Genomic DNA, 72,089 nt, shown 5'->3' on the forward strand with positions numbered 1-72,089 from the left:
TCTCTATTTACTTTTAATATAATGGGTTCCTGGCAACAAATTTGTAGAAATTGGGACAGCTGACACAGCACCACACACAAATGAGAAAGGCTTCCAGAAAAATGACAGATGGAAATGGTAGAATCCTTAGAGCCATATTCATTTGTCACAAGAACAAATAGGACAGTTTCTCAGAGTGTATTATACAGACCATTAATCTCTTGGGATATTAGGGCAAGGTGGGAAGGGTTTTGATATCAAAAAACAATGAGACAGCTGCATTCACAACCTCTTTTGAAAGGATTTACTGACAAATCCTGAAGTAAGAAAAATATTTCACATAGTGTTTTCCAAACTTATTTTACCAGGAACATCTATGAATAAAACCATCTGGCTACAAACAACAGAAATAAACAATGGCTAACTTGAGGGGAAAAAAAGGGAATTTATTGGAATACTATAGGATAGCTTGTAGAATTACAAGGTCTTTGGTTTTTTCTTAATAATTTGTCTCAGCAAGCTTTCCATGTCAGTACACTATGACACATATATTCACCTCATTCTTTCAGATTGCTCCATGGTATTTCATTGTATGGATTAGTATCAGTATCTATTGCTACAAAACAAACCACCCCAAAACCTAGTAGTTTAAAAAGACCAGCTGCACAATTCTTCTGGTTTGATCCAGTTTTATTTCTGATGAGTTTTCTCATGCATCTGTGGTTAGCAGGCAGATCTTTTACAGGCTGGATGGTCTAGGATGGCCTCATCCATATTCTGGAGGGAGGCAGCCAGTGTGCCTGGGTTCTCCACATGGCCTCTCACCCACCAGAAGGCTGGCTCAGGTTCATTCACACAGCAGTGTCAGGGTCCCAAGTGCAGCAAGAGAACAGGCTACAATATACAAGCACCTATCAAGCCTCTGAGTGAGTCATGTGTACAGTCCCATTGGCCAAGAGAAGTTACATTGCTAAACTAGATTCAAAGGATGGAGAAATAGATTCCCTCTTCTGTCAGGGCCATTGGCAACATTTAAGGGCATAGATGTATTATTTATTCACTTCTTTTTTTAATTTTTTTATGTTTATTTATTTTTGAGAGAGAGAGAGAGAGAGAGAACACGAGTAGGGGAGGAGCAGAGAAAGAGGGAGACAAAGCAGGCTCCAGGCTCCAGGCTCCAAGCTGTCAGCACAAAGCCCAACGCAGGGGTCAAACTCACAAACGGTGAGATCATGACTTGAGCCAAAGTCGGATACTTAACTGGCTGAGCCACCAGGCACCCCTATTTATTCATTTCTATATCGATGGACATTTAGGTCTCTTCCAACACTTGATCATTACAATAAGTGTTGCAACAGACATCTTTTTGCATACATCTTTATACATGTGTGATTATTTTTGATAGACTCTAGAAGTGAAATTCCTGGGTTAAAAAGTACAAGAATTTTTCCCTTTGACACTAATTTATACTGCCACCCATAAGTGAGTGCCCATTTTCATGCATATTTGTCAATCACAGCTATTATCAACCATTTTAAGTGATTCCAATCATCATGGGCTATAAAAGCTGTCTTGTTCTCATTTGCATTTAATTTGATTGCTAGTGATGGTGACATCATTTTGTATGTTTAAAATTTTTTTTTTCAACATTTTTTTATTTATTTTTGGGACAGAGAGAGACAGAGCATGAACGGGGGAGGGGCAGAGAGAGAGGGAGACACAGAATCGGAAACAGGCTCCAGGCTCCGAGCCATCAGCCCAGAGCCTGACGCGGGGCTCGAACTCACGGACCGCGAGATCGTGACCTGGCTGAAGTCGGACGCTCAACCGACTGCGCCACCCAGGCGCCCCTTTTTTGTATGTTTATAAGTCATGTGTAGGTCTCCTTTAAATAACTTACTCATATTCTTTGGACATTTGTGTTTCTTTCCTATTGATTTGTAAAAGTGCTCTATATATTCTAGATATTAATTCTTTGAAAAATATTTTTATGACTGTGATTAGCATCTGTCATTTTATAGAAGTTTTGAACTATACAGTTTTGACTAAGGTCAAATTTGTCCATTTGTTTCTTTATAGCTTCTGGATAGGTCTTCCCCATCTCAAGATGATTTTTTTTTAAGTATTTTAAAGTTTTGTTCATTTTTACATTTAGTTTCTTAATTCATCTGGAATATTTTTCTCCCTTGTATAAGATTCAGGATTTCACATTATTTTTCCTAAATTTCAGCCCTTTGTTTAAAACAAATGTGTTGTATGATCCTTTTTCACTAAGAAATGTCATCTTGATCATAAACTACATTCCAGGGGCGCCTGGGTGGCTCAGTCAGTTAAGTGTCCGACTTTGGCTCAGGTCATGATCTCGCGGTCCGTGGGTTCGAGCCCCGCGTTGGGTTCTGTGCTGACAGCTCAGAGCCTGGAGGCTGTTTCAGATTCTGTGTCTCCCTCTCTCTGACCCTCCCCCGTTCATGCTCTGTCTCTCTCTGTCTCAAAAATAAATAAACGTTAAAAAAATTTAAAAAAATAATAATAAATAAATAAACTACATTCCATATATACATGCTTCTGAATTCTGCATTTTTGCATTATATTCTTTTATTCTTGAACCATCTTTTCTTTTTTATTAAAGTTTATTTATTGGGGGGGGGGGGTAGGAGCAGAGAGAGAAAGGGAGAGAGAGAATCCCAAGCAGGCTCCACACTGTCAGCGCAGAGTCCTACAGGGGGCTCAAACCCTCAAACTGTGAAATCATGACCTGAGCCAAAATCAGGTCAGTCGCTTAACTGACTGAGGCACCAAGGTGCCCCATGATTCCTGAACCATCTTAATCACTATAGGGTTATAATATTTTAATATGCACTAGGACAATTTTCTTCTATCTTTTTTTAAAAATGTCTTGGCTATTTTTGTGCATTTTTCTTCCCATGTAAACTTTGCTCAACTAACTTGTTGGGATTTAGTTGGGATTGAAATAAATTTATAGATTAATTGAAGAATATATATTTACACTGTTGGGTCTTAAAAATGAGGAAACATTTGTCTCTACCTTTATTTGGTGGTTTTTCTAAGTCTTTCAATAAAGTTAACATTTTTCTTCACACTATTGCACAATTACTTGTTAGGTTTATTCATAAGTATTTGTGGCTTGTGTTGCCATGGCAAATGGGATTTTTTTTGCAACAAATTTCTAAATGGTTATTGCTAGTGTATAACAGAGCTATTGATTTCCATTCATATAGTTGAATCCATCCACTCTACTGAGCTCATATTACTATTAATAGATTTTTAAATGAATCACTTGGATTTTCTGGGTCTACAAAAAGAATTTTGTGTTTTATCCTGTAATAAAATTTAAATAAGAAACAGTAATAATGCAGGAGAGGGGAGTATAAATTTCAGTTGCCCCTGGGGTAGGGATGGTTTTTGATCCATAAATGGCTTGATAATCTTTTTGAGCAAGAAGTATTGGCAGAAACCTAGAAAGTGGAAAGAGATAGCTAGTCTGATAATCATGAGAAAAGGGAAAATATATTTTGCTCTCAGAAAAGGGAGTATAGAGAGGGGAGCGAGGGAGACAGTGTGATGTTGGGACACTGTGGGAGCAAAGAAGTCCAAAAACATCCTGGTGGAGGTAGCTGACAGACATTTTCAGAACAGGAAGTCCTAATGTTCCATTTGAAGCTGCTAAGATTATATTTATGAGACATAAACTCCTCCTGGGTCTCCTCCCCAAATCTTGAGGGATGGGGCATTGGGGAAATCAAGAAAGGAGGTGAGTTTCATTTTGAGTTGATATGACCCATAAGAGAGATGGCACAGATGTGAGACAACGTCATCAAGAAAAAGGTGAGTTCCAAGCCAGATATGAGTGACCCTTGGAACAAAAGCCTTCTGTGGATTTGCAGGAACATTGGGGAAGTTTTAGACTCCTCCAGGTGTGCTAGGATTCAAGACATCTTATCTCTAACTCAAGAGGCCTAGAGACCTCAGCTAACATCTTGGCTATAAGAGCTACCATTTATGTCATACTTGCTGTGTGCCATGCAATATGTGCCCATTGTCCAATAATCTTTATAACAATGCTACCAGTTACTATTATTGCCATTTGACAGCTGATCAAATGAGACTTAGGGGTTCTAAACTTTGCTTGGGGTCTTCTAACAAGTAAGCGGTAGAGCCATGATTTAAACTCAAGTCTGGTTACTAAAGCCATGATTTCACTCCACTCCCAAGAAGGCACATGTAAGTAGGAACTGGTTTGAAGGCTGAGATGGTGGACAGAGCTGTGCGGGAGCCCAGGGAATGAAGACAGCTCTGCCCCCATGTCAGGTTTCCTCCTCTGCTCTGATTCTACATGCAACAGCCCCACACAGCCTGGCAGGCAAGTAAAGTCAGCTCCTTTCACATCGCAAAGCCCAGATACCAAAATAACAATAGCAATAATAAAAATCATTTTACTTCCACTTCAAAAAAGAGCCAATGATTTCCTTTTCTTTTTTGTGCCAGATTTGGTTTCTTAGTTACACCTCTTCGGGGTGTGATTCATCCTGAGACAAAACTCCGGTCCAGTTGTAAGCCTGTGGAACCAGACAAATTAATTTGTGCTTCCAAATTACCATGGTGGGACAGGCATAGAATTGACTTTCCTATTCCAAAAGGGAGACATCAGAAAGAAAGGGGTGACAGATTCCAAGCAAGACCAGAGCCTAGCAAGGCAAATTCGTTGGATCTTAATGTTTGCTATGGACTGAATGTTCATGTGTCCTCCAACCCCCATGCCAAAGTATATATGTTAAAACACTAATTCCCAGTGTAATAGCATTTAGAAGTGGGGCATTTGGGAGGGAACTATGGTTATATTAGGTCTTAAAGAATTAATGCCCTTATAAAAGAGGAAGAGACACAATATCTTTCTACTCGAAGATATGAGAAGATGGTCATCTGCAAACCAGGAAGTATGTCCTCACCAGATCTGCCAGCAGCTTGATGTTGTTCTTCCCAGCCTCTGGAACTGTCAGAAATATTTGTTGTTGAAGCCACCCAGTCTATGGTATTCTGTTTCGGCAGGCCAAACTGATGAATCCAAGGCTCAAGAACGATTCTCTGCCTGGATACCCTACCTTCCAGGACCACTGGGGCAGCAGTGTCAACCCTAAGGCTCTTTGCATGAGTCCCAGCCCCTGAGGCACTGTGAAGGTATAGCCTGGCCCTCTGAAACAAATGTAGCACACATACACAACAAACAGGGATTAACTCTTTAGCATGGTCCCCTAGCTACCCAATACCTGAAGGAGAGGGAGAAGTATATGCCTGCTAGACCCCATTCTCCTGTCTTCTTACAGACAGACAACAGTAGTACTACCTGCATCTTCTACATGACCTGCCATCACTTTTCCTATTTAAACTGGCCTAGATGGATTCTCAGCCCCTGGTTGGTGGGAGAGGGGCCCATCAATCTGCTCCAAGTGTCATTTCCACCAGGCCCAAAGTATCTTTTCAGCAAATGAAGAGGCAATTAGTAGACAAGAAAGGAGATAAATGCTGGCTTGTTTCTTCCTTCCTCAATCATCAGAGTTGTTTCCTGCCTCAAACATCATTGCCGCCACGAGAGGGACAGTCATCTCTCGGCTGGCCATGTCTGTCAACATCAGTCTGGAACCAGCTCTGCTCAACCATAACTCCCTGGATGGCCCCAACTAAGTATCTTCCCATTCTGGCCCATGTTCCCATGTGTAAAATGAGTGGATTCAACTAGATTAACCAGATGACTGTTTCTCAAATGCAGGCTGACAGCCAGTTGAGGATCACAAAATAAATGTAGTGGGTCAAGACCAGCATTTAAAAACTAATAATAAAACATAGGGTAGAACCAAAAATATCAGAATACATCATACTAAGGGCAGTCACTGTTTTTGTTTTACTTTTTCCTCACCAATATGTGTGTACATGCACATGTGTGCAGTATGTGTATACATTGGGTTATAATGTAAACAGTATATTCTAGGTGGGTTGTGGTTCAAAAAGCTTGAGAGTCATTGCACAAATAATCCCCAAGGGCCCATCCCTGCTCTCTGGCCCAAGAATTTGTATCCGTGACATTGGGTCACTTTTCCCACCACCAGAACAAACTGGTCTGCAGGAGGCAAATAACAGGACAGATAAAGCAGCTGCCATCTGCATAATTTATACACATCCCCTCTTTACACATACCCCTCCCCATGCCCACACACCCCAAACCACAGGGAGGAGCTTCCTGACAGATTCTGCCCCAACCCCGGTGATAAAAGTGTTAAGGTACAGTCTTCCAACCTCTTCCCCCTCTCTAAGAGGCCATTACTCCCAGTCCTAGTAGTCCTGACAGGTAGTCCACTCTGAGCCAATTCACCAGAGGGAAGGACTGTCTATGCTGGAGAAACAAAGGGGCTAAGGTGAGAGTGAGCTCTAGGAAGCCAAACTAAGACCCCACACAATCACTACCTACTGTCAACCTTGAAAATAAAAACAACCAGTTACTTTACCAGCAAAATGGGTTTATTCAGAAATGGCAGAGGAATTGCAATTTGGACATGCAAGCCAAAGCAAAATCATAGGCTAGTCCAGAGAACAAAGGAAAGGAACATTATAGGGGAAAGGGAAGTTGGGAGGGGCATCTTTGGATTAAAGTCCATTAGAGGAAACTGAGAAGGGTGATTACAGTTTCTCATTGGCTAAGTTGTGGCAGTTTCTCATTGGCTGGTCTGCTGTTGAGCAAGGAGCAAAATCTTCCTCCTGCTTGCTAGGGTAATAAAGTAGGTTTCTTCCTGTTGGAAAATGCAAGGTATGGATCTTTCTGTTGGGATCTGCAATTGTCCTAGAGTTGATAAGGGCTGAGATCTCCCCTTCTGGCCTCCTGCCTCAATTTTATTTTTTTAATTAATTAATTAAGAGAGAGACAGAGAGAGAGAGTGAGCAAGGGAGGGGGAGAGAGAGAGGGAGAGAGAATCCCAAGCAGGTACCACACTGTCAGCACAAAGCCTGATGTGGGGCTCACACAAACCTGAGCTGAAATCAAGATGCTTAACAGGTGTCCCTTGTCCTCCTGCCTCTATTGTAATTGAAGTTTCCTGTATTCAGTGTCACACCACTGTGAAAAAAAATTTTTAAATGGCTTTTTCAATGGTAAATTAGAACAACTTTTCTACCAACCTGGCAACCTGGCAACATGTTGTAAAATAGTATTTTATACTATTGCATTCCTTTTGTCCCAGCAATTCTGTTTCCATTAATTTCCCTTGGGGAAATTATGTAGATAAGTGAACAAAGATACACAAGCAAAATCAAACAAAACAGAAACAATTGATAGTTGTCTATCAACAAATTGAGGAAATATGCTCATCCATATAATGGAAAAATGATATCATTAAAGATAATAATGGTTACCTGTATTCTGTATGGATGTGGGGAAATGTCCAGATTTATTATTTCATGGGGAGAAAAAGCAGATTATAAATCAAAATAGCCAAACCCCATTCCACCCCCCACCCCAAATCTATGCGTTTTGGGTTTTTTGCATGTTTGTTTTGTCTGTCTAGTTCTGTGGAGGAGGGAAGAGTTGGGGGGTAAAAAAAAGGGGGGAGGCATGAAGCCTGGAAGGATTTAAACCCAAATGTTCAAAGTGGGTATCTCAGGGAGGAGATAACGGTAAAAATTTTACTTCCACTTGATGCCCTTCTGTATTGCTTGTTTTCTAAGTGCACATACTACTTTTACGATAAAACATAATGAAACAAAACTATTCCTGTTCGGGAAAATAGTAGTAACAACTTGTTTGGAAGACTCAACCTCCCTGCATTCGCCGAGGGGAGCTAGAACGCGGCGCAGCGCGAACCCTCCACCTCCCCCCTCCCCCCGCCCCGCAGGGTCCCTTGCCCCCACTGCCAGCGGTCCCCGACTCCTCCCACCCCAGTCCCCTGGCAACTCCCCGCTCTCAGCTGCTCCCCAGCCAGCCGGCTGTCCCCAACCAGGCACCCCGACCCCGGCCCCGCCCCAGGTGTTCCGGACCCAGCCCACTGGTGGTCCCTACTCTACAGGCCAGGGGCCCGGTCCCCAGCGTCCCAGCCCTGTCCTGGCTGCAGGCAGCCGTCTCTCCGCCCCACTTCCTCCCGCTGCGCCCCCTAGATCCCCACCGGCCAGGCGCCGGCTCCAGCCGCGCGCCCCCTGCCCACGGGCTCCCTTCGCCAGCCCCCGGCATCCCTGCCACCTACAGCATGGAGCCGAACGCATCGGGCAACGCGTGCGTTACCGGGCTGGGGCTCCAGTCAGGGCTACACTCCGGACGGCACGCCGGCCACTTCTCGGCGCCGGTGGCCGCGCTGCTGGCGGCGCTCAGGGCGCTGCTGGCGCTGGCCACGGTGCTGGGCAACTCACTGATCGTGGTGGTCTTTGCCGTGGACCGCAGCCTGCGCTCCAGCGGCAACTTCCTCCTCAATTTTGCTGTCGCCGACCTCCTGGTGGGTGAGTGCGGTCTAGGGACCGGCGGCATACAAGTAGCCCTGCAGAGGAGAACCCTGCGCTCGGAAGTCTCCCTCGAGAGTTGGGACGCCTTGGGGCACCCCAGACCAGGCTGGAGTTGGCAGCCCGGGGGGCCAGGCCACCGCTCCCCTGTGTCCACAGGCGGTTTCTGCATCCCACTGTACATCCCCTACGTCCTGACCGGGGAGTGGAAGTTCAGAAGGAGCTGTGTAAATTGTGACTAGTGATGGATTACCTGGTGAGCACCTCCTCGGCCTTCAATATTGTCCTCATTAGCTATGACAGGTTCACCTCTGTCACCAGGGCGGAAAGAAGGCCAGAGGTTCTACACAAACCCGCTGGCGTGGAGGACTGCCAGGGACACAGTCGGGTTTGGAGTTGCTGGGCTAGTGGCGGAGAGAAACCACCATACGATTTCCATATATTTTCAGAACCCCAGATATTCAAAGGGAAAAGAAAAGGAGATGCTAAAAGTAGGTTACAAATATTGATATCCGTTTTAAATACATTTAACAAATTAAAGAGTTAAAATGCAATATAAACTGTGCCTTTCACATGATTTATTTTTATCCTTATAAAGTGTACCCTAGGTGTTACGGTCATGAGTATGGTCAGGAAGGATGCAAATGTAAAGTCCTATTAAGGCATCTTTCTCTTTCCATCCATTGTTCTCACCCTGAGTCCACGCCTCTGCTCAACTGTCACCTCCTCAGAGAGACATCCTTGGTCATCTGTGTCAAGTAACAGCCCTCACCTTCTCCAGTTCTCCTTCCCTGCTATACTCATGCTTATCACGGCTGGACACTGTATTCGAGGTCTGTCTTCTTCACTAGAACCCAAGCTCTAAGGGGGCAGGGGTCTTGCTACCTGATGTTTTCCCAGTGCTTGCTTGTAACAGTGCTAGGCATAGGTACTGATTTAATGAAAGCATAACCTCATCTGGAGGCGTGATCCAAAGTCCACATTCAAGGCCTGATGTAAAGGTAATATGGGTGCCAAGTGGCTTTTTGTCCTCCCTGGTAAGTATTCATGGCTGCCTCCCCAAGAACAGTGCTGGGTGGGAAGGGAAAATACTTCAGTATTTCCAGAGCAGATAGCAAAGGGAAGGGTTTGCATGAGCAATCACAAGTACATTGCACTCACAGTGGTGCTTTTTAGGCTGGTCCAGGAGTCAGGAGGCCTAGGGTCCACTCTTGATTTAAGACACAACACATTGTGTGCCTTTGGCACATCACAGCACCTCTGTGCACTTGTTTTCCATTAGGAAAGTGAGGGGTTAAAAGCCCTTTGGCTCTAACCTCTATGATGGCTAATTCTTTTGGTCCTCACCTCCCTGTAAGGTAGAAACTAAAGATTTTTATCCCTATCTTGCACACAGGGATGATAAGACCCAAAGAAATTAATCATCTGGGGCAAAACTGAACCTTAAATGAGACAGAAGAGAAAAAAAAAAAGCATTTTTACTGCATTTAAAGCATTTTCCTTTGGGTCTTTTATGAAAATTCCTTTTATCTTTTGTTCAAGTAATCTATGTTCACTATAGGAAAATTAGCAGCTTTGGCAGATAGAGCCATCCATTGTTAAGTCCACTCTGTGGCACTCAGGCAATTTGCTTTTTCCAGCTGCAATTTCCAACCCATTTGGGAAGCACTTTTTTTTTTTTTATTACATATTTAGACTTAATGGGCTTAGAGGTGGGGGGCAAGCTTGGCATTTTTAAAAAGGCCATCAGGTGATTATAAGGTATTAGAAGGTACAACCAAGAATGAGACTCATTGCCTTTCGTCACTGCTCTAGTCCAGCTCATCCCTGTCTCTCATCTCTGTTACTGTTTATTACATTTTCACTGTATTTGACCAAAATAATTTCCTAAGTACCAACATCATTTAAAGTGGCGTTTTCTAAATGAGCCCAAAGTAAACATTACTTGGGCTCACTCTCCTGTAATCCATTGGTGATTAGGTTTCCTTTGCTATGAATGAAAGGCTTTGGGGTACACTGAGGGCATACAGAGTAAGATGGCCTAATTAGCAGTATTAAATGTTCTGCATTGAACCATGTAGAGGGCTGGGTCTTCTGCTTCAGTGACACACATTCCCAAAGGGTCTTCAATATGGCAGCCCAGTTGGGGGAAAATGCCCATCTCTCCAATCTTCAAAGAACCTTTCATTTTCACAGTTATCTCTCACCATCTCAGAACTTTTTCTGCACACCAAAGATACAGGGGAGAAAAAGCCAAGAACATTTATTTCATGCTTCTGCCCTTACAGATATTTTTATGCCCAGTAAGAATGATAGGTAATATTTGACAGCCTATTTTAAGTCAGATACTGTTTAAAGAACTTTATATGGATTATATCCAAGAGCTGATATACATAGGGTCATGACAACCCTGTGGTCCAGGTAAAGGTGTCCCATCTTATACATGAAGAAACTGAGGCACACAGAGGTTAAGTTGCCTAGGACAAACAGCTAGCCAAGTGACAGTGGGCATTTAAATTCAAGCCACCTGACTCCAGAGCCTCTACTCTTGGTCACTGAGACCTTGTGCCACCTACAGGAACAGTAGGTGGGACTGGACTGATCAAAAATAAAAATACAGAGTGAGCACATAAAGTTAACAGCAGGATGTACTTAAAGTTGGAAGAAGAAGCACGGTGCAACACAGTGCTATTCGATTTGTGGATGTTGAGCGAATTATGTATATAATGTATACATGTTCTGAGAGGTGTTGAAAATGTATGCTTTCATACGTGGAGGAATACCACTAACATCCAAATGGGCAGACTTTGAGTTGTGTCCGCAAGAGGGAGGCTTTTCACCCATTGCACGGAGGCTCCTTGGAGTGGCAGAGTAGAGCTAGGGAAGAGTTGGCTGATAGGGAAGTAGAACCTCTCCCAGCCCCCAGACACTGGCTAGCTCAACAACTAATATCCGACCTCACCATTGGCACCATGCTGTACCAGGCTGAGTGAGTGAAGGTGCCTCAACTTCCCCTCTTACCGGCCTCTGCTGTTTCCTTTTAGGTGACTTACAGAGCTCAGAAGGGCATGACCAGGAATATTGTTTTCGAGTTGGTGGGTGGTGGCATTCCTCGTCTATGGACCTGCCATCATCAGTTGGGCATATGTGGCCAAAAGGAGCATCCTGCCTCGGGGGGAGTGCTATGCTGAGTTCTTCTACAACTGGTACTTCCTGATGACGACCTCCATCATCAAATTCTTCACTCCCTTTATCAGCGTCACTTACTTCAACTTGAGCATCTACATCAACATTCAGAAGCGCACCTCCCTGAGGAGGAACAACATTGCCCAGAGCCAAGACAACTCGGAGATGAACTTCCAGGGGAGAAAAAACAAATTATACTTTTTGTTAAACTAGCTGAGACGAGGAGCAGGAAGAAGAGAGACCAGGTACTCTCCCCCAGACACAAGGGTCTTTCCTTGGATGTCCCTGGGACTCAAGATTTACCACCTCTGCAGGTAGACATCCAAGCCAAAGCAGCACACTGGCAACAGAACAACTACAGGGCCAGCAAGAGTGTCTGCATTGCCCAGAGACAGCCAGACCTCGCCAGCTCACTGGCCAGCCGCCTGTAGCTCTTCTGGATTAACCAAGTGGCCAGGTGGCTAGCCATCATCATGTGTGTTTGGCCTGTTGCTGGGCACCCTACACATTGCTCATGATCATCCGAGCTGCCTGCCATGGGATATGCATCCAGCACTCCCTCCATGAGATGTCTTTCTGGCTCCTCTGGCTGAATTCGGCTATCAACCCTGTTCTGTACCCTTTGTGCCACATGAGTTTCAGAAGAGTTTCATCAAACTGCTATGCCCTGGAAAAGCCAAGATCCACCCTCATATGTACATAGGACAGGAATGCCTCCTGGAGCAGATTGCCTAAACCCCTTATACTGTCCAAAGGAAAGATGTTTACAAACACTTCCCTAGGCCACTGCCACACATTTCTCCTTAGTCTTTACCACAAGGAAATGTAAGAACCATCTTACATTATAAGAAACAAGTGAAACAATTTACTGCAAGTACTATTAAAAATGTGTCTATGGAATTGTTATCTAGGGCTTCTTACTCAAAAGTATGGTCCCTGGACCAACAGCATTATATGGGGGCATATTAGAAACATGGAATCTTTGGCCCCACCACAGACCTGCTGAATTCCAGAATCTGCATTTTAACAAGATCCCAGGTGATTTGTATGTTTAATAAAGCTTGAGAATCTGGTCCAAGGGATGTGTAAAAGGATAAAAGTAGTTGACAGGCATGGTTTTGTGATAGCCCATATCCTGAGAGACATCCTATTTAAGGCTTAAAATCATTGTGGTTCAAATTTATATTAATTTTACTGAATCTGCACACTATCCTGTTAACCCATTTTATTCTTTGATAAGGATCACCAGTTTAGATTTTAACTTTTCTTTTAGTAGGCTCCATACCCAACATGGAGTTTGAACTCACAACCCTGAGATCAAGAGTTGCGTGCTCTACCAGCTGAGCCAGCCAGATGCCCCAATATTAACCCTTTTGATTGGAGTTTTGAGTACTCCATTGCCTTTGTATATAGACAGTAAGCTTGATAAAAAGTGGTAGAACCCAGGGGCACATGGGTGGCTCACTTGGTGAAATGCAGGGCTCGATCTCAACAACCATGAGGTCATGACCTGAGCCAAAATCAAGAGTAGAATGCTTTACCAACTGAGCCACCCAGGCACCCCCAAATGTGCTCCTTTCTAACAGTATATCTAATGGTCATGAAGCCATTTGTATTTACACTTAGCTCTGCCTTGTAAAAATAGATTAAAGTCACAGCTTAAGATTTTACTTCGTCTTAGGAAGACATTTCTAACCTAAGGCTAATCACTGTGATGAGTGGTTAAAATATACAGTACATCTCCAGAGATTTTGGAGGCTTGGACCTAGTTTTGTTGGCACACTGCAGTGTGATGCAGAGGAGTGAACAGCAGTATGAGGTCCTTCCCTACCAACTGACTTATTTTGAATTACCACAAGCCAGAAAACCTAAGTCTTTAATCAAACCTAGGGCAGGTCACTCAAGTATACAACAAATGAGTAGATATTGGCTAGCTGACTCAGTGTCTGCTGTCCAACTCCAGGACACCCCCAATCATAGCAAACAGGAAGGCTCCTTGAGAGATTTCCTCACCCCATCACTTTTCATTTATAGTATGTAGTCTGGAACTCCCATCATCAAAGACAATGCCATTGAGAAATCCTTTCAATTCCATTCTGCTTGAACTTTTTTCTTTGAATTCTTATGAAAGCAATGTAATGGAAGAGCCCTCTGAAATCTAGACTTTGTATTTAAATCCCCTCTCAGTGTCTATGGTGGTATACTTATTCCTTGTGGTCTGTCCTATTTCTCAATGGCTCTGAGAGATATACATGAACTGTACTACAACCATTCTTCCTTTTCTTCAAAGCACTCTATGATGCCTGATCAAGTCCAACACCTCCCTCTTTTTAGCTACACTAACAGATAAAACAGCCTGCAAACTAACCGGGACCCCTAGTGGACAAGGTAAAATCAGAGCTCCTTTATCTGATGGCTCCCAATGTCATGGCTAAAGGACCAGTCAGAAGCATGAGTTTCTAGGTGAAAAAGCAATCATCTGGACTCCAAGAATCACTTCAGACAAGTGGAGATAGGAAAGGGAGGGCAGAAATGTCCTAAAACAGCAAGCTTCTCAGAATGAGAAAGGGTCATTCACTCATATCACCTCTTAGATATGTCCTCCTAACTAACTGTCCCCTAGTCTTGGAATTCTCCATGCAACATTAGGCCTGACCTAGGCTCAGTGCTTCTCCCCACCTACGAAGGATTTTTTCCCCCCTGGTCTATCAAGAACCAGTACTTTTTTTGTAAGACACAATAAAAACTACTAGAAAAAAGGAGGCCAGGGAAGCAGGCATACAAAGCACAAGCCCTAATTCATTAGATTCAACAGACATAGGGGCGCCTGGGTGGCGCAGTCGGTTAAGCGTCCGACTTCAGCCAGGTCACGATCTCGCGGTCAGTGAGTTCGAGCCCCGCGTCAGGCTCTGGGCTGATGGCTCGGAGCCTGGAGCCTGTTTCCGATTCTGTGTCTCCCTCTCTCTCTGCCCCTCCCCCGTTCATGCTCTGTCTCTCTCTGTCCCAAAAATAAATTAAAAACGTTGAAAAAAAAAAATTTAGATTCAACAGACATAAAATCGCCAAACTGGTTTAAGTGTGTCAATTCTTAGTCCTTTTTTCTTTTTTAACTTTTTTTAAATTTCTCATTATAGACAGGTAAGAGTTTAACTTGCTTCAGTCCATGGATCACTCTTGGATAGCCTGGCTCCATCTATAAAATATGGGACTGCAGGTCAAGCATTAGCCTCACAAGGCTAAAAAGACAGACTTGAAGTCACATGAGGATTCATAAAACCTCCTCCAGGCTTTACTCCAACACCTTCAGCCCCCAAAAGCACTTCTATGCTCTCCTGGGCATACCCTTATCACATTACTGTTGGTCTTCACACCAGATGAAAATTCTCAAAGCTAGGGACCCTATCTTGTTCACCTTTATACCCAGTGCCTGTACTTGGCATATAGTAGGTACCCAATTTTTGTTCAGTAAAGGAATGTGTGAATTAAGATTAGCAGAGCTTTGGTTTATTTCCTAAATCTGTTCTCTTCACCTCACCAAAACAATGGGAAATACTTTATACCCTGTACTGACATTTTACCTCTGAACCTTCCTGAGCTCAAATTCAAGTATTCTCCTTGAGTCACGTCTTTATTTCTCCAGCTGTATTTCACAAAATATGTGAATAGAATGAACATGTTGACTTCTATTCCACAATCAAGTTTATACAGAGTAAAGTGGCACCTGCAAAGTACAGAAAGGATTTGCTAGACTAAAAGGGTCTACAGAGAAGCTTAGGATACTTGGTAGATTTTAATGGTACCAATTCTATAACTTTATTCTTTAAAACCTGATGTCTTAGTCCATTCACGCTGCTATAACAAAATACCATAGGCTGGGTAACTTATAAACAGAAGTTTATTTCTCATAGTTCTGGAAGGTGTTAAGTCCAAGATCAAGGCACCAGCATGGCTGAGTGAGGGCCCTTCTCCAGGTTGCATACTGCCAACCTGTGTTTTCACAAAGTGGAAAGGAGCAAGCAAGCTCTCTGGGCCTCTTTTATAAAGGCGCTAATGCCATTCGTGAGACTCCACCCTCACGACCTAAGCACATTCCAAAGGCCCCACCACTCAACATCTTTGGAGGCTAGGATTTCAACATATAAATTGCAGGGGTGGTGGGGAGAGGGGGATACAAACATTCAGACCATAGCACCTAAGAAGTGCTAGACGTCTATCAATGTGGGTGAAGGGGCAGATGGTAAGGTATTAAGTGAGGTGATCATTTGAAAATGTCCATACATTTGCAAAGTCTCCCTTCAAGAGGTGGAGCTTAATGTAATTCCTCTTACTCTTGAGTATGAGTTAGTCTTAGTGACTCCTTTCTAACAAACAGAAGAAGGCAAAAACAACAGTATGTCACTTCTAAGGTCAGGTCATAAAAAGGCATGTGGCTTCCTCTTTGCCCTCTCTCACATGGGTCACTTTGGGAAAGCCAGCTGCTGTCATGAAGACTTTCTAGCTGCCCTTGTAAAGGCCCACAAAGAAAGGAATAGAGGCCTTTAAGATAATGGTCATGTGAATAAGCTTGGAAGCCAGTCCCAACCAAACCTTTAGATGGTTGCAGCTCCAGGCAAAATCTTGAGACACCCTAAGGCAGAACCACTGGCTAAGCTGCTCCCAAATTCCTAAGCCAGAACACCATGAGATAAATGTCTGTTGTTTCAACACACTAAGTTTTGGAATAATTTGTTACATGACAGATAAAGGTGGTGAGCCTTCTGGGAATTAATGTGGAAGTACCATGCCTAAGGAGAAGAGAATAAGGCCAAGGAAAGCAAATGGGTATAAACAAAAGAATAGATGGTACCTTGCTCAAGAAGTGCTTAAAATGAAAGCTTAAAATGAACAAGCAAGTGCTGTACATAAGATTGTCTATTAACCACAGGCATTCTACTAGCTCCTTCTATAAATCTAGCATGAAAGGGTAAAAAGTCCCAAATTGTTAATAGCAACTTTATTGTTTCACTGGTGCAAAAAAAAAAAAAAAAAAAAAAAAAAATCATGGTAATTGTACGATGCATGTCCCCTTAAATTTACAATGAAGGTTATACATAAATTATACTGATCACGAATTTTCTATTTTATGCTATTTAGAACAAAATTATTTTGATAAATATGCCCAGAGTAAAACATAGGTTCTTAATGAATGACGGAGTCCAAATATGCAAAATATAGCTTTTGGTTTTGACCATGGTGCTTTAAAATTCTCAAACATGCATTAATATATTCTAGTTTTAGGGAAAATATTACACATGGCCTTATCTTGCATTTAGGGAAAAACCCAAGCTGAATTTCACATACAGTATCCCTTTCCCCTAAATTAATCTCAAATTGGACTAGAGAACAAAGAGACAGACACTTTCAGGTTAGTACTCCCAAGTAACGAAAGAAATTACACAACCAACAAAACGAAATAAAGGAAGAAGGTCTTCATTAGTAGCTGAGATAAGTGGTGGTTTGCTGTTTTTTTTGTTGTTGGTGGGTTTTGCTTTTTTGTTTTGTTTTGTTTACAGATCACAGGAGTTTTAAATAGCAGATCAATCATGCTACCTGGGGTGATCAGACAGATTGAGCACTTATGAAGTGAATAGTTTTATTAAGGTCCTGAAGGTGAGTGTCCGGAGGTGCTGGGTAAAACACATCACAGGTAAGAAACGGGAAACCTACCTCAGCATTTCTGAAAGGCACAATCTATGGAGGGGAAACCTAGTATAATAAAACCCTTACTGGATGTACATGGAAAGAAGTATGGTGAGCCAGTTTCCTTTTTAAAGGATGAGACCTTCATAAATTGGCCCCTCAGATTCTGGTGACTCCCGCCTCAAACGCAAATGCTCCAGTGTGTTATGAAAATGTTTGTTAATCTGCTCTGTTTCTTCACTGGACTCAAGATTTGGGAGGTCTTCTCGTATCTTTTGGATAAGCTGGTTCAAAACCTGAATTGTGACCTACAAAAGAACACGCACAGTTTCATAACCAAGAATGTACAATAAAAAAGAAAAGATAATTCAATAAAAACGTTTTAAAGATTGTCTTACACCAATCACCAGAGTAATCAATCATAAAAAAAGACATATGAAAACATGATCCCTGCTTTGAGCAACAACTATTGGCAATTCACCAAAACAACCAACAAAACAAAATGAAAAAAAATCAATAAAAATTAGAGCATCACAAACCAATAAAAGAATAGCAAAATTTTACTTAACCTACAAATCTTCAACACTGTACTGCTAAAAGGATAATTCATTTAGGAATTATTCTAAACTTGTATGTGATGACCAATCAGTATGCTATATTTGTAAATTATTTTGTGTTTTTCAAACAGACAGGGACTATTTTTTTTTATAAAATATTCATAACAAAAGAGATGAGAATTTCTTGTACATGATGAGTCCTTCTGTTAGAGAGATGCATCTATAGACAGAAAAGGATACTAGAGAATAAAAGAGACTACTAGGTGAATTCTCTAAACTCTGACCCTCTTAAACAAAAAAAAGTTATCAAGATCATAAACTTTAATATGTATCAGATCTCTGAAGAACAGGAAGGGAAGTATTAATTCACTAACAATATTTTATTATAGTTTACTTACCGCATCATTTTCCTTTTCATAAAAATAGATGTATCTGTTCAGAATTTCTATAAAAAGTTGCACTTGTAAAGAGGGGTCCATGCACTGATTTGCTATTTTCAGAGCTTTCTTTAAGCATTCCATTACCCTCTTGCCTCCATGAAGCTAGAATAAAAGTGAGGGGATTGGGGGTAAGGGGAGAGTATTAAAGAGATTAATGAATCACAAATGTCCCATTTCACACAAAGAAATCAACAGAACCCTACCCTACACTGGCTCTTTTTTAAGGTACACAACAAATTTAAAACCTCTTCATTTTTTTTTAAAGACACAGCTATATTTTAAAACATGTATTTGTTTTACATATTCACTTTTTTTTTAAAGAGTATCCATTTCTTTAAATGTTTATTTAATTTGAAAGAGAAAATAAAGGAGAGAGAGAATCCCAAGCAGGCTTCACACACTGTCAGTGCAAAGCTTGAAGTGGGGCTCAAACTCACAATGAGACCATGACCTGAGCCATAATCAACAGTGGGATGCTTAACCAACTGAGTCACCCAGATGTCCCTGTTTTACATATTTGTATCTTTTTTTTTTTTTTTAATTTTTTTTTCAACGTTTTTTATTTATTTTTGGGACAGAGAGAGACAGAGCATGAATGGGGGAGGGGCAGAGAGAGAGGGAGACACAGAATCGGAAACAGGCTCCAGGCTCCGAGCCATCAGCCCAGAGCCTGACGCGGGGCTCGAACTCACGGACCGCGAGATCGTGACCTGGCTGAAGTCGGACGCTTAACCGACTGCGCCACCCAGGCGCCCCACATATTTGTATCTTAAATGTTTTATATTTATTATGTATACCTTTCTTTTTTTTTTAGAGAAAATGTGAGCAGGAGAGAGGCAGATAATTTTCTTTTTTAATGTTTATTTTTGAGAGAGAGAGAGAGAGAGAGAGAGAGACTACGCGCAGGGGAGGGGCAGACAGAGGGGGACACAAAATCTGAAGTAGGCTCCAGGCTCTGAGCTGTCAGCACAGAGCCCAACGTGGGGCTCAAACTCACGAATTGCAGAGATCATGACCTGAGCTGAAGTCGGACACTTAGCCAATTGAGCCACCCAGGCACCCCAGCAGAGAGAATCTTAAGCAGACTCCATGCCCCATGTGGAGCCTGACATAGGGCTTGATCTCACAACCATGAGATCATGACCTGAGATGAAATCAGGAGTAGGACGCTTAACCAACTGAGCCACCCAGGCATCCCTGTTATGTATACTTTTTAAAGGTAGTAGTATATACTTGCTGTGTTACAATATCCTTAAAGTGGGGCTTCACCACAGTATGTAACTCTGTACAGTATACTTTACCATCCATTTCATTTATTTTAATAAACAAAGCAATTTTCTTTGTCAGGTTTCCAAGCACTCCAAATGCTTCACTTCCAGCACACAAGGACCTGGCAGCTACTTCCAGCAAACAATCCCCTCTTCTATGACCAGGAACGACCTCTCTCCTTACCTCTTCCCCATTTTTGTCTGTGTTTCTGCCAGACCAGAAGAGATGTGCACAGGTGCTCACAGCTCGGCCCTGATCTGGTTTCTTCAGAAGTTTGGATGCAGCAAGTGCACACTGAGTCCTCAAAGGTTCATGATTCTCTTCACTGAAGCACTTCATCCTCTCAAAAGTACCAATGATCAAGGTGATGGCAGCAAGCTGTGCTTTGGAATCACTGATTTCATCTTCATACAGAGAAAATGCCTGGTGAACAAGAAGCAGAAGAGACCTTTACTACTATCTACTCAAGCATTTTCTAAAGTACTTCCCACCAAACCCCCATCGTGTGAGACACTCTGTAGCCCCTTCAGATCACAAGATGCTTACCCCTCCCTTGGAGAAGCACAAGACACAGCTGATATGGAAAGATACTGACAACTTCCAACAAAGAAACTTGTTTTAACTACTGTTTAACTCAGAGTTCCCAAGCTGAATAAAGGTACTTTTTACCCCATGAAACACTTTTACCTAGGCTTACCTAGAAATCTTAAATCTCATTAGCACCCAGTAACTGATCCATTTTCCTGTTCCAAATCAATCAATATGACTACAGTATTAAGGAGTTCCAAGATGGTGGGAAAGGGATAGTTACAAATTCAGTTAAGAGACAATCCATGTGCACTAACCGCCATAACTACAGACAGGTGGCTGAACACAGCAAAACTGTAACATTAAACACAGAAAGGAAAACAGACCATCACCTGGGACATAAATTCATATGCTACTGTTTCGTGATTTTCAAAACCAATTTCTCCAGCAGCTAGAGCCCCTTGAAGAAAAAGTCTTAAGGGTAATTCTGCCAGCTCTGCTTTGATCAAAGCACTGATAGTCTGGTGAGCAAATGAAAAAATCTTCTGGCATTTTTTTTCCCATTTGTCATCCTAAAAGGAAAAAAAAAAAGTTTAAATTACCTTACTTTCAAGATTAACTTGCTCAAGAATATTCATTTTATGTGAAACGTCTTTAGAACAGGGAAAGCAGGAAAGCTGAGCTCAAGGTTCTCCTGGTATCCTTCTTCTGTTTCATTTATAAAGCACACAAATGCATCAAGCACAATGTCTTCTCAAAACATCAATTTGTAGTTACTGACTTGACCATTTTTGTATATTTGGCATTTGTTTTTTTCTCATCAGAAAATCAACACATACCCCAATTGGACAGAATTAAGAAAATAAACCAAAGAATTTTAAAAATTGAAATCATCCCTAAATCTACCATCCAGCAATAATCACTAATAACATTCTGATGTTAAGGTCTTCTTTTTTGTCTATGCAAATCATAACTAACTAGGATCTCTGTTCTGGTTTTGTTTTCTACTTTAACTCACCAGAAGAGTTAAACTGGGTTCGTGCTGCATGTACTTGCACCCTTCACTTATTTTGTCATAACTTTTCCTCATGATACTAAGTTACTGGAAATCATTTTAATGACTAGAAAATATTTCACAAACTGGATGTAGGATAACTTACTTAACTACTCCCTTTGGAAATAATCTGCAATATGACAATGAATGCTCTGTATACATAAAGATTTATTGAATCCTTAATTATTTCCTTAGTATAAATTCTTAGAAGTGGACTTTATTAGCTCTTTTAAGGCTCTACTTAAATAATGCCAGAGTTTTCTAGAAAGACTGTACTATCTCACATACCCACCATTACTAGGTGAGAATTATCATCACACCATTGGCACTGCTGAACCTTATTTTTCTTTCCTTTTTACCAGTTTAATTTCTAAAACAGAGGTTCATTGTTGTAATTACTAGTGAGGTTAGATATTTTATCCATGTTTAACCATCAAAATTTCTTATTAAAGCAATCAATTCTTTTCATTTTTAAAATCAGATAATAGTCAAGGATTAAATGCAATAATCCAAGTATATACACAGTCCTCAGCATAGTATACGGCATGTAGTAAATGCTGGCTGCTATTTCCATTGTTACTTTCGCTAAAATCTATACATAGAATGCTGGAAAAGGGTCTAAATGAGTGGCTGGCATGATAAAAACTGGCCAAAAGCTGCTATGTCATGCTGGCATATCTACTAAATAAATCTGCTTCTCCACTATTAGAAAAGTAAGTTTACTGAGGCTTACTCCTTAACACTAACTGACTGTCCAACTATCAGGTATGCTATATTTAAGTATTTTCTATAAAACTGTATTATCGAAGACTTAAGTCATGATTCTACTTAAGGAATAAGTGCGTAAAAAAATGTACACGATTCATAAAATAATTCAATTTTAGGCTTTTGGAGAGAGGTTATTATGCAATGTCAGGCCCTTTCATTAGGCAAAGCTACCTTGAATCAGACCTTACCTGTTATGTACTTGCAACCTCTACATGAGATTACTGTATCACTTTAGAATTGGTAAAGACCCTAAGAAAGTAAAATCATTCCTAAACTAAAGCACTCTGAGCCAATTCTCTAATAAACTTATCAATGTCTCACAAGTAATCTTTAAATACAGGAAAAACTCCTAGCATAAATTTATACTGTTTTAATCTTTCATTTCTAAGTGTTTTTATGTGATCCCTCAGCTACTATGCAATCTACCAACACCACTGTTAGGAACACTTAATACAGGATGCATAATGAATTGACTTATTGAAACTGGAATTTTATTATACCATTGTCTATTTTTGTATATGTCTCAATTTCTATAATAAATAACACATACAGATGAAGAAAAAAAGAAAAAAAAGTAATGACATACTTAAAAGTCAACCCACCACTTTAGAATTCTCTTTGTAGCGAAACGCCAGCTGGTAAGCTGCAAATACCAAAGGTGGCAGTGTGAAGCGAATCCGTTGATTTCCACCAGCTCCAAAATGTTTTCGTGCCGTGTTTAAAATCTGACACCCCCCCCAAAAAAAACAAAACCCAAAACATTAATCTTTCCTGAACTATGATTAATCATTTATAAAATTAAATGAGGGCTCTAATCATTGTCATTGCTACCATTTTTGACTGTATCTAATATGCAGCAGGCTTTACAGTAGATGCTTTTACATTTCTTATCTCGCTGGGTCAATACAATCAACATCGCAACCAAGACAGATAGTAACCCCATTTCACAAATGAAGAAACCCGAGGTTCAAAGGTAATCTGCCCAAGGTTATACAAGTAGAGACAATGACAGATGTACACATATTTTCATATAGATATGTACATAGTATACTGTGTTTATAAAGACGGCAGGCTCTGGGGGAACCTGGGTGGCTCAGTCGATTAAGGGTCCAACTCTTGACTTCGGCTCAGGTCATAATCTCACAGTTCATGGGTTCAAGCCCCACATAGGGTTCTGCGCTGACAGTGGAGAGCCTGCTTGGGATTCTCTCCACCACCACAACCCCCCCAACACTCCTCCCCCGCTGGCGCACGCACTCTGCCTCTCTCTTTCAAGATAAATAAATAAACTAAAAAAATAAATAAGACTAAAATTAGGGGCACCTGGGTGGCTCAGTCAGTTAAGTGTCCAATTTCAGCTCAGTCATGTATTCACTGCTCACGGCTCAGAGCCTAGAACCTGTTTTAGATTCTGTGTCTCCCTCTCTCTCTGTCCCTCCTCTGCTCCTGCTCTCTCTTTCTCTCTCTCTCTCAAAAATAAACATTAAAAAAATTTTTTTTAATAAATAGATAATTAAAAAATAAATTAAAAAATATAAAAAGACTGCAGGCTCTGAACACAGACTTACATTTAAAAGTAGTTTCTAGGGGTACCTGGGTGGCTCAGTCAGTTAAGCATCTGACTTCAGCTCAGGTCACGATCTTGCAGTTCGTGGGTCCGAGCCCCACATCAGGCTCTGTACTGAGAGCTCAGAGCCTGGAACCTGCTTCGGGTTCTGTGTCTCCTCTCTCTCTGCCCCTCCCTTGCTTATACTCTGCCCCTCTCTCTCTCAAAAATAAACATTAAAAAAAAATTTTAATAAAAAATAAAAAAATAAAAGTAGTTTCTAACACTTACTGAGTGACCCTGAGTAAAGTATTTACCTTCTCTTAGCTATAAAAGTTTCATTTGAAAAATGGGGTAGCATATTTCTCCTAGGGTTGTTGGGAAGATCAAGTAATACATGTGAAGTGTTACCAGTTCCTGACACAAGGCAAGTGCTTAGAAAATGTTGGCTATTAGTAGGATGCAAAAACAGTTATATGCACATTGCTGGTATGTCATACCTCCTAATTCAGAAAAAAAAAAAATACCATTAAAGTCAAAAGAAATGACAATATACTTTAAAAAGAGCCATTGTGAAACATCAGGTTTTTCAGAAAAAACACAAATATTCATGAAATATTTTTTAATATGTGTGACACACTGTGTGACATATTCAGATTCTGTATTCACAAAATATCCTCTGATATAATAGGGATAAGATAATGCATTCCCCCTTGGGGAAGTCAGAGCTAATAATCCTTGTCTTAATTCTCAGTACATAGGCAAAATCAATTGGCTAGATGTGGAAGGCATACTTCCTACCACTACATTTGGTATGCAACAAAAAGTGAAAACCAACGTAGCATAAAGGGATCACTTAAAATATTTGAACAATCAGCCAGTCATCGTACACAGATCACACACAGTGCACAGAATGTGACACTGGAGTGCCCAGAATGTTTATCAGTAAGCCAAGTCAAAGACTATCATCTTGCCAATAGAAACCAGCTTCTTTTTCACACTGCTTATGAAGGAGTACAAGAGTGTCAACTATAACAAAAGAAATCAATAGAAGGAGAAAGTCAGGACTCAACCTCAAATAAAAATATTCCTCATTTTAGCAGTCTAACTATAGAGTTTCGTGTATCTAACAACAGTTAAACTACACCTTGCCCAAACAATAATTAAACAGCCATCTGTGCTACCTTTCATTAAAACAAATCATCTGGGATCAGTCACCAATATTCCTACTCAGGCAACATGTTATTCATTTCACAAAGATTTACTGAGGACTAATGATAAACAAAGGGAGAACCTCAACTGATTGTTCTTTACCAAGAAAAAGAGGTTAAGAAAAAAAGACAATTTCAATTCTAAAGTGTTTTCATAAATTTTCAATGTGGCAAACACATACAACTTATATTTTCAAACCTTCGAAACATAAATACAACTGAATATGAGGACTGCTGTTTATACTTTAAATTTTATTATAATAAACAGTGGACAATTCTAAAAACAGCACAGTTGAAAAAGAAAATGAACATGAAATGAGTACTGAACACCCAACTAAAGGAGGATGGGCTTTCTGCAATTCTTAAGAAGTCTTCAATGAAACTAGAGCAACCAACTTATTCCCAATAAGCTCACAATTGTGCATTTATATATAAAGTGAAAGTCCATGGATGTCACTTAATCTTATTTGGTTGCAATTTTTTTTAAACTTTCTAAGGCCACAGCTGCATCAGACCATTCAAGTCACATCTACATGTGATTTCACTAGGAGCTGATGAAGCTGTATAACTGAGTTAACTCATACCAAGTACTGCTGGTCAGGGTCCTCAGACCGTAGAAGATGAATGAATCTGCCCACAAGGCTCTGCTCATCAGCAAAGTCTTCTGGATCAGGGTCTTCTATGGGCTGATCTGGCTGATCCTGAATCAATGTGGATACCAAATTCATTATGGAATCCACCTATAACACAAGAGACACAGAAACCCATTGAAGTGAAACTATCAGCATATAAAATCACTGTCAAAAGTGTTTCTAGTTGTATAAAGTTATCAAATAGTATTAACAATATAATTCCTTTTGTTATAAGAAAGTTTACATATGTTGATACAGATATAGACAAGAGTCTGGAAGAGATGCACCAAATTTTTTTTTGGCATTTTATTTTTTTAATAATTTATTTTTTAATTTACATCCAAGTTAGTTAGCATATAGTGTAACAATCATTTCAGGAGTAGATTCCTGAATGCCCCTTACCCATTTAGCCCATCCCCCTCCCCTAACCCCTCCAGCAACCCTCTGTTTGTTCTCCATACTTAAGGGTCTGTTATGTTTTGTCCCCCTCTGTGTTTTTATATTATTTTTGCTTCCCTTCCCTTATGTTCACCTGTTCTGTGTCTTAAAGTCCTCATATGAGTGAAATCATATGATATTTGTCTTTCTCTAATTTCACTTAGCATAATACCGTTTAGTTCCATCCAAGAGATGCACCACATATTAATTAACAGTATTATTCTCTTACTGGTGAGATTACAGTTACTTTCTTCTTTATACATATATATATATTTTTTCTAATTTCTGATTTATATAATGAGTAGCTAATTATAACCTTTTTTAGTATTACTCTCTCCTCCCATTTCATGTGTCTTTCTCAAGATCTAAAATCCTAACTACATTGTCTGTTTTCCTAATATAGCATGTTGGTATTCTCTTACCTGGTCTTGAGAGACAATTTCTGTGTTATAATCCAGAACATTACTAAGCACGTAACAACTCATGCTCTTTCTGGACTCATAGTCAAAATACTCAAAAAGTGGGTGAAAATGTTTTAATTTCAAGACTGTTAAAATATTGTTGTAAGTGTCAACAGGTATCTTCAAAAGTCTGGTGAGCTCCTTTGAAACTGCACTACTGGTAGCAATACTACAAAAAGAAAAACAACAGCCCTTTAATGAATAAAATTAGCTTTCTATATATATGAATAGCTCATTGCATAAAAATTTTTCATTTATACATTAAAGGAAATAGGTCAAGTGAATCATGCCATCTCAAAATACTCCAATGACCTTCTTCAAGAAGATACAGATGTCTATCTAAACACAAACACGTACTCACCTCTTAATTTTCCATTAATACAAATAAGATGTAACACTCTCCAACTCATCAACCAGGTTGTACAGCTTGAGGTAAAATAACTATCTAGAATTTGACATTTCTAAGAAAAGTATTTTAAGTGGTAGTTAAGTTCCTGGGTAGCCAATAAATACTGTATATTCATGATGAAAATCAGTAGTAAGAAAAATCCATGCAAAACTAGCACTTCTACAAAAGTTTCTTCTGTATCAGATGTTGGTGATTAAGGAAAAGCAGGCTAAATTCAAGGTAGTAGCTCATAGCAGCATTCTGTTGAGATGAGGCATATCCGGGCATTTATAAGACCTTTAGAGGTTGGGATTTCTAATTCCTTATTTTGTCTAATTTTACTTTAAAACTTACTTGGTGGGGGAATGTAGATACATAATTTAATTTTCTCTCATATTTAACATTCAAGATCTGGAATGTTTTTCAGTTCACAAAAAAATGGAAATAACCAAAAAAAGGGGGGTGGAGTGCCAAATAAAAGGAGGTAAAAGGAAAATGAGAAATCTTCCTGATGTAGCTAAACCACCAGAAAGGAGATGGAAAGGAAAAAGATGGTATGAAGTAAAATTATGAATAATTTTATTATTAAAAATATACTTTTTAATTATTAAAAAATAATTGACCCCATGTTCAGATGCGATGCAGGATGGGACAGTAGGAGGACTGCTGGTGAAAAGGTAAAGGGACCAGAACTGCCCACGGTGGCCACTAGAGGATGCCACAGACTAGGACAGCATAGTTGAGGAAGCTCCCAAGTAGGCAACAAAATCAACTTTTCTTGATGGTATCAAAATCAAAGCTCAAAATAGAAAAATATTTCAAACCAATTTAATTTTCACACCTTAAATATATATATGTTTCTAATTTTTCAAAACTTATTCACCTGCAGGAAATCACTTCTTATGGAAACACTGCTTAACATAAACAGTTGACCCATGAACCACACAGATTTGAATTGTGCAGGCCCACTTATACATGATGTTTTTCTACAAATACAGTACAGTACTATGAAATGTTATTTTCTCTTCCTGTAATATTCTTATAATTTTCTCTTTTCTCTGGCTTACTTGATTGTAAGAATACAGTATATAATACATAGAACGTAGAAAATACGTGTTCATAGCTGTTTTTTGTTGTTAAGGCTTCTGGTCAACAGTAGGCTACCTACCAGTAGTTAAGTTTTGGGGGAGTAAAAGGTTCTAAGCAATTTTTCAATTGTACACAAGGTCAGTGCTCCTAATCCCAATATTGTTCAAAGATGAACTGTTAATTTTCTTACCAGTTTGAAAACTCATTCAGATTCTGAAATGGAAAGACTGCTTATACTCCATGAGTGCCACTACTTTATCAATGTACATAATCAAGGAATTGGTTGGCACTTTCTGCCCTGATTAACACCAAGCAAGTCAATCTAACAAACGCTTCAGACAAATGCTAACATTTCCAAAAGCAATTAAGAATAACAAATCTGGGATTTAAAAAGTGTTTTATGAGGGTTTTTACAAAAATGTAACTTTGACTTACTGTTCAAGGTTGAGCTTATTAAATATCTCCACTGTAGTTTCTAGAACTTTATCAACATAGTCCACACGATCAGGGTAACACTTCATAGCAAGATTAATGAGAGAGACTTGTAAAGACACAACGTCCTCAGAAGGCATGTCTTGTCTAGACTGAAATGTTTAGAAAACCACAGAATTTAAACAATCACAAAAGGATATACCAGCTGAGAAGTTTCCAAGTTTTGGGAATTTAGAAAAGCCATTCAAACCTGTATTACTGTAGCCACCTGCTGTGAAAATATGTCAAAAAGTTTAATATCTGCTGGGATTCCAGGTCCATCTTCACGGTGAGCAAATAAAGCTAATCTGAAAAAGAAAACAATCTTTATTTTAACAAATACAGGGATTTGAATGGTGGGATCATGGGTGACATTTTATTCTTTATACCTTACTGTATTTTATACAAGGTATTTCTCCTAGAACATTAAAAAAGATTTTAAAAAAGAACGTGGAATTGAGCCATTCCCTCCATTCATTTTTTAATTAAGTTTTTATTCTAATTCTAGTATAACAGCATTATATCAGTTTCAGTGTACAGTATAGTGATTAAATTATTCCATACATCACCCCATCCTCATGACGAGTGCCCTCCTTAATCCCCATCACCTATTTCACCTATTCCCCACCCCCCACCTCCTCTCTGGTTTATTCTTTACAGTTAAGAATCTGTTTCTTGGGATGTGTCTTTTCTTTCCTTTGCTCATTTGTTTTGTTTCTTAAATTCTACATGAGTGAAATCATATGGTATTTGTCTTTCTCTGACTTATTTCAGTTAGCATAACACTCTCTAGCAAATACATTGTCATTGCAAATGGCAAGATTTCATTCTTTTTTTATGACTAAACATATGTATATATGTAACGCATCTTCTTTATCCATTCATCTATCCATGGGCATGGGCACTTGGGCTGCTTACATAATTTGGCTATTGCAAATAATGCGCTAAACACAGGGGTGTATGTATCCCTTTGAATTAGTGTTTTTGTATTTTTGGGGTAGATACGCAGTAGTGCGATTATTGGATTGTAGGGTAGATTTGTTTTTAAGTTTTTGAGGAACCTCCATACTGTCTTCCACAGTAGCTATTCCAGTCTGACTTCCAATCAACAGTGCAAGAGGGTTCTTTTCTCTCCATATCCTCACCAACACTATTGTCTCTTAGATTTTTGATTTTAGCCATTCTGAGAGGTGTGAGGTATCATCTCATTGTAGTTTTGATTTGTATTTCCCTGATGATGAGTGATATTGAGCACCTTTTCACATGCCTGTCGGCCATCTGTAGGTCTTTGGAGAAATGTCTGTTCATGTCTTTGGCCCATTTTTTTAATTGGATTGTTTTTTGGGTGTTGAGTTGTATCAGTTCTTTATATATTTTGGAAACTAACCCTTTATTGGATACGTCATCTGCAAATACCTTTTCCCATTCAGTAGGCTACCTTTTAGTTTTGTTAACTGTTTCCTTCACTATGAAGAAACTTTTTTTTTTAATTTATTTATTTTGAGAAAAAGAGTAAGCAAGCAGAGAAGGGACAAAGAAAGAGGGAGAGAGAATACCAAGCAGGCTCTGCACTAGCACCAAGCCTGACATGGGGCTCAATCCTATGAACTTTGAGATCATGACATGAGCTGAAATCAAGAGTCAGACGAGTAACCAACTGAGCCATCCAGGTGCCCCAGAAACTTTTTATTTTGATATAGTCCCAATAGTTTATTTTTGCTTTTATTTCCCTTGCCTCAGGAGACATATCTAAAAAAAATGTTCCTATGGTCAATATCAGAGAAATTATTGCCTGTACACTCTCGTAGGATTTTTATGGCTTCCAGTCTCACATTTAGGTCTTTAATGCATTTTGAGTTTATTTTTGTGTAGTAAGAAAGTGGTCAATTCATTTTTAACTGAACAGTTTTGTCAATGATGTCTCATTTCACTGAATTCTTACTATATATACATATTTTATACTATACATAGATCTTCAATAGGCCAATTTTGCCATATGCTTTGAAGTCTAATCAAATAGATATGGATAAAAATGTAAAGTGACAAATGCATTCAACAACCATGATTTTAAAGAGCAATCTTTAAAACATAAATTCCATGGGAATGCAAGCTGGTGCAGCCACTCTGGAAAACAGTATGAAGGTTCCTCAAAAAACTAAAAATAGAGCTACCCTACAACCCAGCAATTGCACTACTAGGCATTTATCCAAGGGATCAGGTACGCTGTTTCAAAGGGACACATGCATCCCCATGTTTATAGCAGCACTATCAAAATTGACAAAGTATGGAAAGAGCCCAAATGTCCATCGATGAATGAATGGATAAAGAAGATGTGGTATATATATACAATGGAGTATTACTTGGCAATCAAAAAGAATGAAATCTTGCCATTTGCAAGTATGTGGATGGAACTGGAGGTTATTATGCTAAGTGAAATTGGTCAGTCAGAGAAAAGACAAAAATCATGACTTCACTCATATGAAGACTTTAAGAGACAAAACAGATGAACATAAGGGAAAGGAAACAAAAATAATACAAAAACAGGGAGAGGGACAAAACAGAAGAGACTCATAAATATGGAGAACAAACTGAGGGTTACTGGAGGGCTTGTGGGAGGGGGGAGGGGCGAAATGGGTAAGAGGCACTAAGGAATCTACTGTATGCTAACTAATTTGGATGTTAATTTTAAAAAATAAAAAATAAAATAAAATAAAAGATAAATTCCATTATCAGCTTCCCTTAAGAGTATGCCCAATTTGCATGTAATTCTTGCTGCCCAGGTTTGAAGAGATAATTTAGAGAATTTGCTATCTAAATTCTCAGACTTTAATAACTTAGGTATTTAAAATATAACAAAAGGTATTTGCAGAAATAAATCTTCACTTGGGTTTCTGGTTTCATTATGTCAATGATGTGTAAGCTCACAAGCAGGACACCTATTATATCCTGGCACTCAGCATAGTTGCCAAGCAGGCACTCATTAAAACCATTATCAAAGGCAAAGTTTTATACTTTCACCCAAGACCACTGGCTAAAGAAGTAAAATTTAAACCTAAAAGGAATTTACTAAACATATTTAATATTTCAAAATTCTTCTTTAAAAAAATGTGATAGAGTGAGTACCTAAACATTCTTAATCATCTCTATTTAATGAATACTTGATAAAAAAAAAAAAAAAGACCCCCAAATCAAATCAGTTCCCACTAAAAGGTAACTTTCATTATTGTAAAAAACAAATTTTGTTCTTTGGATTTGTAAGATTTAAGTAATGAATCTGTATAACATTGCCAATTTAAATGCCAATTAAATGTCTAGATTAAGAGTATTCATGGGGCACCTGGGTGACTCAGTCAGTCGAGCATCCAACTTCGGCTGAGGTCATGATCTCACGGCTCATGAGTTCGAGCCCCACATTGGGCTCTGTGCTGACAGAGGCAGCTTCAGGCAGCTGAGAGCCTGAAGCCTGCTTTGGATTCTGTGTCTCACTCTCTCTCTGCCTGCCCCTCCCGTGCTTGCACACATGCTCTCTCTCCCAAAACAAATAAACATTAAAAAAATTTTTTTAAAACAAAACAAAAGAACAAGAGTATTCATTATCTCCATGCCTGCTGCTAAGCCTCTTCTCACGCCTAAGCTAGGCAAGCACCTGGTAGGTACTCATACTTACAGAACTAAATGTTCATAATGTAATTACATTAAAATCATTAATAAAGATGTAACAGAAATAGTAATTCACAGAAATGTTTTAAGTTCATTAGTTCCAAGTCAAAACACTGCCCTGCAGTGTTGGAAATGCTTACCTATCAATTAAAGCAATGATTATGTTTTTCACATTTACATTTTGGTGTAACTCAGCACAGGCCCGGAGAAAAGGATTCAAAGTTTGAAGGTGGAATTCATCAGGGAAAACCTGAAAATCAAATAACAATTGAGTGATACAAGTAAAAGTATTTCACATTATATTCTGGATTTACGGCAAAGGTCGTATTTGTGGAAACAATCATTTAATCTTACACAACTAAATTCAAATACGTTACTTTTGAGCCTCTTTAAACACAAGGCCAGACAGAAATATTCCAATAACCAAAGTACATCTACAATTAAACTAAAACAAATGAGAACTAGAAAACATGAAAACTACTCTTTCCTACATTTTGGGGAGAAAAAACACATCAATACAAAGATGAAGTTATCATTAAGAGAAAATTCTTTACTGAGGCCAGCTGATATTCTATCAAGATTTTTTTCAAAACAATGAAAATTAATGAAAGACAAAATGAGTCCTTTTAAAAAGTGAAATGTTCTCACTTACCTGAATAATACACTCCATGAGATATTCTTGAGCCAAAGCATCCCTACAATTCACAACTTGTTCCAATATCCCAGTCAAAACAATCTAAAAGAGTTAAAAAAAAATTATTTTTAAATCCTAAACCACTCCTCTAATAACATAAACTATTAATTTGAAAATCTTACTTTAGATTTTTCTTACCCCTATTTCATTTTTAAACTTTAACATTTTACAGAAGAATTTTTAAGTAAAAATTTAAGTAAAAAATTCTGGGCTTCTATTTAGAAAGTCATTTAGGATGAAGTTCATTTTATCAATTTTTTTTTATAATTTGTGCCTTTTGTGCCCTAAGAAATCTTTGTCTAATTCAATATTATAAAGATTTCCTTTGTGTTTTCTTCTAAAAGTTTTATAGGTGCCTGAGTGCTCAGTCGGTTAAGTGTTCGACTTTGGCTCAGGTTATGATCTGGCGGTTTGTGAGTCTGAGCCCCATGTTGGGCTCTGAGCTGACAGCTCAGAGCCTGGAGCCTGCTTCTATGTTTCTGCTGTCTCTGCCCCTCCCCCACTCTCTCACATGCTCCCTCTCAAAAATAAACATTAAAAAAAAAACCTTAAAAGTTTTATGGTTTTAGGTTTTATATTTACACCCCTGATCCATTTTTGACTTTTTCTACATGGTATGAGAATGGGTCACAGTTCATGGGTTTTGTTTGCACACAGATGTCCAATTGTTCCAGAACCATTTGTTGAAAAGGTTACCATTACACTTTTATCAAAAGTAATTTATCATATATGACTGGGCCCATTCTGGATTCTCTTTTCCAGGGCTCAGCAAATCTAGCTCAATTATCTGTTTTTGTACATTACTTCTATATTGTCCGTGGTTGTTTTTCACTATACCTGCAGAGTTTAGTGTTGTAGACAACATGGCTTGTAAAATAAAAAAATATATTACTATTTTTCCTTTCTAGAAAAAGCTTGTCAATCTCTGCTTTATTCCTCCCACTGATTTATGTGTTTATCCCTTCCACCAATATCACATTATCTTACTGTAGTTTTAGAGTAAATCTACAGTAATATGTAGTTAATCTCAATTTCAGAAAAATTGGTATCTTAATATTGAGTCTTCCAATCCACAAACAAACTGAAAATCAATTTACTTAAATCTTCTTTAGTTTTAAAATGGTTTTCAATGTAGTATTATTTAATAAAAATATTTGTAAAAATTAGACCTCAATTTATACCTCATGATGTAAGAAAAAGTGACAAGTAAAAGGATATAAACCTGTTTGTAACGTTCCACATTTACACCTTCCAACTGACTGAGGCGCACCAAATTTGTTCCTACTAAAATTCTGAGTTCTTGTCTTTCTCGTTCTCTTTTTTCCCTATCTCGGCTATGTCCCTGATGTTGCATTCGCACCCAGAGCTTGTTCATCTCTGCAAAGTTGAGTAGTACAAAATCCATGGAATCACTGATATCACCAGTTGTTTCTTCACTGCAAAGAGACAATTGAAAAATTCTTTATATACACTATTTATGCCATAGGACCAGCTTTACTGTTATCCCTCTCCTTTGTGCATTTCCTTATTGCATTAATACGTCAATGTTTTCTATTAGAAACTTTAACTTCATTGGCTTAGTGTTCAATTTCAAGGAAAACAGACTCAAGAGGAAAAAAATACCAGGGAGAGAACATAGTACAAGTACAAAGGGACAAAAAACTTTCCCCCACTCTCTATCCGGGGCCAACCTGTTCTTACAGCAACTCCATTAATTCAAAAAGCCTAAAAAACTTGATACTAATAACATACTAACTACATCATTTTATCAAAATTTTTATGGTTCCAATTGGAATATAAGCTTTGAGAGGGAAGAGACTATGTTATTTCCTGCTTATTTTTCATCTTCTAGGATAGGAAACATAGTTTTCAAAATTTTTTAACAACTGCCTAATTAAATGCTCAAAACTGGGGTGCCTGGGTGGCTCAATCACTTACGCGTCCGACTCTTGACTATGGCTGAGATCATGATCTCACAGTTCATGAGTTCAAGCCCTACATTGATTCTCTTGGGATTCTCTCACTCAAAAAATACATAAATACACTTTAAAAAAATAAAAAATAAATGTTTAAAAGTGACAGTCAAATCATAATAAAACAAATAACCTCACCATCTCCTCAGCACTGTTAAGTTTTTATCTCCTCTATACTGTTTAACTTTGTCACATGCATGGTAAATTTTTATTATATTCTTTTTCCCTTAAAAAGGAACTGATGTAGATATACTAAAAACTATCGAATTGTGCACCTTAGAAATAAATGAATAAATAAATAAGGGGTGCCTGGCTGGCTCAGTTGGTAGAGCATGTGACTCTTGATCTCAGGGTCACGGGTTCAAGCCCCATGTTGGGTGTAGAGATTACCTAAAAAATAATAATAATAAAAAAATAATAAAAATGAATAAATAAAATTAAACAAAAAGATATTAAGTTCCTCAATCTACAGAATCTTCACATAAATAGTTCATCTAGTTGGTTGAAGACCACAGCTGGCTGACTATCTACACTTGTAGAATAAAAGTGCAATGGATGTGGGTACTAGAATACTGGTCACACAAGAGATGGGGCTCTCACTGAAAGGCTTTTGTTTTTTCAGTTTTGGAGTTAATATGTAATTTGTGTACACAGATAACTTAAGTCTCTTATATCCAGGTTATCCAGTCCATAAATTATAAAACTGATAAGATACTCAAGAAACAATATGAAAATTAGCCTCACTTGTGGAAAAAGTTCATCATACCTCATGAATTCATCATAAATGTAATTTAAAAGGTCACAGTTTCAAAGAATACTTAACATAATGGAAAAATGCTCTCAATTGTGTTAAATGAAAAAAGCAGGTTCTAATAATCCACAGACATAAATTTCATAATAGTACATTTTACATCACACCACACATGCTCAAGAGTTCTGTATCACAGGGGAAATACATACATGAAATGCTACAAGTCGCTAGTTGGGTGTGGGGAGGAGAATTACTGAGATTTATTTTCTTCCAAACACTTTTCTATACTTCTTGCATATTCTACAACAAAAAAATCTTACAACTAAATCAAGAAAGAAAATCACTTACTCTGTTGGCTCTCCCTCATCAGGTAAGATATTTCTGGTACACTGAAGAAGATAGTTCCGAAGAAATAAACCTCTCAAGGGATGTTGCACACCACGACACATTTCTACCAAATCTTTCAAAATATCTTTCCTGGACTGAGGAAACGATTTGACGTATACAACTCCAACTGTGATCAATAGATAACTAGGGGAATTATGAGAAAATATTTGATTAAAAATAAAATATTCAAAAATAAATAAATAAGTAAAATATTCAAGTCAAGAATTTGATTATGTCGAAACATACTGACTACAAACCTATTAAGCAAGACAGGAACCATGTTTTTCTTCTGCACAATGAAAAAATATCTAATTTATAATATAACCACAGTGCCTGAGTGGGTCAGTCAGTTAAACATCTGACTTCAGCTCAGGTCATGATCTCGCGGTTTGTGGGTTCAAGCCCCACATCGTACTTTCTGCTGTTAGCACAGAGCCCACTTCAGATCCTCTGTCTCCCTCTCTCTACCCCTTCCCCGCTCACTTGAATGCTCTGTCTCAAAAATAAACTTAAAAAGAGAGAACTTATAAAGAGAGAAAACCACTCATTGACCCTCTCCCCAACTTACATATATATTTACATACAGGTTATGTATATTTACATACATATACAAATATATATATATACACACATGAGTATCATAATCACCTTTACACATTAGAAAGAGAATAAACATCATTAATTTTTCTAGTAGTCACGACATTAAACAAAACAGTAAGTCCACTTTTCTATTTCAAAAATTCCTCAACTATCTATATAAAAAGTAAAATTAATCATACCCTAAAACCTTAAAAGAAAACACAGAGTATTGGGGTGCCTGGGTATCTCAGTTGTTTAAGTGTCCAACTTTGACTCAGGTCATGATCTCACAGTTCGTGAGTTCGAGCCCTACATCAGGCTCTGCGCTGACAGATCAGAGCCTGCTTCAGATTCTGTCTCCCTCTCTCTCTGCCCTTGCCCACATTTGTGTGTGTGCATGTGTGTGTGCTCTCTCTCTCAAAAATAAATATTAAAAAAATAAAAGTGGGGGGACACCTGGGTGGCTCAGTCGGGTAAGCATCCGACTTCAGCTAAGGTCATGATCTTGCAGTCTGTGAGTTCGAGCCCCGCGTCAGGCTCTGTGCTGACAGCTCAGAGCCTGGAGCCTGCATCGGATTCTGTGTCTTCCTCCCTCCCTGCACATCCCCAACTCGTATTCTGTAATTCTGTACTTAAAAATAAGTAAAAACATTAAAAAAAAAAGAAAAAAGAAAACCTAGACTTTCTACCAAAATGTTAATCTCAATTTGTTAAGAAATTAAGTAACCTTAAAAATGATTTTTAAAAATCAAAGTTTAAAGGCTATAACATAAAGTGGAAAATGCAGTTATAAAAGCCCTCAAATTCTCAATTACTTACAGTCTTGGGATAATGTTTCCAGCATACTGTACAAGTTCATAGAGATCTGCCACTTTTCTTCCTTTAGCAAATTCATCTGTCAGGTAGACCTCCAAATAGTGTAGTTCATCAGAAATAGCCATATCTTTTCATTACGATTAAGGACTCAAATAAAGCTAAGCCAGCCTAAGCAATACAACACTTGATCTTAGCCAAAAGGCCGAGAAGCAATGCCAGCCTAAGCAATACAATGAACTTGTTGGAGTCATTAAACTACTGGGCAGATATTTTAAACATTAGTCCTTCAAAAAAGTATGTGTTTAAGTGAAGACGATTTCAGTGGGTTTTCCTTATTTTAAAATAAAGGTTTTATGGGGTGCCTGGGTGGCTCAGTTGGTTAAGCATCCAACTTCAGCTCAGGTCATGACCTCACAGTTCATGAGTTCGAGCCCACATCAGGCTCTGTGCTAAGAGCTCAGAGCCTGTGTTTCCCTTTCTCTCTGTCCCTCCCCTCCTCGTGCTCCGTCTCTCCCTTTCTCAAAAATAAATACACATTTAAAAAAAAAAATTTTTTTTTAAAAATTTTTTTTTCAACGTTTTTTATTTATTTTTGGGACAGAGAGAGACAGAGCATGAATGGGGGAGGGGCAGAGAGAGAGGGAGACACAGAATCGGAAACAGGCTCCAGGCTCCGAGCCATCAGCCCAGAGCCTGACGCGGGGCTCGAACTCACGGACCGCGAGATCGTGACCTGGCTGAAGTCGGACGCTTAACCGACTGCACCACCCAGGCGCCCCTAAAAAATTTTTTTAATAAAAGTTTCTGTTTACTCATATGTGGAATTTAAGAAACAAATGAACAAAGAGAAAAAAAAAGAGAGACAAACCAATAAAGAGACCCTTAACTATAGAGAACAAACTGATGGTTACCAGAGGGGACAGGAGTTGGAGGATGGGTGAAACAGGTGATGAGGATTAAGGAGGGTACTTGTCACAATGAGCACCAGGTGATTAAAAACTTAAAAAATAAATGGAATAAAATGCTAAAGAAAAAAAATAAAATAAGGGTTTTTAAAGATAGTCTGGTAAAGCAAAGGAGTATAAACAAGGATTGCCTAACATACTACTAGAGGGTTTTAAAATGGCAAATCATTGAATTCATTTCCACTTCAGAATACTGCATAACAAAATCTAAGCATTAAAGAACCAACTGCCTAATAGCTTCAATATCCTTCATGAAGGGACTGGAAACTGCAACAACCTATTTAAAGAAGCTAAGGCATAGAAAAAGGGTTTCTGATATTCAGTTTTTCTTTTTCTCACAAAATTTCCATGGAGTACTATTTGGTTAAGACAATGAAAAATAATGTAAAACCAGAAAAACATAATAAGGAACAAACAAAATATGGCCTTATCAAGAAAAAAAGTATGATGAAAATGTTCAGTCTTCAACATTCAAAAGATACAAAGTTCATAGTAGCTCTTTGGTGATAACATAGAAGTCCGGAGTTCACCAAGCATATTAGAAGCATGTTTCAGAGCATCCATAAGCTTGTTTTTGTCCTACAGAAATACCAAGAGAACTGATGAGAAAGCTTTCATTTAACTTGGATTTGTTATACAGTATGTAGTATTTAAATTATTTTAATCACATGCAAATCAGGTTAGTTTCACTTTACATTCTCTCTACTGAAAGAAAAAGATTCATGGTTCATCAGGACTGCAAAGCTTATTAGCAAGTCATCTGTAACTAGGACTGCAAACTTCCTGGCATAACTCTAATCTTTTCAACCCCTAGTGACTATGAAACTAGCTCCATTAATTCACATTTCCTACAATCAAGAGGGCTGGCATACTAATTCTTTTAAAGCAAGATATTATCCTTATAATGGCTTTGCCACAAGTAAAGACTCTTCAGATATGTATGAAATGACTATCCTTTTAAGTATGTTTTCCTCCTCACAATGCCCATGTGTCCACTGAACACATAAATACAAAAAATGCCTGCAGATACAGAAAGCAATATTCAGACTCAGAAAAAACAGAAACAAGCAACACCAAGTTCCATACCCACCCGTCTTCTCCATTCCAACACACTTTTTTGTAAGAAAAAAATACAGTAGGTATAATTGGTTAAAATGGCATATTGCTAAGCTTTAGAAACTATAAGACACTTTACAAAGATAAGGTATTATCATCATCATCATCATCATCATCAGAGCAACTTATAACTTGAAGTACCGGCCTCTTTGGTTCCATTTCATAAATTTTAATGCAGAGAATCCATAGTTTCTATACAGATTACCTCCTACCCTGTCTTTTAGAATATGAAAACACAGAAACCGGTGTAAGGATAATTTTCAAGTTGGTTGCTGCAAAAAATATGTATCTATTCAGGATACAAACAAAAAGTCTTCAAGATAGAAAAAAAGCTGAATAATCCAAACTGAAAGCTTTTAAATATATTTGCTCAACAAATATTTATTAAGCACCCATTATATGTCAAGTACTCCTCAGATTTGAGATATAGAATCAATGAGGCTAGTAACTAAGGGCAGATATTGGTATATAGATCAACACTATGTGTAAATAGATGATAGGGTTTCTTGTCCTCCTGGAGCTTACATTCTGGTAGAGAAGAGACAATCCCAAATCATAAATGCAAATGCAAGTAAACAGGGCTCTCTGTTGGAATTGCTCCACACAGTGCTTGAGGGACGTGGGATAAAGACAGAAGAAGTGATGCTATAGGACTTAAGAAAACCCAGGCTGAAATTCTGCTTTCATATTGACATTCTTACCAGGCATCTCTTCATCTGGAATGACTGGACCTTCACAGCCTGGATGGCTTCATCCAAGAGCTTTTCCTGCTCATCCTGAGGTGACTGCTGTGTTGTAGGCTGAAAAATAAAAAATATTTCCATTAATGTCCCATTAGCACTCTCCTCTAAAAAATCTGTTATTTCTGGGGTGCCTGGGTGGCTCAGTGGGTTAAGCGTCCGACACTTGATTTCCACTCAGGTCATGATCTTGCAGTTCATGGGATCCAGCCCCCAGATGGGTAGAGCCTGCACAGGATTCATATTCATTCTCTCTCTTTCTCTCTCTCTCTCTCCCCCCCCCCGCCACCCGCCTTCCCCTCCTCCCCCCCCACACCCATGTGCTTGCGCACTTCTCTCCCTCTCTCTAAATAAACTTTTAAAAATAAATAAAATTAAAATAAAAAAATAAAAATCTGTTATTTCCATAGCTCTAGCCATAGCCCTTTTCCAAAGCTTTCATAAGCTCATTCCAGTTCTAGATCTCAAGCCCATTTATCTATTTTTGACAACTATTGAACCCAGTCATCTAAGTTAACAGCAAAATAATGCCAAAGGGGAACAGTAATGTATACGGAATTTCTTCTCTCTCAGAAACTGATTCAACATACTTGTTAGCAGGTTGGCCTCAAAAAACATGTGGTGTTAGTTTAAATCCAACCCGAACACAGCCATCCAATCAATCTAGTCTTTGTGATAGGTATAGTGTAACCCAAATGTCTAAAAGCCTCTTTTTTTCTCCATACTACTTTTCATCTGCATTTTAGTCTATTCTTAGATCAAGAAGCCAGTTTATGGAACACTGACATTTTCAGGCAATATAGAACAAGGAACTAAAAAACTTAGAAATAAAATAACTGAAACTAATATTAGTGACTGATGTAGAAGGCCATAGGAGTACTCTCAAGTACCTACCTTACCATTTCAAATAGAAAAATCTATAGTTATAATGGACAAAATATTATGTACTCTTCAGTTTGTTACCAGCAAAACCTTATTTGCAAAATTAATTAGATTTACCTGTTAAGCAGAAATAACTACACCCTCCTTTATGCTATATAAACGTGTTTACACCTCTACACTCTATAAATGCACTGTACTGCAATTATAAATGATGATCATTTTTATATTAGGTTATGTGATATTCACAAATGTTCACTGTAGGAAAGAATGAGTTGGTTTTAGAATGTTCAGGTTACGTGTTTAATTAAAAAAATGACTAAAGAATCAATAGATGAATAGTTAAGTTCTGGTATACACATATACATAAACACATAAACTGGAATATTATTCAGTCATGAAAAGGAACAAAGTAGTGATATATATGACACGAATGAAACTAAAAAACATCTTGCTAAGTGAAAGAAGCCAGACAAAAAAGAGACCACATATTGTATGAGTCCATTCATATAAAATATCCAGAATAGGCAAATCATCCATAGAAACGGAAAGTAGAGGGGCGCCTGAGAGGCTCAGTTGGTTAAGCTTCTGACTTTGGCTCAGGTCATTATCTCATGGTTCGTGAGTTCAAGCCCTGCGTAGGGCTCCCTGCACCACTTCCGAGCCTCTGTCTGCCTCCCTCTGTCCCTCTCCCACTCAGGCGCACACACATGCGCATCTGTGCTCTATTGGTAAAAAATAAACATTAAAAAAAAAAAAAAAAGTACACTGGTGGTTACCAGAAGAGAGACTCATGGAATAACTGCTTAATGAGTATAGGGTTTCCTTTGGGAGTGATAAAAATGTTTTGGAACTGGACAGAAATAGTTGCACAATACTGCGAATGTACTAAATGTCACTAACTTGTTCACTTTAAAATGGCTAATCTTATGTTATACAAATTTCACCTTAATAAAAAAAATAACCAAAGATAAAATCCCTCTTACACAATAAGATGGAAAGGAAGGCCGCAAAGACTTACACATAAACGTGAAAGTTTAATCTGGTCTGTTCCAATATCTGACAATCAAAACAACAATGAATTTGAGAGTAACAAAAACCACATAAAACCCATTTCTGAATTATAATCACTTATAAAAGTGGAAAGTTTTCTCTTGGTCTAATTTTGTAAAGAGGGGAAAGCTAATAACAAGAAATGCTAAGCGTCTCTATCTTTTTCCCATGGCAAACTCTAGTATCCTGTGCTTCCCTATGACCACACTTCTTCACAAGCATACACAAATTTCAAAGAAAAAGTTATGTCTTTTAAGCTAAACTTAAAGGGAACATTAATTTACACAGCAGAACTATTAGTGTTAAATGTTGGTCTCAGAGGCAAAGACAACACCAGCATCTGAGGATTCTGACTTAATAAAATTTGCTATTCATCCTGGGCTAGTCCTCTGAGAACTTCAGTGACATCAAACTATAGTTTGGAATTTTTTTTGGCTCTTTATCTCTAGATGGAATAGATTTAACAATTATTAGAATCAACAGATTTCATTACATTCAGATGATCAACTTAGAGATAAATATTTATACATCAAGAAATTTTTATAATTATTTTTTATTGTGGTAAAATACTTACAAAATTTGCCATGTTAACCATTTTTAAGTGTACAGTTCAGTGGCATTAAGTACATTCACACTGTTGCACAGTCATCACCAACCATCCATCTCCAGCAGCCTTTTATCTTTCCCAAGGGAAACTCTCTACCCATAAAATAATCCCCCATTCTCCACTCCATGCCAGGAAACCACCATTTTACTTTCTCTTGAGTCTGACTTCTCTAGGTACCTCATATAAGTAGAATCATACACTTTTGTATCTGGCCATTTCAACTTAGCATGTTTTCAAGGTTCAACCTTGTTGTAGCATGTGTCAGAATTTCCTTTCCTTTAAGGCTGAATAATATTCCATCATATGTATATACCACATTTTGTTTATCTATTCATCTATTGATGGGACACTTGGGTTGCTTCCACCTTTTGGCTATTCTGTATTAAAATTACTTTAATATAGCAAATATAACTGGTTACAAAGAGACTACAATTGTAAAAATATTTGTATAGAACTAAATAGATTCAGTGATTTATAAATAAAACTTTAGCAAAATTCTTCTATTTTGTATCAACTGGGTTTAAAATAGAAACATAAATACAAAATGTAGAAAACTACACCCTTATTACAAAGTAGGCTACAAATGAAAAACTAAAGCTATAATAAAGAAATGTATTTTTAGATATTACTCCCAGAACAATGTAGTTATTATACAAATGTAGCCATAATATGGCTATTCTAAGGGAGTGTCTTGATGCCCTCCCTGGGAAGTGTCACATACAGCAAGAACAGTAAGAACTGTTACGAACATGCTCTCATTAAACATGAGCCAGGTAATCAATGTCTCCTCACTTACAGAAGTGGTTCCTCATTTACAAATGACTCTATACTTAGCAGTTACATGGGTCAGAGAAAAATGGAAACACTAAAGAATCAAGATCAAATTAACATTTGTGACTAGGCTCACTTTAGCTTGAGACCCAGGCCAAACAGTCCTAAGTCTATACAATTACACGGTTCAGAGAAAGGCAGAGAAAGTGATCCATTATGAACGGATCACTTATAAAATTACTCTCCATTCAAACAATGTGCATTCATTTCCTCTTCTATCAAACAGGAACAGTAAGAGTACTTATACTATTATGAGGAATAAATGAAATGACACAGAGCTCAGAACATGCCTAGCACTTAATAATAAGCACTTTTTAAGTGTTATTATTATTATACCCCCCTCAGATACAAGCAATTATCTCCACCCATCCTAGCCACTTATTTACTGGTCCATTTTTTCACTGATATGCTGTAGATGTAATCCTAACACAATGCAAATCAACTGTAAAGTGAAAATAACCACTCTCACAAAGATACAGAATTTCATCATATTTAGTGAAAGCACTATTTTATTTTTCTCAAAATCAGAAATTTTGTATTTTCTTTTGTTTTCCTTTGCTTTCTTTCCTTCCCTTCCCTTTCTTTTCCTTTCACAACATTACAACTGAAGTACAGAGCATTAAGGATGATGAGGGCTTGGGAACTTCAAAATACAATTTGAACACTAAACTGGCTCCAACTTCATTTACCAATAAATTTCTCCAGGAATTCTATGTTGGTACACACCATGAGCATTCACTTCTCTCAGCTTCACCTATTGGCAATGCTCTTTCTCCTCCACCTGGAGAATTTCTGCTTACCTTCCTCACTGTCTCAGTTCACATGTCACTTTCCATAGTCTTTTTCAGGCTCCTGAAGCAGAACTCTCTCCCTCTACGATCCCACAACACTGAGTTGACAGTGCTAATAAAGACTGTAAAGACTATATTACATTAAGTTCCATAAGCATATCTTCCCTGTTAGACACTCTTAAGCTCTTGGACAGTAAGGACCGTGTTTGTTTCCAGTGCCTAGCACTGACATTAGAAGGCATACAATATGCTTGAATTGAATTGTATCCCAGAATTTTAGGACGGGGAAGAGCCAAAGAAGCCAACAGTTGTTTTCAGTGAGACTCAAAGAAGAATGAATGACTCGCCCAATTCATAGAAACACTGACTGTGACAAGACTGACAGCCAAGTTTCCTTTCCCAAAAATGTCCATGAGGACAGGACCGTGTGTCCAGCTCACTGCTTCAAACTGGTTCACCTAGTACAGAACTAAGGTGTACAGCAGATCCTTAATTAAGTGCTTTCCATTACAAAACACTGTACATATCAATCCATAAATGTTGAGAAACTGACACATCCTCGCTAAATTTTTACATCGTCCTTACATCAGTTCTCTATTGTAAAAATTCTGAGAAATAAACAAAATCTTGTACGGCAATATATTATATGAAAGTAGTATGTCAAACATTTAATCCTGCTTTCTGGCATTAACACATTTAAAGTGAAGTCTGTTTCCAGGCTTAGAGGTTTATAAAAGCCTGTCTACATGAACTGAATAATGAGATCATTAAAATTACATAGAATACACCAACACCCCAAAACATGGTTTATACACTGCAGATTATGTCAAAAGCTAATAAAATGCAAGTGACAACTTGCCTTTGTGGAAACTAGGCACATGGATTTACATTTTGAGGAAGTTCAAGTTTACAGGCCAACAGCCACATCACGATTTGCTGCGACCACGAAGAGGAGCTAACAAGAATGAATGCCTACTTCCAGCAAATAAAATACTTAGATTTCATCAATGAGAAGACACGTAATATAGCCAAGGTACCCGATAAATAAACATTAAAGGAAACAAGAAGTCTCCTTTCTGTCCTACTTAATGGATATCAGATAGCAAGAGTCCTTCCAGGAAATTCACGTGAGTCCCTAGAAATCGCTGACAAACACAGCAGTGGAAGGGGGCTATGAGGCCGAAAAAGGCCAAGACACCACTTGGCCCCTCCGGTAGGTATTTCTTGTACAAGAAAAGGGCGTGGGGACAACAGAGCACTACCAGGCACAAAGGTGGAAACGCACGCCAGCGACAGATCAATCTCTGGGCGGATCCCTACGCCACCTCGGAGTCTCAGGCCCACTGCACGCCCCCGACCCAGCCTGACGCTTAGACCCGGTATTCCCCTCAAGGCGCGGCGGTGGCCGACTCCACTCAAGAGGTGGCAGCAGGCCTTCATGGACCTCAGAGCCTACAGGCCGAGACACCCCCTCGAAAAGGCTACCCCATTCCAGAGCAACCGTTGCGATCAGGAGCCGCCGCCCACCCCGATCTCGGATCTGCCCGCCTGCGGCCTTCCCCGGCCTGTCCTCATCCCGCAGGCCAAGCCGAGCTGGTCTTAGCCCCGATCAGGCTGCAGAGCCCCAACTCCGCCCGCAAGGCTCCAGGGCGGTGGGAGAGCGCAGAGGTTGAAAGAAGGGTCCGCCCGGGGCCCGCCGCCCCTCAACACTTACCATGGCGACTCCCCAAAGCCTGCAGCAAGCAGCACCCACCCCGCGCGAAGCCTCCTGCGGTCAGGTGACGCTGCGGCCTCTCCAAACCCCGCCCTCCTTAGCCCCGCCCTCGGACCCTGCAGGCGGCTCCTCGATTGGCCCGCTTCTAGGAACTCAAGTCTCGCGTGTTTATTGGCTCCTGCCACTTATCCATGGACTGACGGACCTGGGTTCTAGCCTGTCCCTCCACAGTGTGTGAGAGAGGGCGGGGAGGTGCACTGTAGCGGGGAATCTCTCGGCGGCAGGAAGGAGACAGCAGGAAGTAAAGGTGTCGTTTGAGTAGTTTGTCAAGACGGAAGGAATGGAAGAAGTGGGAGCTGCCGGCCCAAGTTCACCTGTCCAGGGGCGTGCAGTCACGTTGCGCATGCGCAAAAGGAAGACTAGGCTTGATTTGTGGAACGGTCTCAACTTCTTGTCCCAGCCAATCCAGATGCAGTTAGAGGGGTGGGGCCTGTCCGTCACTGGCTGGCGCGGCGTTTGCGCGCGGGTTTCATCGTGTAGCAGCTGTTCGCGAGATTAGTTCGCGCCATGGAATCGGGGCTGATCCGGCGTTTAGCACCGCGCTTGGGTATCGCCGAGCCAGATGTGCTAAGGTGGGTTTGGCGGTGCACGCCTCAGCGGGCCTTAGACTTCCCTCATGCGAGGCCCGAGTCATTCCCGCGCGTCGGGCAGTGCTGCAGTGAGGGGGGAACGCCGGAAGTGGGTGGGATTAGGCCCTGTCTCAGGAAAAACTTGCCAGCAGAGTGGGCCTTTATGAGCCGGCGAGAAGGGACAATTGCAGATGTCTTTAGGAACAGCTGTTTCGGTGGGAAGGGAAAAGTCGGAGAACTTAGGTCGTCCCACAGATGTTTATTGAGGGTCTCTTTACAGTGGTGAGCCACACAGACCTCCATTGAGGTTACTGTCTATGACAGAACTAGGGAGAAAACTAAACTGGGTGATGTGCCGGAAGCGGGGAAGGGAGGAGCACAGAGCGCGCCCTGGCGTTTGCTTTTCATTAAAAAAACAAATCCTAGGGGCGCCTGGGTGGCTCAGTCGGTTAAGCGGCCGACTTCAGCTCAGGTCACGATTTCGCGGTCCGTGAGTTCGAGCCCCGCGTCAGGCTCTGGGCTGACGGCTCAGAGCCTGGAGCCTGCTTCCGATTCTGTGTCTCCCTCTCTCTCTGCCCCTCCCCCGTTCATGCTCTGTCTCTCTCTGTCTCAAAAATAAATAAAAAACGTTAAAAAAATAGAAAAACAAATCCTAGAAAGGCCTTGGAGGGGCTGCCACTTTTGCTGAGACCAGATTGATAGAAGGTGCCAGCTATCGGAAGACGTGGGAAGAGCGGCACAAAAAATCACTTTGCATAATCCAGGGTTAGAAATAAAGCTGTTGTGGCTGAAGCGTGGAGAGCAAGACAAGGCCCGCTGCTTTGGCGCTCAATTGAGGGAGAGAAAGGAAAGCACTTCTTAAGAGTTGAAGTAAGACCTCTTGAATTCAGTAATCGTTTAGAACAGCCATTCTCAAAGTGTGGTTCCTGGACCAGCAACATCAGTATCATCTTGGCACTCCTTAGAAATGTAAATTCTCGGGTCCCATTTCAGGCCTAAAGATCAGAAACCCCGAGGATGGGACCCAGCAATCTGTTTTCACAAGCTCAAGGTGATTGTCTTGTACATTAAAATTTGAGAATCACTGATTTAGAGGAAGGGGTAAAAAGAAGGAACCCTGGTATAACTGCCAGCCTCTGCGATAGTTCATGTTTGTCCCAGTAATGGAAGGATGAAAGAAGTTGGGGTTTTTTGTATGTTTGTCTGTTTGTTTGTTTGTTTGTTTGTTTTTAAGAAATTGAAGAACTTACTTTTGCTTAGAAGTACTTAAGCACAGTGGTGTCTGAGGTCAGGGCTGATTCTGTCTTACAGAACCTTGTCTCCCACCCCCACATAAACTTGCATAGGAGTTAGGCCCAGAACGAAGTCCACCAAGCTGTATTTATTGTTTACCAAAGTGTTGGGCAAACTTCTGGAAGAGTCTTAATGAGCATGTTGCCTTTATAACCAGGAAAGCAGAGGAGTACTTGCGACTGTCCCAGGTGAACTGTAATGGCCTGTCTGCACATACCACAGAAACCAGCAATGCAGTCATGTGCCTGGATCTTGCAGCTTCCTGTATGAAGTGCCCCTTGGACAGGGTAAGTAGGTCCCACTGAATGTCTAAATAATCCTCTGCAACACTGAAACTTAATCATATGTTTTAATTTCTGATTGGAAAGAGTAGACTCTAACTAAACTCTTGTTTTTTAGAATTTTCCTGGCTATTAGATAAGATTATTCTAGGTAAACTTCAAGACCATTTTTGTCAAGTTGAAGAAAATTCCCTTTACTCTTTACCATCTAGTTTCCTTGGCTGCCTCTTTCTTTACTCAAGACCATCTTTCATGCAGCTGCTAGCATCCTCCTAAAGCGCATGCTTTAAAACCCATATGTATTTTTCTTCCAGTATCACAGTGGTTGAGAGCACAAGCTAGGAGTCAGGAAGAGTTAGATGTTGAGACCAAATCTCAGTACCACCAGTTACTAGCTCTGTGAGCTTCCAGTTTCCTCATTCATGAAGTAGGGATAAGAATATCCATTTCACTGGATTATTGTGAGGATTAAACCATATACTGTATGTAACACACTTAACACAGTATATATCACATAATGATATACTCATCAAATGGTGACATTGGCTCCCCATTACTGTCAAACTCTCCAGCCTGTCTTAAATACTAACCTCAAGCTACACTATTTACTTAACAGACTATGCACTTTAATGACTTACATCTTTGTAAAGCAACAACCTTTTTTTTTTTTTTTAACATGCATTTCTTTTTTGGCAAGGTCTTCCATGACCCTGCCTTGCTGTTACATCCTTCATGAAACTTTCCTTGACTTTCCCAGGTGTAGTTGGTTTCCCTCAGTTGTTGATCCTCCTGTTTCCCAGTTAGCCTCTCCTCTCCCTCCTCCACACAATCATCCTTCCCACCCCCACTCCCACTACTTCCCTCCATCCTTTTCCCACTAAATTGCACATTGTCACTTTTGTTGAAAAACGGGTGTCTCCTGTGTTTTTTTATTCACAGCGTGGCTGTAGTAACACTATGTTGTTTTTTAAAATTATCTGTGCTTATGCATGACTGTCTTTCTAAAGTGTGAGCTCCTTGAAAGCAGTACTCAATTCTGCCTGACATGATTACTGACTTTTGACTAAATGAAGCTAAATGTTTAGATAGAGTCAGTTGTCACAGAATTAATTAATTTTGAAAAGGTGACCTACTAAACAAACGTTTAAGGCCACCAATATAGAATGATTATGATATTTTTTATGATTCATGCATTTTTTTCTTTTAAAGGTTTATTTAATTAAACTTTCTGGTTTGAACAAGAAGTTGTATCAGAGCTGTCTTAAATCTTTTGAGTGTTTACTGGGCCTGAATTCAAATATTGGAATAAGAGACCTAGCTGTACAATTTAGCTGTACAGAAGCAGTGAACATGGCTTCAAAGATATTGCAAAGGTAAGAAGCATAAAGAGTCTTAACTGAAAATTTATACTGATACAAAAGGCAGAATTATCTAATGTCCTATTTTCAGTCTTAAAAAATAACTAATATGGTAAGGTAATATGATGTATAGCTCATGCATTTAAATGGCTTAATAAGTTCTCATATGCATTTTCAGTCCCTTTGAAATAATATTTTTTAACAAATAATTCTGCAAACACTGCTTTCCCTTAGCTATGAGTCCAGTCTTCCACAAACACAGCAGTTGGATCTCGACTTATCCAGGCCACTTTTCACCACTGCTGCACTACTTTCAGCATGCAAGTAAGTGTGCCTTTTAATATTGAGAAAAGTCCACAGTTCACAAAGAGATTTCTCATTCCCAAAGAAGACTTCTAATTCAGTTTATTTCAACACAGAGCATATTTTCCCATATAAATAATATTAGGAATAGTGGCCAAGTGACCAGATTCTTTTATTAAATTTTTTTTTTTTTCCAACGTTTTTTTATTTATTTTTGGGACAGAGAGAGACAGAGCATGAATGGGGGAGGGGCAGAGAGAGAGGGAGACACAGAATCGGAAACAGGCTCCAGGCTCCGAGCCATCAGCCCAGAGCCTGACGCGGGGCTCGAACTCACGGACCGTGAGATCGTGACCTGGCTGAAGTCGGACGCTCAACCGACTGCGCCACCCAGGCGCCCCTAAGTGACCAGATTCTGTTTAGCCTACAATATATCTGACAATTTGGATCACTGTTGCCAGTAGTCTGCTTGCCAAGGGTCCATGTTTTGTTTTTTAAGTTTTTTATTTTCTTTTGTAATCTGTACACCTGACGTGGGGCTCAAACTCACAACCCCAAGATCAAGAGTCATATGTTCTTCTGACTTAGCCAGCCAGGCACCCCCAGGGTCTACCTTTAAGAGTGATGAAATCTGTCGTTAAAACTGGTTTATGATTATTCCAGTCCTATCTTTTTTAAGTACCAATTGCAGCTGTTTTTCAAATAATTTAGAAAACACCAGTGATGAATTTTTACATCTGAATTTTAAAATTTGGGGTTATTTTTGTGCATACTGAAATGGTACCTTGGAAATACTCCTGTTATCTTTGTCTAAAGTTGTCTTATTTGATCTTGCTGGGAAACTCCTTATAAAACAAAATATAGTTGTCCTGTAAAGACTGAGTTTCTTACTACCCAGCCTCTAATTTTGGTTGTTTAGCTCTATTAGCTACACACCTAGAATGATTAATTGGCATTCATAGAAAATGTCCTTTTATTTCAACAAAGATATGTGTATGTGGAGAAAGAGTATGGCGGCTGTTACAAAAAACAATATTAACAACTAACCCTACTTTTGAAACCAAATTACACTGAGCAAACAGAGGTTTGACTAGATTTATCCTAAACAAGAAGTCTCTTGTATATTTCATTAGTAGTTGTTGTGGACTGGTAATTAGGAAGGTGATTGGTAATTGGGGAGGTGAAAGTGATTTATCTTCCTATAGTATAAACATAAGTATCATGGGTTAAAGTGAGTTGAACACTTAAAAATGCTATGATTGTCATTCAGCAAATTAGTAACATCTGAGATTCACTGAGAGTTCTTCAAGGCATGAACCACTATACAGATGTCTTCTGTGTGCCCCCTTTTTTAAAATTTTTTTAAATTTATTTTTGAGAGAGAGGGGGGAGGGGCAGAGAGAAACTGTGACAGAATCCGAAGAAGGTTCCAGGCTCTGAGCTGTCAGCACAGAGCCTGATGCAGGGCTTGAACCCATGAGCTGTGAGATCACGACCTGAGCCAAAGTCGTATGCCCAACCAACTGAGCCACCCAGATGCCCCTGTGTGCCCCTTTTGTTACATGACAGATCCCATTATATTTTAACTGTCAGTCCAACAAACAACTAAATAAGTAGTTTTAAAAGGCAAATTTACATGATTATAGCTAATAATATATGTTTGGAATAAAAGGAAAACTAAACATAAAGCATGAGTGGAAAGGAAATAAGTTGATAATATGGTTGGCCAGAGATAGCTATACTGGTCTTAAAAATAGTAATTTATTAAACTCTTTTATAGGGTTTTAAAGCTAAAGGTGGATAAAAATAAATTGGTAGCCACATCTGGTGTGAAAAAAGCCATATTTGATCGACTATGTAAACAATTAGAGAAGATTGGGCAGCAGGCTGACAGTGAGTATTCATTCTATATTTCAAGAATGTGTTATTTGAAAATGTAAACTTACTGGTAAAAGCCTAATATTTTCAAACTTGCAAAATGGCTGCTTTCTGAATTCTGTATTTAATGTGGACCAAGTAAGTTTTTAGTGAGAAATTACTTGGTTTTTCAAATAAAGTAGCATAATGACCTTTAAAACACCTGTGATTATATGACTCCATGCCTGAAAAATAGATTTTCTGTTAACATGCTCCAATGTTAAATGCTAGCCTCCATATACATAAGCTAGAATAGAAAAGATTCTCAAGTCTGACAAGAGAAACTAAAGAAAAGAGAAGGGCAAGATCATTTGCCTTCTCCTTATCCTAGTATTTGGTCAAAGTATCTAATTTTTATTTGTAATCCAAAATGTGCCCAACTAGTAAAATTAAGAATAGGAGAAAATTTAGTTAGTAGGTAACACGTTTTTTCCCTTAAAGGAGAGGCTGGAGATTCAGCTACTCCACCACAGAAGAAAAAGAAGACAATGGTTGAACCTCCAGCAAAAGGTAAGTTGTATTAACACTGGACAAGCTTTGAAATTAGTGCAGTGGGATTAGTGTACAGTGAGTTTAATGCAGTGAATAGTCCTGTGCTGCTTTAGCTGCTTGCCTGATAAGAGTCAGGTTTTAAATAAATTCTAACAATCATTTATTTGATAAGACACTTTTCCAAGTAGTCATTTAAAGAAGTTAATAGAAATATTATGTAAGAACCTATCTGAAGCCAAACGGCTTAGGTTCAAATCCTGCTTTAATACCCACTGACTCTAGAACTTTAGGAAAGTCACTTATTTCTGTAAGCCTGAATTTTCTAATCTTTTGCGGTTAATATTAGCACCCACTTCATAGAATTACGGTGAGGGTTGAATGAGATAATGCCATTGAAGTTCTTGGTTCAGTGTCTTGAAGCACAAGATAGGTGCTTGATAAATGTTAACTATTTTAAGGATGTTGTGAGGTGCATGGAGTAAAAGAGCAAAAAACTAATGTGTTAGCTACTGTTTCCAGTTTTCAGCATTATATTCCATATTTTTTAATTAATAAGATCTTTGAAACAAGGTTACTTTTTTTTTACTTGTAAGAATTTTGAAACACTTTTGAAAATTTTCTTTCATAGAAACAGAGAAGGTAGTAGACAGACCACATAAACTGCAGAAAGATGAAGATCTGACACAGGATTATGAAGAATGGAAAAGGAAAATTTTGGAAAATGCTGCCAAAGCACAAAAGGTTATAGCAGAGTGATTTCAGCTTCCAGACTGCCATTGGCTGCAAACTAATAGTACATCTGCCACCTCAATGAAGATGTGAGAGCTTTGGAATTTTATTTGAACTCTTATAACAAGGATCCGAAGACTATTGCCTTAAAAGCAAAGAAGTCAGTGCTGGGGCTGAGTTCTTGGAAGCAAACTGGCCGGTGACATGGGCGACAAATTCATTAGGTCAGGCCCAGTGCCTGGTTGGCATGGCTTTGGCTCCCCACAGGTCTGCATTCCTACAAAATGGAATTGGAGCCATTTTGCTCTTTTGTTTTAAGCAAAAGACATTCTCCTGTCCTATCAATATAAAATTCAGGTCTGAATGGAATACTATGGATTTTACTTAGGTTTTTGTGTAAATTTCTTGTTTGACTAAATCAGTATATGGTACAGCTTGAGTTAATAAATATTTCTTTTTATATGCATTCAGGTTGCCCTTGTCATCAGTTTGGGGGAGTCATTGCTATGCTAAAAGCTGTCTACTCTAGAAGAAAAAGGCCATATGCTGAACCATAATAATGCTCACTAGACAACAAACTCTTGAATCAGACTCCCTGAGTTTACAGCCACTTAACTACCTATGGAACCTTGAGAAAACTAATTAACTTCTTCATGCCTCATCTATAAGTAGGACTAAAAATGGTGTCTACTTCATAGAATAATTTGGAGGTGTATCTGAGCTGATACATATAAAACATTTAGCACAGTACCTGGTATAAGTAAGTATTTAGCAAATGTTAGAATATAGAGAGAACTTCACATATAAAGGTCTCATGTAATGAATTACACATTAACAGCATATTAAAAAGTCAGATGGACTGAGGGCTATTTTCTTTCACACCCACATAGTGAAGAATGTAACCTTACTAAAAATACTCCTTACTTTATAACTATAAGAAAGGACCTTTATGGAAGATACATTGCTAGGGGCTCAGAGGCATTGTGCCAGGTATGATTTTAATTAAATCAAGTATAGCCATGAAGAATATCCAAATTTTAAAATCTATTCAGAATAGTGTCAATAGGGGTTGTATTTTATTTGCTATAAGTAAGATGTAATACCTGCTGTATAGACCTGGAGTGCTAAAACAGGGATTTCTTGGGATGCCTGGGTGGCTCAGTCAGTTAAATGTCTGACTGACTCTTGGTTTCAGCTCAGGTCATGATCTCCTGGTTCATAAGATTGAGCCCAGCCTCCAGCTCTGTGCTAACAGTGCGGAGCCTGCTTGGGATTCTCTGTCTCTCCCTCTGCTCCTCCCCAACTAGCATGCACGTGCTCTCTCCTTTCTGTCTGTGTGTCTGTCTGTCTGTCTCTCTCTCTCTCTCTGTCAAAATAAATACATAAACATTAAAGAAGAAAAAAAAAGCAGACTAACATTTAAAAGAGTAATTTCTTCCCCTGCCCTTTTTAATTCCAGATCCTTCCAAGATCTGGAAATCTAAAAGAAAAGCCACGGTCAAATGATCCTAACTCAGGCATAATGTCTAGCAAGCCCTGTGATAGAGGGAAATGAACATGAGCCTTTGGAAGCACATACATTGGTATTTAAATTGTGACTCTGCCACTTCCACCGTAAGGAAATTTCAGAACCTTAAAAGAGCTTCAGTTTCCTCATTTATAAAGTAGAGATATTCTCTGCCTTGTGAGAACTGAAGGTAATATTTCTATAAAGTGCATAGTACTTAGAAGGCATTTCTTAAATAGTAGCTCATTGCTTTCATCTAAAATGAATAAGTTAGTCTTTTCCTAGTTTATTTTAAGAAAGTATATAATTTGTTTTTATTTGATGCCAAGATTTAGATTTCTGGCTTTGAGTGAAAAGCAGTCTGTCTATTCATCACCAAGTAAAATTAAGCATATTCACTTTTTTTTTTTAATTGTAAAATGTACCTAACATAAAACATAGCTTCTTAATCATTTTTTTTATTTTTTTTTATTTTTTAATATATGAAATTTATTGTCAAATTGGTTTCCATACAACACCCAGTGCTCATCCCAAAAGATGCCCTCCTCAATACCCATCACCCACCCTGCCCTCCCTCCCACCCCCCATCAACCCTCAGTTTGTTCTCAGTTTTTAACAGTCTCTTATGCTTTGGCTCTCTCCCACTCTAACCTCTTTTTTTTTTTTTTTTTTTCTTTCCTTCCCCTCCCCCATGGGTTTCTGTTATGTTTCTCAGGATCCACATAAGAGTGAAACCATATGGTATCTGTCTTTCTCTGTATGGCTTATTTCACTTAGCATCACACTCTCCAGTTCCATCCATGTTGCTACAAAAGGCCATATTTCATTTTTCCTCATTGCCACGTAGTATTCCATTGTGTATATAAACCACAATTTCTTTATCCATTCATCAGTTGATGGACACTTAATCATTTTTTAAATACAGAGTTCAGTAGTGTTACATTCACACTGTTAGCAACCAATCTCCAGAGCTCTTTTCATCTTGTGTAGCTGATTACACCCATTAAACAACTTATTCGTCCCTCTCTTAATTGCCTCCCTGGCAATTACCATATGTTTATATCTGAATTTGGCTATTCTAGGTCGGTACAAGAGTGTCTTTTTGTGAGCGGCTTATTTCACTTAAAATTTTGTCCTTAAGGTTCATTCTCATGGCATGTGTCAGAATTTCTTTTCATTTTAAGGTATTCTAGTAGTCCATGGTATAGATATACCACATTTTGTTTTATCCATTCATCTATAAATGGACACTTGGGTTGCTTCCACCTTTTGGCTGTTGTATATAATGCTGCTATGAACATGGGGTACAATATCTCTTTGAGACCCTGTTTTCAGTTCTTTTTGGATATATACACAGAAATGGGATTGCTAGATCATGTGAATGCTATTTTTAAAATTTTGAGGAACTGTTTAGTAGCTGCACTATATGACGTTCCCACCAACAGTACACAAGGGTTCAATTACTCTACATCCTTGCCAACACTTTTTTTTTTCACTTTTTAAAAATTTAAATCCAAGTTAGTTAATATATAGTGTAATAATTTCAGGAATAGATTTAGTGATTCATCACTTACATGTAACACCCAGTGCTCATTCCCAACAAGTGTCCTTAATGCCCCTCTCCCATTTAGCCCATTCCCCCACCTAACAACCAGCTAGCGACCCTCAATTTTTGTTCATTGTATTTAATAGTCTTTTATGGTTTGTCTCCCTCTCTGATTTTATATTATCTTTACTTCCCTTATATTCATCTTATGTTGTTTATTAAATTCCATATGTAAGGGAAATGTATTTGTTTTTCTCTGATTGACTTATTTCGCTTAGCATAATACAGTCTAGTTCCATCCATGTTGTTGCAAATGGCAAGATTTCATTCTTTTTTATTACTGAGTAATATTCCATTACATATAAATACCACATCTTCTTTATCCATTCATCAGTTGATGGACATTTGAGCTCTTTCCATACTTTGGCTATTGTCAATAGTGCTGCTATAAACATGGGGGTGCATGTGCCCCTTCAAAACAGCACTCCTGTATCCTTTGGACAAATACCTAACAGTACAATTCCTGGGTCATAGGTAATTCTATTTTTAATTTTTTGAGGAATCTCTGTGCTGTTTTCCAGAGTGGCTGCACCAATTTGCATTCCCACTACCAGTGCAAAAGGATTCCTCTTTCTCCGCATCCTGACCAACATCTGTTGTTGCCTGGGTTGTTAATTTTAGCCATTCTGACAGGCGTGAGGTGGTATCTCATTGTGGTTTTGATTTGTATTTCCCTGATGATGAGTGATGTTGAGCATCTTTTCATGTGGTTATTAGCCATCTGGGTGTCTTCTTTGGAAAACTGTTCATGATTTTTGCCCATTTCTTCACTGGATTATTTATTTTTTGGGTGTTGAGTTTGTTAAGTTCTTTATAGATTTTGGATACTAATGCTTTATCTGATACGTCATTTGCAAATATCTTCTCCCATTCTGTCGGTTGCCTTTTAGTTTTGCTGATTGTTTCCTTTGCTGTGCAGGAGATTTTTATCTTGATGGGTCCCAATAGTTCATTTTTGCCTTTGTTTCCCTTGCCTCTAGAGACATATCAAGTAAGAAGTTGCTGCAGCCATGGTCAAAGAGGTTGTTGCCTGTTTTCTCTTCCAGGATTTTGATGGCTTCCTGTCTTACGTTTAGGTCTTTCATCCATGTTGAGTTTTTTTGTGTACGGTGTAAGAAAGTGGTCCAGGTTCATCCTTCTGCATGTCCCTGTCCAGTTTTCCCAACACCATTTGCTGAAGACACCATCTTTTTTCCACTGGATTTTCTTTCCTGCCTTGTTAAAGATTGGTTGGCCATACGTTTGTGAGTCTATTTCTGGGTTCTCTATTTTGTTCCATTGATGTATGTGTCTGTTTTTTGTGCCAGTACCAAACTGTCTTGATTATAGCTTTGTAATACATCTGGAAGTCCAGAATTGTGACACCTCCAGCTTTGGTTTTCTTTTTGAGGATTAGGCTCAAATCCTAGCTTTGGCTATTCACGGTCTTTTCTGGTTCCATACAAATTTTAGGATTGTTTATCCTAGCTCTGTAAAGAATGCTGGTGTTATTTTGATAGGTATTGCATTTAATACATAGGTTGCTTTGGGTAGTACTGACATTTTAACAATATTTGTTCTTTTTTTTAATTAAATTTTTTTTTTTAATGTTCATTTTTGGAGAGAGGGAGAGTGAGAGTGGGGAGGGGCAGATAGAGAAGCAGACACAGAATCCGAAGTAGGCTCCAGGCTCTGAGCTATCAGCGCAGCCTGACACATGGCTCAGACCCACGAACTGTGAGATCTTGACCTGAGCTGAAGTCGGACGCTTTGACTGAGACCACCCGAGCACCCCAATATTTGTTCTTCCAACCTGTAAGCATGGAATGTTTTTCCTTTTTGTGTATGTGTCTTCAATTTCTTTCATAAGCTTTCTATAGTTTTCAGTACGTAGATTTTTCACCTCTTTGGTTAGATTTATTCCTAGGTATTTTATGGTTTTTGGTGCAATTGTAAATAGGATTCCTTGATTTCTGTTTCTGCTACTTCATTATTGATGTATAAAAATGCAACTGATGTCTGTACATTGATTTTATATCCTGTGACTTTGCTGAATTCATAGATCAGTTCTAGCAGTTTTTTTGGTGGAGTTTTTTGGGTTTTCCACATAGAGTATAATGTCATCTGCAAAGTGAAAGTTTGACTTCCTTCTTGCCAATTTGCATACCTTTTATTTCTTTGTATTGTCTGATTGCTGAGTCCCAGACTTCCAATACTGTGTTGAACAGCAGTGGTGAGAGTGGACATCCTTGTGTTCCTGAACTTAGGGGGAAAGCTCTCAGTTTTTCCCCATTAAGAATGATATTAGCAGTGAGTCTTTCATATATGGCCTTTATGATCTTGAGGTATGATCCTTCTGTCCCTACTTTCTTGAGGGCTTTAAGAAAGGATGCTGTATTTTGTCAGATGCTTTTTCTGTGTCTATTGAGAGGATTATGAGTTATTAATCCTATCTTTTATTAATTTGATTTATCATATTGATCAATTTGCAGATATTGAACCAGCCATGCAGCTCAGGAATAAATCCCACTTGATTGTGGTGAATAGTTCTTTTAATGTATTGTTGGATCCGGTTGGCTAGTATCTTGCTGAGAATTTTTGCATCCATCTTCATTAGGGAAATTGGTCTGGAGGTCTTCTTTTCAGGGGGTCTTTGTATGGTTTTGGGAATCAAGGCAATGCTGGCCTTGTAGAATAAGTTTGGAAGTTTTCCTACCATTTCTATTTTTTTGGAACAACTTCAAAAGAATAGGTGGTGGGGCGCCTGGGTGGCTCAGTCGGTTGAGCGTCCGACTTCGGCTCAGGTCACAATCTCACGGTCGGTGAGTTCAAGCCCCGCGTCAGGCTCTGGGCTGATGGCTCAGAGCCTGGAGCCTGCTTCCGATTCTCTGTCTCCCTCTCTCTCTGACCCTCCCCCGTTCATGCTCTGTCTCTGTCTCAAAAATAAATAAACGTTAAAAAAAAAAAAAAAAAAAAAGAATAGGTGTTAACTCTTCTTTAAATGTTAGTAGAATTCCAGCCCTGGACTCTTGTTGGGAGATTTTTGGTTACCGATTCAATTTCTTTACTGGTTATGGGTCTGTTCAAATTTTCTGTTTCTTCCTGTTTCAGTTTTGGTAGTTTATGTTTCTTGGAATTTATCCATTTCTTTCAGATTACCTAATTTGTTGACATATAAATGCTCATAATATTCTCTTATTATTGTTTGTATTTCTGTTGTGTTGGTTGTGATCTCTCCCCTTTATTTGGGTCCTTTCCTTTTGCTTTGTGATCAGCCTGGCTAGGGATTTTATCAACTTTGTTAATTCTTTCAAAGAACCAGCTCCTGGTTTCGTTGATCTGTTCTGTTTGTTTGTTTTCGATATCATTAATTTCTTCTCTAATCTTTATTATTTACCTGCTGGTTTTGGACCTTATTTGCTATTCTTTTTTCCAGCTCTTTTAGGTGTAAGGTTAGGTGGTGTATATGAGACCTTTCTTCCTTCTTTAGGAAGGCCTGGTTGCTATATACTTCCCTCTTATGACAGCCTTTGCTGCATCCCAGAGGTTTTGGGCTGTCGTGTTTTCATTTTCATTGATTTCCATGGACTTTTTAAATTTCCTCTTTAATTTCTTTGTTAACCCATTCATTCTTTAGTAGGATGTTCTTTAGTGTCCAAGTATTTGTTACCTTTCCAAATTTTTTCTTGTGGTTGATTTCAAGTTTTGTAGCATTGTGGTCTGAAAATATGCAAGGTATCATCTCAACCTTTTTGTACTTGTTGAGGGCTGATTTGTGATCTCTTCTGGAGAATGTTACATGCGCACTCATAAAGAATGTGTATTCTGCTTTTGGATGAAATGTTCTGAATATATCTGTTAAGTCCATCTGGTCCAGTGTGTCATTCAAAGCCATTGTTTCCTTGTTGATTTTCTGCTTACATGATCTGTCCATTGTTGTAAGTGTGGTGTTCAAATCCCCTACTATTATGGTATTATTATCAACAAGCTTTTTTATGTTTGTGGTTAATTGATTTATATATTTGGGTGCTGCCACATTGGGGGCATAAATATTTACAGTTGTTAGATCCTTTTAGTAGATATACCCCTTAATTATGATATAATCCTTTCATCTCTTGTTATAGTCTTTATTTTTAAATGTAGTTCATATATTATAAGTATGGCTACTCCAGCTACTTAGCATGATTGATTGTTCTCCATTCCCTTACTTCCAATCTGTGGGTGTCTTTAGGTCGAAAATGAGTCTTGTAAGCAGCATATAGATGGGTCTTCTTTTCTAATCCATTCTGATACCCTGAATCTTTAGATGGGAACATTTAGTCCATTGACATTTAGAGTGAGTACTGAAAGATATGAATTTAGTACAATTGTGTTGCCTATAGAGTTAGTATTTCTGGTGATGTCCTCTGGGCCTTTTTAGTCTTTGTTGCTTTTGGTCTTTTTTGTTTTATCTTTTCTACACTCAAAACCCCCCCTTAAAATTTCTTCCAGGGCTGGTTTAGTGGTCATGAACTCCTTTAGTTTTTGTTTGGGAAACTCTTTATCTCTCTTTCTATTTTGAATGACAGCCTTGCTGGACAAAGAATTCTTGGCTGCTTATTTTACCCATTCATCACATTGACTATATCCTGTCACTCCTTTCTGGCCTCCAAGTTTCTGTGGATATGTCTGCTGTGAACCTGATCTGTCTTCCATAGGTTAAGAACTTTTTTCCCTTGCTGCTTTCATAAATCTTTTCTTGTCTGTGTATTTTGTGAATTTGACTATGATATGCCTTGGTGGTGGTCGGTTTTTGTTGAATCTAATGGGAATTCTCTGTACTTCTTGAATTTTGATGTCTGTGTCCTTCCCCAGATTAGGAAAGTTTTCCACTATAATTTGCTACCATAAATCTTCTGCCCCTTTTTCTCTCTCTTCATCTTCTGAGACTCCTATGATTCAGATGTTATTCCTTTTCAATATATCACTGAGTTCTGTAAGTCTTGTATCGTGATCTTTTTGCCTTTGTTTCTCTCCTTTTTCCTGCTTCATTATTCTCCATAATTTTATCTTCTGTATCACTGATTTACTGCTCTGTTTTGTCCATCCTTGCCATCGTGGCATCCATTTGAGATTGCATCTCAGTTAAAGCATTTTTAACTTTGTCCTGATTAGATTTTATTTCTTTTATCTCTGCAGGAAGGGGTTCTGTGCTTTTTTCAACCCTACCTAGTATTCATATTATTATGGTTCTAAATTCTAGTTCAGACATATTGCTTATATCTGTGTTGATTAAGCCCCTGGCTGTCATTTCTTCCTGTTCTTTTGAGGTGTATTCCTTTGTTTTGTCATTTTGGAGGAAGAAAAAATAATAAAATTAAAAGTTAAAATTAAAAACAAAACACAAAATCAAATAATGAAAGCCAGACCATAGTTGTGTTTTGATCTGCTTGTTGTGAGAAGCTTGATAGGATAGAGAAAAAAGGGAAAGAAAAGAAAAGGTAAGAAAACTTTAATAATTATATATATATATATATATATATATATATATATATAATGTATAAAATAAAATGAAATAGAATAAGAAATCTTTAAAAATTAAAAAGTAAAAATAATAATAATAATAATAATTTTTTCTCTTTCTGCTGAGTTCTGTGGCTCAAGTTATACAAATTGTTGTGTTAATCCTCAGGTTAATTTCCCAGGTGTTCAAAATGGTTTGGTGCTGATCTAGCTGCGTTTCAGGGAAGAAACAAGCTCAGTGTCTCTGTGCTGCTCCATCATCTTAACTCTTTTGCCAACACTTATTTTCTGAACACTTGTTACTCTGTTGTTTTTGTTTTTGTTTTTCTATTCTAATGGGTATGAGGTGGTATCTCATTGTCCTTATTTGCATTTCTGTAATGATTAATGAGCATTTTTTTCATGTGCTACTGGCCATTTGTTTATCATCTATGAAACACATCTGTCCAAGTCTTTTGCCCATTTTTGAATCATTATTTTTTGTTGCTGAGTTTTAGGAATTCTTTTCATAGTCTAGATATTAACCTCTTAGCAGATAAATGATTTGCAAATATTTCCTCCCACTTCTGAGATTGCCTTTTCACTGTTGATTCCATGAAAGTAAATAGAAGTTCTGTTGGTGACATTTTTCCCCTTTATGCCTTAAAGCAGGTGATGGTAATTTATTTTGACTATCTGGAACGTAGTTATTTCTTACTTGGTTATTTCCTTAATTGGGGTGGGGAGGTGAGGATTGCCTTAAGGCAATATATCCAAATGCCCTCCTAGGGCACAAATTCTTTCTACAACGTGTTTCCCACACATTCACATTCCCAGTGATAGATGCTTACTACCTAGTGAGTCTCTTTCAGAACTGTTGTAAAGATTTTATGGAAGCTCAGTTCTTTTCTTTTTATTCTTTATTTTCTATTTTTCTTTTCATATTTTCATTTAAATTCCAGTTAGTTAACATAGAGTACAATATAGGTTTCAGAAGTCGAATTCAGTGATTCATCGCTTACATACAACACCCCAGTGCTCATCACAAGTACCCTCCTTAATATGCATCACCCATCTAGCCCCATTCCCCACCCTTTTCCCTCCATCAACCCTCAGTCTGTTCCCTATTGTCAAAGAGCCTCTTGTGATTTCTTTCCCTTTCTCTTTTTTCTTTTTTTTACCCCCTCTTGATGTGTTTGTATGTTTTGTTTCTTAAATCCCACATATGAGTGAAATCGTATGGTATTTGTCTTTTTCTGAATGACTTATTTCACTTAGCATAATCCACTCTAGCTCCAGCCATGCCATTGCAAATGGCAAAATTTCATTCTTTTTGATTGCTGAGTAATATTCCATTATGTATATAAACCACATCTTTCCCCCACCACACCTTTTTTTTTTTTTTTTTTAATTTAAATTTTAGTTGGTTAACATACAAGTGCAACGTTGGTTTCAGGAGTAGAATTCAGTGATTCATCACTTACATACAACACCTAGGGCTCATCACAAGTTCCCTCCTTAGTACCCATCACCCTCCTAGGCCATCTCCTACCCATCAACCCATGTTTGTCATTAAGAGTTTCTTGGGATACCTGGGTGGCTCAGTCAGTTAAGCAGCTGACTTTGGCTCAGGTCATGATCTCATGGCTCTTGAGTTCAAGTCCCACATCAGGCTCTGTGCTGTCAACACAAAGCCAGTTTCAGATCCTCTGTCACCGCCTCTCTCTGTCCCTCTCTGGCTTATGCTCATACTGTCTCAAAAATAAATATTAAAAAAAAATTTTTTTTAAGTTTCTTTTGGTTTGTTTCCCTCTATTCTCTTTTTACCCCTTCCCATATGTTCATCTGTTTTCTTTATTAAATTCCACATATAAGTGAAATCATATGGTATGTCTTTCTCTGATTGACTTAATTTTGCTTAGCATAATACATCTTAGCTCCATTCACATTGCAAATGGCAAGATTTCATTCTTTTTGATGACTAACACTCCATTGTGTGTGTGGGGGGGCAGGGGTATACACTACCTCTTCATCTCTTTTTTTTTTTTTGTAATATTTATTTACTTTTGGGAGAGAAAGAGAACACAAGTGGGGGACAGGCAGAGAGAGAGAGGGAGACACAGAATCTAAAGCAGGCTCCAGGCTCCAAACTCAGCACAAAGTCCAACACAGGGCCCGAACCCACGAACTGTGAGACCCTGACCTGAGTCAAAGTTGGATGCTTAACTGACTGAGCAACCCAGGCACCCCCACCACCTCTTCTTTATCCATGCATCAGTCTATGGACATTTGGGCTCTCTCCATAGTTTGGCTATTGTTGATAATGTTACTGTGAACATTGGGGAGCACGTACCCCTTCAAATCTGTATTTTTGTATCCTTTGGATAAATATCTCATAATGCAATTGCTGGGTTGTAGGGTAGTTCAATTTTTAACTTTTCGAGGAATCTTTAACTTTTTGAGGAACCTCCATACTGTTCTTAAGAGTGGCTGCACCAGTTTGCATTCCCACCAACAGTGCAAGAGGGTTCCCCTTTCTCTGAATCAACACCAACACCTGTTGTTTCTTGTGTTGCTAATTTTAGCCATTCTGAAAGGTGTGAGGGGGTATCTCATCATGGTTTTTATTTGTATTTCCTTGGTGATGAGTGACATTAACCATCTTTTCATGTCTGTTAGCCATCTGGATGTCTTCTTTAAAAACTATTTCTCTCTTCTGCTTATTTCTTAAATATTTATAATATTTATTTTGATAACTCTTTATCAGATGTGTAATTTACAAATCTCTTCTGCCATTCCATAGGCTGCCTTACAGTTTTGTTGATTGATTCCTTTGCTGTGCAGAAGATTTTTACTTTGATGAAGTCCCAGTAGTTCATGTTTGTCTTTGTTTCCCTTGATTCTGGCGATGTGTCTAGTAAGAAGTTAGGGCTAAAGTTAAAGAGGTTGCTGTCTGTGTTCTCCTCTAAGATTTTGATGTCTCAAAATGTAGGTCTTATCACCCATTTTTAATTTATTTTTGTGTATGGTGTAAGAAATAGGTCCAGCTTCGTTCTTCTGCATGTTGCTGTCCAGGTTTGCTAACACCATTTGTTAAAGAGACTGTCTTTTTTCCATTGGATATTCTTTCCTGCTTTGTTGAAGTTGAATTGATCATATAGTTGTGGGTCCATTTCTGGGTTTTTTATTCTATTCCATTGATCTATGTGTCTCTTTTTGTACAGTACCATACTGTCTTGATGATTACAGCTTTGTAGTATAACTTGAAGTCTGGAATCGTGATGCCTCTAGCTTTGCTTTTTCAGGATTACTTTGGCTATTTGGGGTCTTTTGTGGTTCCATACAAATTTTGGGTTTCTTCTAGCTCTGTGAAAAATGCTGTTGGTATTTTGATAGGGATTCCATTAAATATGTAGATAACTCTGGGTAGTTAGATATTTTAACAATGTTTTTCTTCCTGTCTATGAGCATGGGATGTTTTTCCACTTCTTTGTGTCTTCAATTTCTTTTTTTTTTTCCAATATATGAACTTTATTGTCAAATTGGTTTCCATACAACACCCAGTGCTCATCCCAAAAGGTGCCCTCCTCAATACCCATCACCCACCCTCCCCTCTCTCCCACCCCCCATCAACCCTCAGTTTGTTCTCAGTTTTTAAGAGTCTCTTATGCTTTGGCTCTCTCTCACTCTAACCTCCTTTGTTTTCTTTTTTTTTCCTTCCCCTACCCATGGGTTTCTGTTAAGTTTCTCAGGATTCACATAAGAGTGAAACCATATGGTATCTGTCTTTCACTGTATGGTTTATTTCACTTAGCATAACACTCTCCAGTTCCATCCATGTTGCTACAAAGGACCATATTTCATTCTTTCTCATTGCCACGTAGTACTCCATTGTGTATATAAACCACAATTTCTTTATCCATTCATCAGTTGATGGACATTTAGGCTCTTTCCATCATTTGGCTATTGTTGAGAGTGCTGCTATAAACATTGGGGTACAAGTGCCCCTATGCATCAGTACTCCTGTATCCCTTGGGTAAATTCCTAGCAGTGCTATTGCTGGGTCATAGGGTAGGTCTATTTTTAATTTTTTGAGGAACCTCCACACTGTTTTCCAGAGTGGCTGCACCAATTTGCATTCCCACCAACAGTGCAAGAGGGTTCCTGTTTCTTCACATCCTCTCCAGCATCTATAGTCTCCTGATTTGTTCATTTTGGCCACTCTGACTGGCGTGAGGTGATATCTGAGTGTGGTTTTGATTTGTATTTCCCTGATGAGGAGCGACATTGAGCATCTTTTCATGTGCCTGTTGGCCATCTGGATGTCTTCTTTAGAGAAGTGTCTATTCATGTTTTCTGCCCATTTCTTCACTGGGTTATTTGTTTTTTGGGTGTGGAGTTTGGTGAGCTCTTTATAGATTTTGGATACTAGCCCTTTGTCTGATATGTCATTTGCAAATATCTTTTCCCATTCTGTTGGTTGCCTTTTAGTTTTGTTGGTGGTTTCCTTTGCTGTGCAGAAGCTTTTTATCTTCATATGGTACCAATAGTTCATTTTTGCTTTTAATTCCCTTGCCTTTGGGGATGTGTCGAGTAAGAAATTGCTACAGCTGAGGTCAGAGAGGTCTTTTCCTGCTTTCTCCCCTAGGGTTTTGATTTCCTGTCTCACATTCAGGTCCTTTATCCATTTTGAGTTTATTTTTGTGAATGGTGTGAGAAAGTGGTCTAGTTTCAATCTTCTGCATGTTGGTGTCCAGTTCTCCCAGCACCATTTGTTAAAGAGACTGTCTTTTTTCCATTGGATGTTCTTTCCTGCTTTGTCAAAGATGAGTTGGCCATACGTTTGTGGGTCTAGTTCTGGGGTTTCTATTCTATTCCATTGGTCTATGTGTCTGTTTTTGTGCCAATACCATGCTGTCTTGATGATGACAGCTTTGTAGTAGAGGCTAAAGTCTGGGATTGTGATGCCTCCTGCTTTGGTCTTCTTCTTCAAAATTACTTTGGCTATTCGGGGCCTTTTGTGGTTCCATATGAATTTTAGGATTGCTTGTTCTAGTTTCGAGAAGAATGCTGGTGCAATTTTGATTGGGATTGCATTGAATGTGTAGATAGCTTTGGGTAGTATTGACATTTTGACAATATTTATTCTTCCAATCCATGAGCACGGAATGTTTTTCCATTTCTTTATATCTTCTTCAATTTCCTTCATAAGCTTTCTATAGTTTTCAGCATACAGATCTTTTACATCTTTGGTTAGGTTTATTCCTAGGTATTTTATGCTTCTTGGTGCAATTGTGAATGGGATCCATTTCTTTATTTGTCTTTCTATTGCTTCATTATTAGTGTATAAGAATGCAACTGATTTCTGTACATTGATTTTGTATCCTGCAACTTTGCTAAATTCATATATCAGTTCTAGCAGACTTTTGGTGGAGTCTATCAGATTTTCCATGTATAATATCATGTCATCTGCAAAAACTGAAAGCTTAACTTCATCTTTGCCAATTTTAATGCCTTTCATTTCCTTTTGTTGTCTGATTGCTGATGCTAGAACTTCCAACCCTATGTTAAACAACAGCAGTGAGAGTGGACATCCCTGTCGTGTTCCTGATCTCAGGGAAAAAGCTCTCAGTTTTTCCCATTGAGGATGATGTTAGCTGTGGGCTGTTCATAAATGGCTTTTATGATGTTTAAGTATGTTCCTTCTATCCCGACTTTCTCGAGGGTTTTTATTAAGAAAGGGTGCTGAATTTTGTCAAATGGCTTTTCTGCATCGATTGACAGGATCATATGGTTCTTATGTTTTCTTTTATTAATGTGATGTATCACATTGATTGATTTGCGAATGTTGAACCAGCCCTGCATCCCAGGAATGAATCCCACTTGATCATGGTGGATAATTCTTTTTATATGCTGTTGAATTCGATTTACTAGTATCTTATTGAGAATTTTTGCATCCATATTCATCAGGGATATTGGCCTGTAGTTCGCTTTTTTTACTGGGTCTCTGTCTGGTTTACGAATCAAAGTAATACTGGCTTCATAGAATGAGTCTGGAACTTTTCCTTCACTTTCTATTTTTTGGAATAGCTTGAGAAGGATAGGTATTATCTCTGCTTTAAATGTCTGGTAGAACTCCCCTGGGAAGCCATCTGGTCCTGGACTCTTATTTATTGGGAGATTTTTGATGACTGATTCAATTTCTTCACTGGTTATGGGTCTGTTCAAGCTTTCTATTTCCTCCTGATTGAGTTTTGGAAGAGTGTGGGTGTTTAGGAATTTGTCCATTTCTTCCAGGTTGTCCACTTTGTTGGCATATAATTTTTCATAGTATTCCCTGATAACTGCTTGTATTTCTGAGGGATTGGTTGTAATAATTCCATTTTCATTCATGATTTTATCAATTTGGGTCATCTCCCTTTTCTTTTTGAGAAGCCTGGCTAGAGGTTTATCAATTTTGTTTATTTTTTTCAAAAAACCAACTCTTGGTTTCATATATCTGCTCTACAGTTTTTTTAGATTCTATATTGTTTATTGCTGCTCTGATCTTTATTATTTCTCTTCTTCTGCTGGGTTTGGGTGTCTTTGCTGTTCCGCTTCTATTTCCTTTAGGTGCGCTGTTAGATTTTGTATTTGGGATTTTTCTTGTTTCTTGAGATAGGCCTGGATTGCAATGTATTTTCCTCTCAGGACTGCCTTCGCTGCATCCCAAAGCGTTTGGATTGTTGTATTTTCATTTTCATTTGTATATTTTTAAATTTCTTCTCTAATTGCCTGGTTGACCCATTCGTTCTTTAATAGGGTGTTCTTTAACCTCCATGCTTTTGGAGGTTTTCCAGACTTTTTCCTGTGGTTGATTTCAAGCTTCATAGCATTGTGGTCTGAAAGTATGCAAGGTATGATTTCAATTCTTGTATACTTATGAGGACTGTTTTGTGACCCAGTATATGATCTATCTTGGAGAATGTTCCATGTGCACTCGAGAAGAAAGTATATTCTGTTGCTTTGGGATGCAGAGTTCTAAATATATCTGTCAAGTCCATCTGATCCAATGTATCATTCAGGGCCCTTGTTTCTTTATTGACCGTGTGTCTAGATGATCTATCCATTTTTGTAAGTGGGGTGTTAAAGTCCCCTGCAATGACCACATTCTTATCAATAAGGTTGCTTATGTTTGTGAGTAATCATTTTATATATTTGGGGGCTCCTGTATTCGGCACATAGACATTTATAATTGTTAGCTCTTCCTGATGGATAGACCCTGTGATTATTATATAATGTCCTTCTTCATCTCTTGTTACAGCCTTTAATTTAAAGTCTAGTTTGTCTGATATAAGTATGGCTACTCCAGCTTTCTTTTGACTTCCAGTGGCATGATAAATAGTTCTCTATCCCCTCACTCTCAATCTGAAGGTGTCCTCAGGTCTAAAATGAGTCTCTTGTAGACACCAAATAGATGGGTCTTGTTTTTTTATCCATTCTGATACCCTATGTCTTTTCGTTGGCACATTTAGTCCATTTACATTCAGTGTTATTATAGAAAGATATGGGTTTAGAGTCATTGTGATGTCCGTAGGTTTCATGCTTGGAGCGATGTCTCTGGTACTTTGTCTCACAGGATTCCCCCTTAGGGTCTCTTGTAGGGCTGGTTTAGTGGTGATGAATTCCTTCAGTTTTTGTTTGTTTGGGAAGACCTTTATCTCTCCTTCTATTCTAAATGACAGACTTGCTGGATAAAGTATTCTAGGCTGCATATTTTTTTCTGTTCATCACATTGAAGATTTCCTGCCATTCCTTTCTGGCCTGCCAAGTTTCAGTAGAGAGATCAGTCACGAGTCTTATAGGTCTCCCTTTATATGTTACAGCACGTTTATCTCTAGCTGCTTTCAGAATTTTCTCTTTATCCTTGTATTTTGCCAGTTTCACTATGATATGTCGTGCAGAAGATCGATTCAAGTTATGTCTGAAGGGAGTTCTCTGTGCCTCTTGGATTTCAATGCCTTTTTCCTTCCCCAGATCAGGGAAGTTCTTAGCTATTATTTCTTCAAGTACACCTTCAGCACCTTTCCCTCTCTCTTCCTCCTCTGGAATACCAATTAAGCATAGATTATTTCTCTTTGGTGCATCACTTAGTTCTCTAATTTTCCCCTTATACTCCTGGGTTTTTTTTATCTCTTTTTCTCAGCTTCTTCTTTTTCCATAATTTTATCTTCTAGTTCCCCTATTCTCTCCTCTGCCTCTTCAATCCGAGCCGTGGTTGTCTCCATTTTATTTTGCAGTTCATTGATAGCATTTTTTAGTTCCTCCTGGCTGTTCCTTAGTCCCTTGATCTCTGTAGCAAGAGATTCTCTGCTGTCCTTTATACTGTTTTCAAGCCCAGCGATTAATTTTATGAGTATTATTCTAAATTCACTTTCTGTTATATTGTTTAAATCATTTTTGATCAGTTCGTTAGCTGTTGTTATTTCCTGGACTTTTTTTTAGGGGAATTCTTCCGTTTCGTCATTTTGGATAGTCCCTGGAGTGGTGCGGAACTGCGCGGCACTTCCCCTGTGCTGTCTTGAATAATTTGCGTCGGGTGGGCGGGACCGCAGTCAGACCTGATGTCTGTCCCCAGCCCACCGCTGGGGCCACAGTCAGACTGGTGTGTGCCTTCTCTTTCCCTCTCCTAGGAGCAGGATTCACTGTGGGGTGGCATGGCCCATCTGGGCTACTTGCACACTGCCAGGCTTGTGGTGTTGGGGATCTGGCATATTAGCTGGGGTGGATCGGCAAGGTGCACGTGGGCGGGAGGGGCAGGCTCAGCTCGCTTTTCCTTCGGAGATCCGCTTCGGGAGGGGCCCTGCGGCACCAGGAGGGAGTCAGACCCGCCAAGGGATGGATGGGATGGATGGATGGATCCACAGAAGCACAGCGTTGGGTGTTTGCGCAGTGCAAGCAAGTTCCCTGGCAGGAACCGGTTCCCTTTGGGATTTTGGCTGGGGGATGGGCGAGGGAGATGGCGCTGGTGAGCCCCTTTGTTCCCCGCTAAGCAGTGCTCTGTTGTCCAGGGCTCAACAACTCTCCCTCCCATTGTCCTCCAGCCCTCCCGTTCTCCGTGCAGAGCTGTTAGTTTATAACCTTCCAGATGTCAAGTCCCGCTTGCTGTCAGAACACACTCCATCTGGCCCCTCCGCTTTTGCAAGCCAAACTCGGGGGCTCTGCTTGGCCACTGGGCCGCCCCTCCGCCCCAGCTCCCTCCTGCCAGTCCGTGCAGTGCGCACCGCCTTGCCGCCCTTCCTACCCTCTTCCATGGGCCTCTCGTCTGCGCTTGGCTCTGGAGACTCCATTCTGCTAGTCTTCTGGCGGTTTTCTGGGTTATTTAGGCAGGTGTAGGTGGAATCTAAGTGATCAGCAGGACGCAGGGTGAGCCCAGCGTCCTCCTATGCCGCCATCTTCCCAGGATCCTTCAATTTCTTTCATAAGTGTTCTATAGTTTTCAGAGTACAAGTTTTGTTTTTTGTTTTGTTTTGTTTTGTTTTATCTCTTTGGTTAGGTTTATTGTTAGGTATCTAATTGTTTTTGGTGCAATTGTTAATGGAATCGATTCTTTGATTTCTTTTTCTACTGCTTCATTATCGGTGTATAGAAATGCAACAGATTTCTGTATTCCTTGCATTGATTTTATATCCTGCAACTTTGCTGAATTCATGTATTCTAGGAATGTTTTGGTGGAGTCGTTTGGGTTTTCTACATAAAGTATCATGTCAACTGCAAATAGTGGAAGTTTGACTTCTTTCTTGCTGACTTGGATGCCTTTTGTTTCTTTTTGTTGTCTGACTGCTGAGGCTATGTTGACATATGTCAACACTATGTTGAACAACAGCGGTGAGAATGGACATCCTTGTCTTGCTCCTGACTATAGAGGAAAAGCTGTGGGTCTTTCATATATGTCCTTTATGATATTGAGGTATGTTCATCTATCCCTACTTTGTTGAGTGTTTTTATCAAGAATGGATGTGTATTTTGTCAAATGCTTTTTCTGCAACTATTGAGAGGATCATGTGGTTCTTATCCTTTCTTTTATGAACGTGGTGTACTGATTTGCAAATATTGAACTACCCCTGCAGCCCAGGAATAAATCTCACTTGATGATGGTGACCAATTATTTTAATGTACTGTTGGATTCAATTTCCTAGTATCTTGTTGAGAATTTTTGCATCCATGTTCATTAGGGATATTGGCCTGTAATTCTCCTTTTTAGGGGTGGGTCTTTGGTTTTAGAATCAAGATAATGTTGGCCTCGTAGAAGGAGTTTGGAAGTTTTCCTTCTATTTCTATTTTTGGAACAATTTGAGAATAGGTATCAACTCTTCTTTATGTGTCTAGTGGAATTCCTCTGGGAATCCATCTGGCCCAAGACACTTGTTTGTTGGAGACTTTTTATTACTGATTCAATTTCTTTGCTGGTTATGAGTTTGTTCAAATTTTATATTTCTTCCTGTTTCAGTTTTGGTAATGTGTACTATTTTTATGAATTTATCCATTTCTTCTAGATTGCCCAGTTTGTTGGCATATAATTTTTCAAAATATTCTCATGATTATTTGTATTTCTGTGGTAGCAGTTTTGATCTCTCCTTTTTCATTCATGATTTTATTTATTTGGGTCCTTTCTCTTTTTGACATGTCTGCCAAGTGGTTTATCAATTTTATTAATTCTTTCCAAGAAAGAGCTCTTAGTTTCATTGATCTGTTCTACTATTTTGTTTGTTTGTTTCTGTATCAGTTAT

The 72,089-nt window shown here is 38.8% G+C and overlaps 2 protein-coding genes and 1 non-coding gene across 5 annotated transcripts; 2 read left to right on the forward strand and 1 right to left on the reverse strand.

The window, feature by feature from the left end:
* Positions 1 to 16,669: 16,669 nt before the first annotated feature.
* On the reverse strand, positions 16,670 to 45,845 carry VPS35 (VPS35 retromer complex component). Its single transcript, XM_049621726.1, has 17 exons — positions 45,746 to 45,845; positions 39,832 to 39,930; positions 38,497 to 38,593; positions 37,053 to 37,176; positions 35,616 to 35,798; positions 33,766 to 33,979; positions 32,502 to 32,585; positions 31,990 to 32,099; positions 28,401 to 28,497; positions 28,154 to 28,302; positions 26,203 to 26,410; positions 25,295 to 25,450; positions 22,556 to 22,678; positions 20,524 to 20,703; positions 19,787 to 20,026; positions 18,293 to 18,436; positions 16,670 to 17,645 (listed from the first exon to the last, which is right to left on the reverse strand). Exons 1-17 carry the CDS (start codon positions 45,746 to 45,748, stop codon positions 17,466 to 17,468), a joined length of 2,391 nt encoding a protein of 796 aa, XP_049477683.1. The 5' UTR covers positions 45,749 to 45,845; the 3' UTR covers positions 16,670 to 17,465.
* On the forward strand, positions 34,824 to 34,896 carry TRNAK-CUU (transfer RNA lysine (anticodon CUU)). Its single transcript has one exon. It is a non-coding gene; the product is annotated as a tRNA-Lys (tRNA).
* A 198-nt stretch (positions 45,846 to 46,043) lies between the features above and the next one.
* On the forward strand, positions 46,044 to 53,213 carry ORC6 (origin recognition complex subunit 6). Of its 3 annotated transcripts, XM_049621729.1 has the most exons (7): positions 46,053 to 46,377; positions 47,825 to 47,954; positions 49,158 to 49,321; positions 49,541 to 49,630; positions 51,390 to 51,502; positions 51,968 to 52,036; positions 52,647 to 53,213. In XM_049621729.1, exons 1-7 carry the CDS (start codon positions 46,313 to 46,315, stop codon positions 52,772 to 52,774), a joined length of 759 nt encoding a protein of 252 aa, XP_049477686.1. In that variant the 5' UTR covers positions 46,053 to 46,312; the 3' UTR covers positions 52,775 to 53,213. The 3 variants fall into 3 exon arrangements, with proteins under 3 accessions (XP_049477688.1, XP_049477687.1, XP_049477686.1); XM_049621731.1 differs by lacking the exon at positions 49,541 to 49,630 and having other exon boundaries at positions 46,044 to 46,377; XM_049621730.1 differs by lacking the exon at positions 51,968 to 52,036 and having other exon boundaries at positions 46,049 to 46,377.
* The last annotated feature ends 18,876 nt before the right edge of the window (positions 53,214 to 72,089 follow it).

The sequence above is a fragment of the Panthera uncia genome, assembly GCF_023721935.1.
Source record: "Panthera uncia isolate 11264 chromosome E2 unlocalized genomic scaffold, Puncia_PCG_1.0 HiC_scaffold_19, whole genome shotgun sequence".
NCBI lineage: Eukaryota > Metazoa > Chordata > Mammalia > Carnivora > Felidae > Panthera > Panthera uncia.

Coding starts and splice junctions, on each gene's coding strand:
- VPS35 (XM_049621726.1), bottom strand. Junction 28,303..28,400: donor AGGTGGCTACAGTAATACAG/GTTTGAATGGCT, acceptor TAAACATTTCAG/TCTAGACAAGACATGCCTTC. Junction 25,451..26,202: donor AAATTGTCTCTCAAGACCAG/GTAAGAGAATAC, acceptor CTTGTGTTATAG/GTGGATTCCATAATGAATTT.
- ORC6 (XM_049621729.1), top strand. CDS start 46,313: ATGGAATCGGGGCTGATCCGGCGTTTAGCACCGCGCTTGGGTATCGCC. Junction 46,378..47,824: donor GCCGAGCCAGATGTGCTAAG/GTGGGTTTGGCG, acceptor CTTTATAACCAG/GAAAGCAGAGGAGTACTTGC. Junction 51,503..51,967: donor GATTGGGCAGCAGGCTGACA/GTGAGTATTCAT, acceptor TTTCCCTTAAAG/GAGAGGCTGGAGATTCAGCT.